The sequence below is a fragment of the Heptranchias perlo genome, chromosome 39, assembly GCF_035084215.1.
Source record: "Heptranchias perlo isolate sHepPer1 chromosome 39, sHepPer1.hap1, whole genome shotgun sequence".
Classification (NCBI taxonomy): Eukaryota; Metazoa; Chordata; class Chondrichthyes; order Hexanchiformes; family Hexanchidae; genus Heptranchias; species Heptranchias perlo.
Window position 1 is genome coordinate 1,229,407 of NC_090363.1, and position 70,739 is coordinate 1,300,145.

General features: G+C 50.2%; 2 protein-coding genes across 2 annotated transcripts; one reads left to right on the plus strand and one right to left on the minus strand.

The window, feature by feature from the left end:
* The first annotated feature begins 5,470 nt into the window (after positions 1-5,470).
* Positions 5,471-37,621, plus strand: LOC137304961 (carboxy-terminal kinesin 2-like). Its single transcript, XM_067973738.1, is given in 19 exon segments — positions 5,471-5,541; positions 11,498-11,638; positions 17,161-17,304; positions 19,848-19,938; positions 21,125-21,187; positions 21,732-21,800; positions 22,386-22,537; positions 22,540-22,604; positions 25,588-25,765; positions 27,553-27,720; positions 28,238-28,366; positions 28,764-28,880; positions 30,005-30,178; positions 31,324-31,491; positions 31,821-31,959; positions 34,128-34,267; positions 35,539-35,612; positions 35,705-35,780; positions 36,534-37,621. Coding segments are annotated over 18 exon segments (2,121 nt in total). The 5' UTR covers positions 5,471-5,541; positions 11,498-11,509; the 3' UTR covers positions 36,579-37,621.
* Positions 37,622-39,916: 2,295 nt separating this feature from the next.
* Positions 39,917-44,619, minus strand: LOC137304869 (uncharacterized protein C11orf98-like). The gene is made up of 4 exons (XM_067973665.1): positions 44,513-44,619; positions 43,180-43,304; positions 41,512-41,609; positions 39,917-40,269 (listed from the first exon to the last, which is right to left on the minus strand). Exons 1-4 carry the CDS (start codon positions 44,585-44,587, stop codon positions 40,136-40,138), a joined length of 432 nt encoding a protein of 143 aa, XP_067829766.1. The 5' UTR covers positions 44,588-44,619; the 3' UTR covers positions 39,917-40,135.
* Positions 44,620-70,739: the final 26,120 nt, after the last annotated feature.

A 70,739-nucleotide genomic window follows, 5' to 3' on the forward strand; every position in this document is an offset into this window, starting at 1 on the left:
CCAGCCGAACAACCCTCCGAGATCTTCTGGCCTCTTGCACGTTCCCCAATTTTAATCGCTCCACCATTGGCGGCCGTGCCTTCAGCTGCCTGGGCCCCAAACTCTGGAATTCCCTCCCTAAACCTCTCTGCCTCTCTCTCCTCCTTTAAAACACTCCTTAAAACCTCCCTCTTTGACCAAGCACCTGTTCTAAAATCTCCTAGTGTGGCTCGGTGTGAAATTTGGTTTGATAATCGCTCTTGTGAAGCGCCTTGGGACGTTTTACTACATTAAAGGCGCTATATAAATGCAGGTTGTTGTTGTTAAACCCCAACGTGGTTGTGTGTGGGGGCATTTGGTACTTCCTGAGCCCCAACCTGTCAGGACAGGCGCGATCAGCAGGGTGATGTCCCCCTCTACGCGCTGCACCTTTACTATGTTAAGCAGGCGTACTTGTAACAAGGTGGAGTTGGGGGCTTAATGCTGGTTTCCTCATGGCAATCGAACATAAAGCCATCTGCTGAGGCATCTATCGCCCAACGGGTGTCCCTCCCGTAGTGCTGCCCGGATCTGTGCTATTCCACTAGGAAGGCATCACAGCCTCACCCAATACCCACATGGACACACAGTCGGGGGGTTAGTAATCGATCCTGGGGGTGAAAACCATGGCCCACTCTCCAAGCAGGAGTGGTAATCGGGGTTGCCAACCCTCCAGGATTGACTTGGAGTCTCCAGGAATTGAAGATTAATCTCCTGGACACCGCTGTCAGCAAAACCCGGGGAGAAAACCCACAGGGGGGCCATTAAAATAAAAGTTGTATGTTTTTGTCATTTTCTTTGGACACTTTTGTAAATATTTTGGAGATGGGGGGGGGTGGGGGGAGGCTACTTGACTGAGCGGGGCAGTGGGAAACGGGAGGTCATGTGATGAAACCTTCAGGAATACGTCCAACCAGAGTTGGCGACACCAAGTGGGAAGCTGGAACATGTTTCCTCCTCCATCCTGTCGGGGTCAGAGGGTAACTGTAGCTCCCCAGCTCACTTAATATAGACTGTAAATCAGACCTGGGGTTTGAGGGAGATCGGTGTCAGGGGAAAGGCAGTGCCACAATACCTACACACACACTCCCGAAATCAGAGCAGCAGCTAAGAGTGTCTTAAGGCCCAGTTACATGCTGGCCTTAGTGCCTGCCCCACGGAGGAGCCTGGAGTCAATGAGGATTCAATCAGATTAAATCTTGACAGGAGTTATACTGCTCTGAGGGATTAAGTGCTCCGCCCATTGGTAACTCTGTAGACCAGGCTTAGAAAGAAAGTACTTACATTTATATAGTGCCTTTCACATCCTCAGGACATCCCAAAGCGCTTTACAACCAATGAAGGAGTTTTGAAGTGTAGTCACTGTTGTAATGTGGGAAACGCGGCAGTCAATTTGCGCACAGCAAGATCCCACAAACAGCAATGAGATAATGACCAGATGGTCTGTTTTAGTTGGTTGAGAGTTAAATATTGGCCCAGGACACTGGGGAGAACTCCCCTGCCCTCCTTCCAAATAGTGCAATGGGATCTTTTACATCCCCCCCTGAGAGGGCAGACAAGCTTTAATAATGTTGGCCCTCTATAGGACACCCTGAGGATGTGAAAGATGCTATATAAATGCAAATTGGTTCTTTCTTAGGGTTTAAGGTTTAGGTTGAGGTTAGGGTGTTGGGGTCAGTGGTTTGAGTTTAGGGGTTGAGGTTAGGGTGTTGGGGTTAGTGTTTGGGGTTTATGAGTTGAGGTTAGGGTGTTGGGGTCAGTGTTTGAGTTTAGGGGTTGAGGTTAGGGTGTTGGGATCAGTGGTTTGAGTTTAGGAGTTGAGGTTAGGGTGTTGGGGTTAGTGTTTGGGGTTTATGAGTTGAGGTTAGGGTGTTGGGGTCAGTGGTTTGAGTTTAGGAGTTGAGGTTAGGGTGTTGGGGTCAGTGTTTGGGGTTTAGGGGTTGAGGTTAGGGTGTTGGGGTTCGTGTTTGGGGTTTATGAGTTGAGGTTAGGGTGTTGGGGTCAGTGTTTGGGGTTTAAGAGACCGCTCCATGCTCAGGTGCCTTGACCCCGAATGCCTGCAGGGAGTGAGGGAGAGATTTTGAGGTCCAGATCCTCACTCTCGATCCGGACCCTCACTCTCGGTCCGGACCCTCACTCTCGGTCCGGATCACCCGTCACACTCGGTCCGGATCGGGTCTGGATCTCCCCTCACTCTCAGTCTGGATCGGGACCGGATCCCCCTCACTCTCGGTCCGGATCGGGTCCGGATCTCCCCTCACTCTCGGTCTGGATCTCCACTCACTCTCGGTCCGGATCGGGTCCTGATCTCCCCTCACTCTCGGTCCAGATCTCCCCACAGCCTCAGTCCGGATCCGGTCTGGGTTTTCACTCACTCTCGGTCCGGATCCGGTCTGGGTTTTCCCTCACTCTCGGTCCGGATCCAGTCCGGGTTTGCCCTCACTCTCAGTCCGGGTTTTCCCTCACTCTCAGTCCGGGTTTTCCCTCACTCTCGGTCCGGATCCGGTCTGGGTTTTCCCTCACTCTCGGTCTGGATTTTCCCTCACTCTCTGTCCTGATCCGGTCCGGGTTTCCCTCACTCTCGGTCCGGATCCGGTCCGGGTTTACACTCACTCTCGGTCCGGGTTTCCCTCAGTCTCGGTCCGGATCCGGTCCGGGTTTTCCCTCACTCTCGGTCCGGATCTGGTCCGGGTTTACACTCACTCTCGGTCCGGGTTTCCCTCACTCTCGGTCCGGGTTTCCCTCACTCTCGGTCCGGGTTTCCCTCACTCTCGGTCCGGATCCGGTCCGGGTTTTCCCTCACTCTCGGTCCGGATCTGGTCCGGGTTTACACTCACTCTCGGTCCGGGTTTCCCTCACTCTCGGTCCGGATCCGGTCCGGGTTTCCCTCACTCTCGATCTGGGTTTCCCTCACTCTCGGTCCGGATCCGGTCCGGGTTTCCCTCAGTCTCGGTCCGGATCCGGTCCGGGTTTTCCCTCACTCTCGGTCCGGATCTGGTCCGGGTTTACACTCACTCTCGGTCCGGGTTTCCCTCACTCTCGGTCCGGGTTTCCCTCACTCTCGGTCCGGATCCGGTCCGGGTTTCCCTCACTCTCGGTCCGGATCCGGTCCGGGTTTCCCTCACTCTCGGTCCGGATCCGGTCCGGGTTTCCCCTCACTCTCGGTCCGGGTTTTCACTCACTCTCGGTCCTGATCCGGTCCGGGTTTTTACTCACTCTTGGACCTGATCCGGTCCGGGTTTCCCCTCACTCTCGGTCCGGATCCGGTCCGGGTTTTCACTCACTCTCGGTCCTGATCCGGTCCGGGTTTTCACTCACTCTCGGTCCGGATCCGGTCCGGGTTTTCCCTCACGCTCCGTCCGGATCCGGTCCGGGTTTTCCCTCACTCTCGGTCCGGGTTTCCCTCACTCTCGGTCCGGATCCGGTCCGGGTTTTCACTCACTCTCGGTCCGGATCCGGTCCGGGTTTTCACTCACTATAGGTCCGGATCTAGTCCGGGTTTTCACTCACTCTCGGTCCGGATCCGGTCCGGGTTTCCCTCACTCTCGGTCCGGATCCGGTCCGGGTTTCCCTCACTCTCGGTCCGGATCCGGTCCGGGTTTCCCCTCACTCTCGCTCCTGATCCGGTCCGGGTTTCCCCTCACTCTCGGTCCTGATCCGGTCCGGGTTTCCCTCACTCTCGGTCCTGATCCGGTCCGGGTTTCCCTCACTCTCGGTCCGGATCCGGTCCGGGTTTCCCTCACTCTCGGTCTGGGTTTCCCTCACTCTCGGTCCGGATCCGGTCCGGGTTTCCCTCACTCTCAGTCCTGATCCGGTCCGGGTTTCCCTCACTCTCGGTCCGGGTTTCCCTCACTCTCGGTCCTGATCCGGTCCGGGTTTCCCCTCACTCTCGGTCCTGATCCGGTCCGGGTTTCCCTCACTCTCGGTCCGGTACGGTCCGGGTTTCCCTCACTCTCGGTCCGGGTTTCCCACACTCTCGGTCCGGGTTTTCCCTCACTCTCGGTCCGGATCCGGTCCGGGTTTCCCTCACTCTCGGTCCGGATCCGGTCCGGGTTTCCCTCACTCTCGGTCCGGGTTTCCCTCACTCTCGGTGCTGATCCGGTCCGGGTTTCCCTCACTCTCGGTGCTGATCCGGTCCGGGTTTCCCTCACTCTCGGTCCGGATCCAGTCCGGGTTTTCCCTCACTCTCGGTCCGGATCCGGTCCGGGTTTACACTCACTCTCGGTCCGGGTTTCCCTCACTCTCGGTCCGGGTTTCCCTCACTCTCGGTCCGGATCCGGTCCGGATTTCCCTCACTCTCGGTCCGGATCCGGGTTTCCCTCACTCTCGGTCTGGGTTTCCCTCACTCTCGGTCCGGATCCGGTCCGGGTTTCCCTCACTCTCGGTCCGGATCCGGTCCGGGTTTCCCTCACTCTCGGTCCGGATCCGGTCCGGGTTTTCACTCACTCTCGGTCCGGATTTCCCTCACTCTCGGTCCGGATCCGGTCCGGGTTTCCCTCACTCTCGGTCCGGATCCGGTCCGGGTTTCCCCTCACTCTCGGTCCGGATCCGGTCCGGGTTTCCCTCACTCTCGGTCCGGATCCGGTCCGGGTTTTCACTCACTCTCGGTCCGGATTTCCCTCACTCTCGGTCCGGATCCGGTCCGGGTTTCCCTCACTCTCGGTCCGGATCCGGTCCGGGTTTCCCCTCACTCTCGGTCCGGATCCGGTCCGGGTTTCCCCTCACTCTCGGTCCGGATCCGGTCCGGGTTTCCCTCACTCTCGGTCCGGGTTTCCCTCACTCTCGGTCCGGATCCGGTCCGGGTTTTCACTCACTCTCGGTCCTGATCCGGTCCGGATTTCCCTCACTCTCGGTCCTGATCCGGTCCGGATTTCCCTCACTCTCGGTCCTGATCCGGTCCGGGTTTCCCTCACTCTCGGTCCTGATCCGGTCCGGATTTCCCTCACTCTCGGTCCTGATCCGGTCCGGATTTCCCTCACTCTCGGTCCTGATCCGGTCCGGGTTTCCCTCACTCTCGGTCCTGATCCGGTCCGGATTTCCCTCACTCTCGGTCCTGATCCGGTCCGGATTTCCCTCACTCTCGGTCCTGATCCGGTCCGGATTTCCCTCACTCTCGGTCCTGATCCAGTCCGGATTTCCCTCACTCTCGGTCCTGATCCGGTCCGGATTTCCCTCACTCTCGGTCCTGATCCGGTCCGGGTTTCCCTCACTCTCGGTCCTGATCCGGTCCGGATTTCCCTCACTCTCGGTCCTGATCCGGTCCGGATTTCCCTCACTCTCGGTCCTGATCCGGTCCGGGTTTTCACTCACGGTTTCTGTCCCGCGGCGCTAAATCTCCCCAGTTTGAAAAGTGGCGGTTGGCCCTGGCGCTGACCAATCGGATTGCCACCTGGGGCGCCACGTGAGGGGCCGGCAGCCAATGGGAGCCGAGCGGGCCATTTTTGAATCTGTCCTGGTGGCGGGTGAACCATTTCCCGCGGGTTCCGTCCGAGTGAAAGAGAAGCAAGTGTCCGAGAGTGAGGGGTGAGTGTCCGAGTGAGAGAAAGAGGCAAGTGTCCGAGAGTGAGGGGTGAGTGTCCGAGTGAGAGAAAGAGGCAAGTGTCCGAGAGTGAGGGGTGAGTGTCCGAGAGAGAGAGAGAGAGAGAGTGAGGGGTGAGTGTCCGAGAGTGAGGGGTGAGTGTCCGAGAGTGAGGGGTGAGTGTCCGAGAGTGAGGGGTGAGTGTCCGAGAGAGAGAGGCAAGTGTCCGAGAGTGAGGGGTGAGTGTCCGAGTGAGAGAAAGAGGCAAGTGTCCGAGAGTGAGGGGTGAGTGTCCGAGAGAGAGAGAGAGAGGCAAGTGTCCGAGAGTGAGGGGTGAGTGTCCGAGAGAGAGAGAGAGAGAGAGGCAAGTGTCCGAGAGTGAGGGGTGAGTGTCCGAGAGAGAGAGAGAGAGAGAGGCAAGTGTCCGAGAGTGAGGGGTGAGTGTCCGAGAGAGAGAGAGAGAGAGAGGCAAGTGTCCGAGAGTGAGGGGTGAGTGTCCGAGAGAGAGAGAGAGAGAGAGGCAAGTGTCCGAGAGAGAGAGAGAGAGAGAGGCAAGTGTCCGAGAGTGAGGGGTGAGTGTCCGAGAGAGAGAGGCAAGTGTCCGAGAGTGAGGGGTGAGTGTCCGAGAGAGAGAGAGAGAGAGAGGCAAGTGTCCGAGAGTGAGGGGTGAGTGTCCGAGAGAGAGAGGCAAGTGTCCGAGAGTGAGGGGTGAGTGTCCGAGTGTCCGAGAGAGAGAGAGAGGTGAGTGTCCGAGAGTGAGGGGTGAGTGTCCGAGAGAGAGAGAGAGAGAGAGTGAGGGGTGAGTGTCCGAGAGTGAGGGGTGAGTGTCCGAGAGTGAGGGGTGAGTGTCCGAGAGTGAGGGGTGAGTGTCCGAGAGTGAGGGGTGAGTGTCCGAGAGAGAGAGGCAAGTGTCCGAGAGTGAGGGGTGAGTGTCCGAGTGAGAGAAAGAGGCAAGTGTCCGAGAGTGAGGGGTGAGTGTCCGAGAGAGAGAGAGAGAGGCAAGTGTCCGAGAGTGAGGGGTGAGTGTCCGAGAGAGAGAGAGAGAGAGAGGCAAGTGTCCGAGAGTGAGGGGTGAGTGTCCGAGAGAGAGAGAGAGAGAGAGGCAAGTGTCCGAGAGAGAGAGAGAGAGAGAGGCAAGTGTCCGAGAGTGAGGGGTGAGTGTCCGAGAGAGAGAGAGAGAGAGAGGCAAGTGTCCGAGAGTGAGGGGTGAGTGTCCGAGAGAGAGAGGCAAGTGTCCGAGAGTGAGGGGTGAGTGTCCGAGTGTCCGAGAGAGAGAGAGAGGTGAGTGTCCGAGAGTGAGGGGTGAGTGTCCGAGAGAGGTCCGAGTGAGTAGGGGAGCGAGTGTCCGAAAGAAAGAGAGAGAGAGAGAGAAAGAGAAAAAGAAAGTAAGAGAGGGGGCGAGTGTCCGGGGGGAGGGAGAGAGGGGCGAGTGTCCGGGGGGAGGGAGAGAGGGGCGAGTGTCCGGGGGAGGGAGAGAGGGGCGAGTGTCCGGGGGGAGGGGAGAGAGGGGCGAGTGTCCGGGGGGGGGAGGGGGGAGGGAGAGAGGGGCGAGTGTCCGGGGGGGGGAGGAGGGAGGGAGAGAGGGGCGAGTGTCCGGGGGGGGGAGGAGGGAGGGAGAGAGGGGCGAGTGTCCGGGGGGGGAGGAGGGAGGGAGAGAGGGGCGAGTGTCCGGGGGGGGGAGGAGGGAGGGAGAGAGGGGCGAGTGTCCGGGGGGGGAGGAGGGAGGGAGAGAGGGGCGAGTGTCCGGGGGGGGGAGGAGGGAGGGAGAGAGGGGCGAGTGTCCGGGGGGGGGGAGGAGGGAGGGAGAGAGGGGCGAGTGTCCGGGGGGGGGGGGGAGGGAGGGAGAGAGGGGCGAGTGTCCGGGGGGGGGGAGGGGGGGAGGGAGGGAGAGAGGGGCGAGTGTCCGGGGGGGGGAGGGAGGGAGAGAGGGGCGAGTGTCCGGGGGGGGGGAGGGAGGGAGAGAGGGGCGAGTGTCCGGGGGGGGGAGGGAGGGAGAGAGGGGCGAGTGTCCGGGGGAGGGAGGGGCGAGTGTCCGGGGGGAGGGAGGGAGAGAGGGGCGAGTGTCCGGGGGGGGGGGGGGGGGGAGGGAGGGGCGAGTGTCCGGGGGGGGGGGGGGGAGGGAGGGAGAGAGGGGCGAGTGTCCGGGGGGGGGGAGGGAGGGAGAGAGGGGCGAGTGTCCGGGGGGGGGGAGGGAGGGAGAGAGGGGCGAGTGTCCGGGGGGGGGGAGGGAGGGAGAGAGGGGCGAGTGTCCGGGGGAGGGAGGGGCGAGTGTCCGGGGGGGGGGGAGGGAGGGAGAGAGGGGCGAGTGTCCGGGGGGGGGGGGGGGAGGGAGGGAGAGAGGGGCGAGTGTCCGGGGGGGGGGGGAGGGAGGGAGAGAGGGGCGAGTGTCCGGGGGGGGGGAGGGAGGGAGAGAGGGGCGAGTGTCCGGGGGGGGGGAGGGAGGGAGAGAGGGGCGAGTGTCCGGGGGGGGGGAGGGAGGGAGAGAGGGGCGAGTGTCCGGGGGAGGGAGGGGCGAGTGTCCGGGGGGAGGGAGGGAGAGAGGGGCGAGTGTCCGGGGGGGGGGGGGGGAGGGAGGGGCGAGTGTCGGGGGGGGGGGGAGGGAGGGAGAGAGGGGCGAGTGTCCGGGGGGGGGGAGGGAGGGAGAGAGGGGCGAGTGTCCGGGGGGGGGGAGGGAGGGAGAGAGGGGCGAGTGTCCGGGGGGGGGGGAGGGAGGGAGAGAGGGGCGAGTGTCCGGGGGAGGGAGGGGCGAGTGTCCGGGGGGGGGGGGGAGGGAGGGGCGAGTGTCCGGGGGGGGGGAGGGAGGGAGAGAGGGGCGAGTGTCCGGGGGGGGGGAGGGAGGGAGAGAGGGGCGAGTGTCCGGGGGAGGGAGGGGCGAGTGTCCGGGGGGGGGGGGGAGGGAGGGGCGAGTGTCCGGGGGGGGGGGGGGGAGGGAGGGGCGAGTGTCCGGGGGGGGGGGGGGAGGGAGGGGCGAGTGTCCGGGGGGGGGGGGGGGGGAGGGAGGGGCGAGTGTCCGGGGGGGGGGGGGGGGGGAAGGGGCGAGTGTCCGGGGGGGGGGGGGGAGGGAGGAGAGAGGGGCGAGTGTCCGGGGGGGGGGGGGGGGGGGAGGGAGGGAGAGAGGGGCGAGTGTCCGGGGGGGGGGGGGGGAGGGAGGGAGAGAGGGGCGAGTGTCCGGGGGGGGGGGGGGAGGGAGGGAGAGAGGGGCGAGTGTCCGGGGGGGGGGGGGGGGAGGGAGGGAGAGAGGGGCGAGTGTCCGGGGGGGGGGGGGGGGAGGGAGGGAGAGAGGGGCGAGTGTCCGGGGGGGGGGGGGGGAGGGAGGGAGAGAGGGGCGAGTGTCCGGGGGGGGGGGGGGAGGGAGGGAGAGAGGGGCGAGTGTCCGGGGGGGGGGGGAGGGAGGGAGAGAGGGGCGAGTGTCCGGGGGGGGGGGGGAGGGAGGGAGAGAGGGGCGAGTGTCCGGGGGGGGGGGGGAGGGAGGGAGAGAGGGGCGAGTGTCCGGGGGAGGGAGGGAGGGAGAGAGGGGCGAGTGTCCGGGGGGGGGAGGGAGGGAGAGAGGGGCAGGGAGGGAGAGAGGGGCGAGTGTCCGGGGGGGGGGGGGGAGGGAGGGAGGGAGAGGGGCGAGTGTCCGGGGGGGAGGGAGGGAGGGAGAGAGGGGCGAGTGTCCGGGGGGGGGGGGAGGGAGGGAGAGAGGGGCGAGTGTCCGGGGGGGGAGGGAGGGAGAGGGGCGAGTGTCCGGGGGGGGGGGAGGGAGGGAGAGAGGGGCGAGTGTCCGGGGGGGGGGGGGGTGAGGGAGGGAGAGAGGGGCGAGTGTCCGGGGGAGGGAGGGAGGGAGAGAGGGGCGAGTGTCCGGGGGGGGGGGAGGAGGGAGAGAGGGGCAGGGAGGGAGAGAGGGGCGAGTGTCCGGGGGGGGGGAGGGAGGGAGAGAGGGGCGAGTGTCCGGGGGGGGGGGGGGAGGGAGGGAGAGAGGGGCGAGTGTCCGGGGGAGGGAGGGAGGGAGAGAGGGGCGAGTGTCCGGGGGGGGGGGAGGGAGGGAGAGAGGGCAGGGAGGGAGAGAGGGGCGAGTGTCCGGGGGGGGGGGGGGGGGAGGGAGGGAGGGAGAGGGGCGAGTGTCCGGGGGGGGGGGAGGGAGGGAGAGAGGGGCGAGTGTCCGGGGGGGGGGGGGGGAGGGAGGGAGAGAGGGGCGGGGGGGGGGGGGGGAGGGAGGGAGAGAGGGGCGAGTGTCCGGGGGAGGGAGGGAGGGAGAGAGGGGCGAGTGTCCGGGGGGGGGGGGAGGGAGGGAGAGAGGGGCAGGGAGGGAGAGAGGGGCGAGTGTCCGGGGGGGGGGGGGAGGGAGGGAGGGAGAGGGGCGAGTGTCCGGGGGGGGAGGGAGAGAGGGGCGAGTGTCCGGGGGGGGGGGGAGGGGAGGGAGAGAGGGGCGAGTGTCCGGGGGGGAGGGAGGGAGGGAGGGAGAGGGGCGAGTGTCCGGGGGGAGGGAGGGAGGGAGAGAGGGGCGAGTGTCCGGGGGGGGGGGGTGAGGGAGGGAGAGAGGGGCGAGTGTCCGGGGGGGGGGGAGGGAGGGAGAGAGGGGCAGGGAGGGAGAGAGGGGCGAGTGTCCGGGGGGGGGGAGGGAGGGAGAGAGGGGCGAGTGTCCGGGGGGGGGGGGGGAGGGAGGGAGAGAGGGGCGAGTGTCCGGGGGAGGGAGGGAGGGAGAGAGGGGCGAGTGTCGGGGGGGGGGGAGGGAGGGAGAGAGGGGCAGGAGGGAGAGAGGGGCGAGTGTCCGGGGGGGGGGGGAGGGAGGGAGGAGAGGGGCGAGTGTCCGGGGGGGGGGGAGGGAGGGAGAGAGGGGCGAGTGTCCGGGGGGGGGGGGGGGGGGAGGGAGGGAGAGAGGGCGGGGGGGGGGGGGGGGAGGGAGGGAGAGAGGGGCGAGTGTCCGGGGGAGGGAGGGAGGGAGGGAGAGAGGGGCGAGTGTCCGGGGGGGGGGGAGGGAGGGAGAGAGGGGCAGGGAGGGAGAGAGGGGCGAGTGTCCGGGGGGGGGAGGGAGGGAGGGAGAGGGGCGAGTGTCCGGGGGGGGGAGGGAGGGAGAGAGGGGCGAGTGTCCGGGGGGGGGAGGGAGGGAGAGAGGGGCGAGTGTCCGGGGGGGGGGGGAGAGAGGGGCGAGTGTCCGGGGGGGGGGGAGGGAGAGGGAGAGAGGGGCGAGTGTCCGGGGGGGGGAGGGAGGGAGGGAGGGAGAGAGGGGCGAGTGTCCGGGGGGGGGGGGGGGAGGGAGGGAGAGGCGAGTGTCCGGGGGGGGGGGGGGGGGAGGGAGGGAGAGAGGGGCGAGTGTCCGGGGGGGGGGGGGGGGGGGAGGGAGGGAGAGAGGGGCGAGTGTCCGGGGGGGGGGGGGGAGGGAGGGGAGAGAGGGGCGAGTGTCCGGGGGGGGGGGGGGGAGGGAGGGAGGGAGAGAGGGGCGAGTGTCCGGGGGGGGGGGAGGGAGGGAGGGGCGAGTGTCCGAGGGAGGGAGGGAGAGAGGGGCGAGTGTCCGGGGGGGGGGGGGGGGGAGGGAGGGAGAGAGGGGCGAGTGTCCGGGGGGGGGGGGGGGGGGGAGGGAGGGAGAGAGGGGCGAGTGTCCGGGGGGGGGGGGGAGGGAGGGAGAGAGGGGCGAGTGTCCGGGGGGGGAGGGAGAGAGGGGCGAGTGTCCGGGGAGGGAGGGAGGGAGGGGCGAGTGTCCGGGGGAGGGAGGGAGGGAGGGAGAGAGGGGCGAGTGTCCGGGGAGGGAGGGAGGGAGGGGCGAGTGTCCGGGGGAGGGAGGGAGAGAGGGGCGAGTGTCCGGGGGAGGGAGGGAGAGAGGGGCGAGTGTCCGGGGGATAAACCGGGTCTTTGGGCCCTTTCTGTCTGTATCGGGGGAGGAGGATCCTCGGGCCCCCGCTCGCAGATGTCCCGACCCCTCCCTCATCATTTCAATGTACCGGGTGGGTGTCGGTGACTTTAACTGTTTCTCCCTCTTGACAGCTTTCCTCTTTAATGGATCGGAGGCAGACTGTAAACGCGACCATGGTTGGTGAGGACCAAAACTTACCGGTGTTACAGCAGCCCTGGTGTCTTGCCCAGCCTGCAGTGAAGAAACGGAAAGCACCAGATGAAAATACAGAGGTGAGCGGCACAGCAAGAGTCAAGAATCTGATCCCTCTGAACCGTCTCTAATCCTAGATATGATGTGGAGATGCCGGTGATGGACTGGGGTTGACAAATGTAAGGAATCGTACACCAGGTTATAGTCCAACAGTTTTATTTGAAAATCACAAGCTTTAGGAGATTATCTCCTTCGTCTGGTGAGTGAGGGACTGGTTCTAAAATCGCATATCTTATATTAGGCTGGGACACCATCACACCAATCAAAGGTGTCGTTGGTGTTCAGACAGGTTAGCCACGGAAAACATTACTTCCCAGTATACTGAATACACAATGGATCAGATTACAAAGACAGAGAGAGAAAGAGACCCGAAAGGCAGAGACAGAATGACCCGTTGTATTAAAAACAGATAATTTTTTTTCCCTGCTGGTGGGGTAACGTGTAGCGTGACATGAACCCAAGATCCCGGTTGACGCCGTCCTCATGGGTGCGGAACTTGGCTATCAATTTCTGCTCGACAATTTTGCGTTGTCGTGTGTCTCGAAGGCCGCCTTGGAGAACGCTTACCCGAAGGTCGGTGGCTGAATGTCCTTGTCTGCTGAAGTGTTCCCCGACTGGGAGAGAACCCTCCTGTCTGGCGATTGTTGCACGGTGTCCGTTCATCCGTTGTCGCAGTGTCTGCATGGTCTCGCCAATGTACCATGCTCCGGGGCATCCTTTCCTGCAACGTGTGAGGTAGACAATGTTGGCCGAGTCACAGGAGTATGAACCATGTACCTGGTGGATGGTGTCCTCTTGTGTGATGGTGGTATCTGTGTCGATGATCTGGCATATCTTGCAGAGGTTGCCATGGCAGGGTTGTGTGGTGTCGTGGACGCTGTTCTCCTGAAAGCTGGGTAATTTGCTGCGAACGATGGTCTGTTTGAGGTTGGGTGGCTGTTTGAAGGCGAGTAGTGGAGGCGTGGGGATGGCCTTAGCGAGGTGTTCGTCGTCATCGATGACATGTTGAAGGCTGCGGAGAACATGGCGTAGTTTCTCCGCTCCGGGGAAGTACTGGACGACGAAGGGTACTCTGTTGGTTGTGTCCCGTGTTTGTCTTCTGAGGAGGTCTATGCGATTTTTCGCTGTGGCCCGTCAGAACTGTCGATCGACGAGTCGAGCGTCATATCCCATTCTTACGAGGGCGTCTTCAGCGTCTGTAGGTATCCATCGCGTTCCTCCTCGTCTGAGCAGATCCTGTGTATTTGCAGGGCTTGTCCATAGGGGATGGCCCCTTTGACGTGGTTAGGGTGGAAGCTGGAAAAGTGGAGCATCGTGAGGTTGTCCGTGGGCTTGCGGTAGAGTGAGGTGCCCGTCTTTGATGGCGATTCGTGTGTCCAAGAAAGAAAACGATTCTGAGGAGTAGTCCATGGTGAGTTTGATGGTGAGATGGAACTTGTTGATGTTATCGTGTAGTCTCTTCAGTGATTCTTCGCCGTGGGTCCATAGGAAGAAAATGTCGTCGATGTATCTGGTGTATAGTGTTGGTTGGAGGTCCTGTGCAGTGAAGAAGTCCTGCTCGAACTTGTGCATGAAAATGTTGGCGTATTGGGGTGCGAATTTGTTCCCCATGGCTGTTCAGTGTGTTTGGATAAAGAACTGGTTATCGAAGGTGAAGACATTGTGATCCAGGATGAAGCGGATGAGTTGTATGATGGCGTCTGGAGATTGGCTGTTGTTGGTGTTGAGTATTGATGCTGTTTGAGTGATGCCGTCGTCGTGAGGGATACTGGTGTCGAGTGCCGAGACGTCCATCGTGGTGAGAAGTGTTCCTGGTTCAACTGGTCCGTGGGTGCTGAGTTTTTGTAAGAAGTCTGTAGTGTCGCGACAGAAGCTGGGGGTTCCCTGTACGATGGGTTTCAGGATGTCCTCGACGTATCCAAAGAGGTTCTCACACAGGGTTCCGTTGCCTGATACGATAGGATGTCCGGGTGTGTTGGCTTTGTGTATCTTTGGGAGGCAGTAGAAGTCTCCCACGCGGGGAGTACGTGGGATGAGAGCGTGTAGGGTGCTTTGAAGGTCTTGATCAGTTTGTTGAGCTGGTGGGTGTGTTCTTTGGTCGGATCTGCGGGTAACTGTCTGTAGTGTTCCTGGTTGTCCAGTTGTCGGTATGCTTGTTTGCAATAGTCCATTCTGTTCTGTATGACTGGCTCCTCCTTTGTCCGCTGGTTTGATGACAATGTTGCGGTTGGTCTTGAGAGCGTCGATGGCGTTGCGTTGTGCTCTGGTGACATTCTGGACTGTCTTGAGTGCGGCTGATTAATCTGGCTTTGATGCATCTCCTGACAGCTTGAGCATACGTGTCAAGCTTAGGGCAGCGACCCTCCGGAGGAGTCCAGTTTGACTCTCCTTCAGTTGCTGTACCACAGATCCCTCTGTCTGCTGTTCCGGATCGTTGATTGTCTCATTGGGTTTGCTGCTGAAATCTTGGGATTTGTGGAAGAATTCCCGGAGCCTCATTCTCCTGATGAATTCCTCTGTGTCCGCCGCGAGACCAATGGGGTCCATTTTGGTGGTGGGGCAGAAATTGAGCCCTCGGCTGAGAACTTCGATTTCGTCTGGTTGAAGGGTGTGGTCGGACAAATTGACGATAGACTTCCCTGTGGTTGCAACCGTGGTACCGGGGGAGGCTTGGTTGATGGTGGTGATGCCGAGTTTCTCAAGCTTCCCGCTCTTGGTTTTCATGTAGGCAGCGTAGTTCTGTTGCCTCGTCTGTTTGGTGGTGTCTCGTAGCTGGTCTGCTGTGTCCTGAGTACAGGTTGAGAGTATGGACTCTATCTTGGTTTTGAGGTTGCAGCGTCTGCTGTAGAGTTGATGTACGAGATGGTTGCGGAGTGTGCGAGAGGTACGACAGCAGAGTCTCTTAGCGTAATCTGAGTTGTGTGTCGACTTGAGTAGGTTCGTCGTCCAATACTTCCCTGGAGTGGAGAAACTACGCCATGTTCTCTGCAGCCTTTAACATGTCATCGATGACTACGAACACCTCGCTAAGGCCATCCCTACGCCTCCACTACTCGCCTTCAAACAGACCATCGTTCGCAGCAAATTACCCAGCTTTCAGGAGAACAGCGTCCACGACACCACACAACTCTGCCACGGCAACCTCTGCAAGACATGCCAGATCATCGACACAGATACCACCATCACACGAGAGGACACCACCCACCAGGTACATGGTTCATACTCCTGTGACTCTGCCAACGTTGTCTACCTCATACGTTGCAGGAAAGGATGCCCCGGAGCATGGTATATTGGCGAGACCATGCAGACACTGCGACAACGGATGAATGGACACCGCACAACAATCGCCAGACAGGATGGTTCCCTCCCAGTCGGGGAACACTTCAGCAGTCAAGGACATTCAGCCACCGACCTTCGGGTAAGCGTTCTCCAAGGCGGCCTTCGAGACACGACAATGCAAAATCGTCGAGCAGAAATTGATAGCCAAGTTCCGCACCCATGAGGACGGCCTCAACCGGGATCTTGGGTTCATGTCACGCTACACGTAACCCCACCAGCGGAAAAAGAGTTATGTTTTTAATACAACTGATCCTTCTCTCTCTTTCTCTTCCTTTCGGATGTCTGTCTCTGTCTCTCTGTCTGTCTGTGGGTTCTGACCGTTTGTATATTCAGTAGTCCTGTATGTAATGTCTCTGTCTGAACACTATTCGACTCCTTTGATTGCCTTGACAACGGGCAATTGGAAAGGTGATCTGTAATCACCAGGCATTGTTCTCTGACTATATATGCGGTACCTTCCATGGAACCCCACACTCACCTGACGAAGGGGAAAGCCTCAAAGCTTGTGATTTTCAAATAAAACTGTTGGACTATAACCTGGTGTTGTAAGATTCCTTTGATCGTGGTTTTGGTCACCCCACCTTTCTTTGGCTCAGTGTCCGTGCCTCTGTGAAGTGTCTTGGGACATTTTTCTACATTAAAGGTGCTATATAAATGCAAGCTGATGTTTAAATGCCATGTTTTACTTTGTGGAGTGTATTAATCCCAGCCAAGTGATCTGATCCACTGAGGCAGGAAAATGCTTTTGAAAAGCTGATGGGTACCCTGTATTTAGATCCTCAACTACTTTGCCCAATTGATCCCTAAGCTTTCATGATCCACACTGATGTATCAGACAAGGGCCATCAGTGCTGTGGTAGACAATGTAAATCTCCTTAAGAGAACATTGTTTACATGAGCTGCAAGTTACTGCCAGCAGAAACAACCTGTTCAAAAGATTTTAAATGTTTGAGCATCATGAGTGTTACAGAAACTAGGACTGTATTCTTATGGGCTAGCATTTACTGTTTGCATCACAGTCCCGTGTGGTTAATGGACTCCTAACGCACATTTCTTACAACGGAGCATCTCCCTGCACAGTGTTCAGCCAATATAGTCAAGGTTTCCATAATGAGAATGTTGATGTGCTCTTGTGACTGGAGTAAATGTAGTTTTGGTCCACATGAAGGAATGCCAGTGTTACACTCGGTATTGAAACTGAAAGGGAGGGAATGAGCATTTTTTAAAAAAAGTATGGTACTGGTTTCGGTCACAGTACTCCATCAAAACTGCTTCACTTGTAGAAGATTGTCTTAACTCAGTTTGATTGTGTAAACTTAGTGGTTCAGGCATGTGCACAAGGGAGGAGCCAAGCCATTCATTTCAAAAGCAATCATCTTGTGACCTGTTAAAGTGCTGCCAACTAAAAATATCTTTCAATTAGGTAGTTACTTAAATTAGTTTGGTCCCACCTCCCTGTTATCAAAATATTTGTCTGTCTGTTTCAAATCAAGTCTGTATCTGAGAGAGATATACACATTCATTCTGGAAGTGATAGAAGAAAAGAACCACTAAGAATATTACTTAGTTTAGTTTAGCCATTGTAAATGATTTCTCCCACACAAGACTTTAACTAAGCTCATTGTTTTGTCTGGCAGTTAAAGCCTTGTCGGTCTAGAAGGAGGATTGAGGGTATGTGATGCCCCCTAGGTGAAATAAACTAGAGGGGGTGTGGGGTGGGGGGTCTTTGTTCATTCCCTAAGCACATGACAAGTGAAAGCACTTAATAGGGGGTAGGGCTCACATGCTGAAACTAAAAATATCCAATGAGTCAGCAAAAACCAACAAACTCAGCAAAGCAATGTATAAAGAAATGAACCACAGCTTCTAGCTATTGGTCGATGATCTTTTGCAGTGAAATCACTGCATGTTAAAATCTGTTATCAGTGAAAGGGTGGGGGGGAGCACCACAGGAGTGTGTGATAAGGATAACATGGGCTCAACTGGATCATTCATGTCACTTGTGCAAATGCATTGTTCCTAAATGCTATTGTCCTTAGAGAGACTAGTTAACGTTTACAGTATATTTTCTGTATGAAAGGAACTCTGTTTTCGGAGTGGTCCTGGTACTCCTGAGATAATCGCTAGTTTCCAGACCCACCCTCATAGCTCTAGTGTAGCGCATGGGTGCAGGTGACACTGAAACTGTTCTCACTTTTGACAGTGCTCCCCTTTAATGGATCGGAAGGTGAATATAGACGAGACCATTGTTATCAAAGGGACGATCCCGGCATCTGGCCAGCGGTCACGCCTTCCACAGCCTTCAGTGAAGAAAATGAAGCTGGCAGCAACAGTGGACAACCCAGACGTGAGTGATGCAGTAAGAGGGATAATCTGTCCCTCCTAGTGACTATGTATAACCATAGACATAGTGATGAATATTGCTACAATTTTCAGGCAGAGGGAGGGTTGAGGCCTAAAATCAACAAGGTTGAAGAGCAGGAGAGGTGACAAAGTAAAAGACTATATTACAGGAAGAAGGTTGGGAGTGGAGGTTCTGGGAAACAGTGAATTGTCATCAGTCTTTCTGTAGTGACGATAGAACGTGTAGGATAGTGTGCATGGAGGTTAGGAGGAGCAGAGCTTGAGAATCAGTGCCATAAATATACTGTTCAATATTAGTGTGGAACAAACCAATCTCCAACTGAAATGGTGTAATCTACCTCATACCAGGAAGTGGAGATGCCGGTGATGGACTGGGGTTGACAATTGTAAACAATTTTACAACACCAAGTTATAGTCCAGCAATTTTATTTTAAATTCACAAGCTTTCGGAGGCTTCCTCCTTCCTCAGGTGAACGATGTGGAAATAAAATCCTCGAAATGAAATCGCATTTATAATTCGATTTCATTTCGAATTATAAATGCGATTTCATTTCGAGGATTTCATTTCCACATCGTTCACCTGAGGAAGGAGGAAGCCTCCGAAAGCTTGTGAATTTAAAATAAAATTGCTGGACTATAACTTGGTGTTGTAAAATTGTTTACAATTGTCATACCAGGAAGTAATAGGCTGTATCCTAAACGTGGAGCACTGACTGTTTAAACTGCACTCTTTGCTTTGTAACTTGTTATGATACCTCCATTTAGATCACTTGGTTATAGTTCCTTGATATTTGACACAATAATGTGGTTAATATCTGCAATCTTCCAGTTTTCCAATATACTTAGTGTTGGTGGAAGTTGCTACAATGTGGGACCAACTTTTTCCTTGTGTTCTACTAAGCTGCACACTTGCACAAAATGGCTTTCCCTTTTCCTCTTCAATGAGATTGGGGTATTGAAAGCAGAAATAAACCCTGCAATTAATTGGAGCAGTTTTTCTCTAGGTACTTTGTTGATCCTGAAAGCTGGTCTTTGCCACTACAGATTGTCCAGACTGTAGCTGCAAACTGGTACCTCAGCCCACTCGATAGGTCCGGAGACCGAATGCGCAGCAAACTAATCTGATCAGCCAAGGACACAGAATTTGCATTTATGTAGTGCCTTCCACCTCCGAGTCAGAAGGTTGTGGGTCCAAGCCCCACATTGCATACTTGAGCTGCTGTTTAGACCCTTCAGTGCAATGCTGAGGATGACCATCTTTCAGATGAGGCTGTAAACCAAGACCCCCCCCCCCCCTCAGGTGGGTGTAAAAGATCCCATGGCACTATTCATAGAGCAGTCAGGGAATTCTCCCAGTGTCCTGGCCAATATTTACTCTTCAACCCACATCACTGAAACAGATAATCTGGTCATTAACTCGTTGCTGTTTGTGGGACCTTGCTGTACGCAAATTGGCTGCTACGTTTCCTACATTACAACAGTAATTGCACTTAAAATGTACTTCATTGGCCGTAAAACGCTTTGGGACACAGATAGTGAAAGGTGCTGTATAAATGTAGGTTTGTTCCTTCCTTTTACAACAAATGTTGACCAGGAGAACTCCCTTACTCTTTGAATTGTGCCATTGGGTCTTTGCCCACTTAGATTGAGGCCCCTCCTGCCCACTCAATGTCTCATCAGAGGACGTAGTATCTCCGACAGTGCAGCACTCCTAAGTACTGCACTGAAGTGTCGCCAAGGCTTTGTGCTCAAGTCTCTAGAGTGGGAATGAACCCATGATCTTCTGGCTCCAAGCTAAGGTTAATGCTGGTGTTCCAATCTCTAATAATTGGTTTGTTCCTCTTCACCTACTGCTGCAATCCCCTGCAGCACAGCTTGCACTTGCTGCATGATCCAGAGGAAGAGCTGTATGAGAACTGAATGAGGAGGAGCTGGCTTGTGTAAAAAGACCTGTTGTTGATGCTAATTTACTGGTGGAAAAGTAAATGCCTCTCCACAGTGGGTGGTCATTTTCAAGCACATTACTTGGAGAATGGGACCTAACTGAGTAAATACATTTAAAGATAAATTACTTCGTACCTATCAGGCTTTTAAAATAAGACTGGTGCCTGGAATGTTCTTGCACATTGAGGTTGCAGTGAGTACTGCAGCTGGATGATTTTGGGACAGGTATAACTTTATTTTTCTATGATGTGGAGATGCAGGTGATGGACTGGGTTGACAATTGTAAACAATTTTACAACACCAAGTTATAGTCCAACAATTTTATTTGAAATTCACAAGCTTTCGGAGGCTTCCTCCTTCCTCAGGTGAATGTTGTGAAAACACTCACCTGAGGAAGGAGGAAGCCTCCGAAAGCTTGTGAATTTCAAATAAAATTGTTGGACTATAACTTGGTGTTGTAAAATTGTTTACAATTTATTTTTCTAGGCTTTGTGTTGCTGTTGTTGAATGACCATAAACCAATTCAGGTTTTCTGTGTGTGTACAACTCTGATAACAAGATGTAATTGTTGCCCTTGTTTAGCTGGTTATGGTTGCGAAGAAGTTTCGGAGCAGCAATGTAACTGGCAACTCTGCATCCAACAACAAAATGGTGTCAACCATTCCTCGATGGGGTTGAATCAGTGTAGAGGTATGTGACCTGTGCCTTGCTTCAGATCTCTGAATCCATGCAGGCTTTTCATTCTCTTCTTTACAATCCAATTTAGTTGCATGCTGTCAGCCTATTAAATCCTTACCGGGAAGAGATTCAGTGAAGCCCACTGGGTGCAACTTAGTGCACAGTTGTACACATCGATGAGGTTGGCAAAGTGCATGGCACATGTGCCAAGGATTTGCCAGGGGTTCCCCAAAAACTTAGGCATTAATGTTTCAGGGAAGTGTGTTAATCCTGGGCTACATATCTCACGGCTCAGTTACTGAGTGCAGATCCTGGGGAGCAACCTTAGTCTGTACTTTCATTAGCTAATGGTTAGAATTCCCAAGTTGGCCTCACTTTCTCACCCTCTACAAATGTCAACGTTTACAATGTCTCACCCAAAAGTCCCACCCTCATCACCCAGTCCTCCCAGAGCTTCAGCAAGTTAACTGCAACATTCCCAGTCCTGCTTTAAAATCGTTCTGTAGCCTGTCTCCAGCTGGCCTGCACCCCCCCCCCCCCAATCGTGGTCTCCTCCTCCACTCCACCTTTGGTTGCTACACTCCTGTCACCTGACATTCCTGCCTAGTTCCTCAATCTTGATGTCTCCCTCTTTCAGAAACTTTTCTATTCAACTGCCACTCTGACCCTCAGTTTCCTCTCTTTCCCCCTCCTGCTCTACATTCCCTCTCTTCTGAGTGTAAAACACTTGATGTCTTCCTGCAAGTGAAGAGCACTGCAGAATGCTGTTATAATGTGCTTTTGGGAGAGACTCTAGGAGCAGGAAGAGGGGCTAAAGGGCAGTGATTTGGGAAAGGATTTTTGATGGATGGGGTGATGCAGTGGCTAAAACCCTTGCCTCTGGGATCTGTTTGAATCTGGCTTGGACTGATAGAATCTGTTCTGTCTAATGATTTTAGATAATCTGAGCAGTTGAGTGGTATAGCATATGGTGCTTGTGTGAGCTTTGTGCTACATGAGTCAGGAGTGTTTGTTGAAAGTTAACATGACCACAGACCATACCTGACCTGGTCATAAGCTTACAACATGTGTGCATGTGAGGCAGCTCTGCTGGGCTTTCTAGTTTTACAATTAATGGATCAATCTATGTAGGGCTCTGTTTTTAAAACTGCACCATGTTCTTTTCTACAGTTAGACTTGCTAAACCGTTAAAGGGGTAGGGACAAGGAGTCGACCTGTGAGCTCTGCTGCCACTGTAGCTGGAGGTACGTGTGTTTATTGCCTCTTTCTCTCTTTTTCCCCCCCCCCCCCACCCCACCCCGGGACAGAAGGAACAATCTGTTTGAACTAGAGGACATGAAATCAAATCTCCAATGCAACGAAACCCATGTGAACTAACAAAGGGTTTTTAAAACAATTGCATGGTTAATGCCCTGTGGTGTTGTAACCTGCTGCTGTAGAGCATTAGGATGACGCTTCACTCCTGCTGCGTCACTGTTCTGGAGGGGCGAAGGAGACTGTGTGCCCTTGTCAAATGGACTCAATATGGGTTAGTCACTCGAGCATTTTGTTAATACTGTTATTATACCTTCTGATGTACAATGCATGGGAGGGAGTAAAAGGAGCAAAATCCAAGTGGAGAGAAGCTTGAAGTAACTCAGACCCTGCGACTAATAATTGACCATTTTCATCTATTCAAATTGTAGGCTGGTAATGAGCCTTTCTGACTTGTTTACTGTCTCTTGAGATCTGATGCATGCTTTACCTGGCATAGAACCGTTCACTCCTCTAATGCTCTTCATTTCTTAGCTATAACGAAGAAGCCAACTGTTTTGAAGGCAGCAACAGCAGTGGCTGTATGCTCCATCCAAACCTCAGGTAAAGTACTGTGGGTTTAATACAGTGCCAACAGGGGTTTAACCTGAAAATGCAGACCACCTTGGGTGGGGGCACTGGTCCTAATGTAATTCCAAAGCATATTTAGAGACCATTAATGTTGGTGTAAGATTTTAATGCTATAGTTATCCTTGGTGCTGTCCTAAGGAAGGGTTAAGGGGGCGATCTTCACTATAGCCTGCATATAATGGGCATGAATTCTAAATTCCTGTATGTGTCTGCAGATCTAGTAGTTTTACATACATCTATTGAAGGATTCAGTTCAATAGAGCATTTGATGTGGGTAAAGGGCACTGTTTGCCAGTGCTGTGGGTTAAGATGACGATGGGTGTCTTTAGGATAGTTTTTACCCAAATTCAGTGTGCTCCAATTCCAAATATGCTTCATGGCCATGAACCTGAGCACCACATTAGTGTAGGTAATTTGAGTCTAAGTCATTTGACTTTTATATACCAGCAAATTGTTATGTTTTGTAAATTTGTTTTGTAGCTGTAACTACAGTTTGCAATTTTCATTGCTGATATAGCTGCATTTTAAAAAGCAACAAACTGATTTTTGTGCCTCCAGCAGCTGTATCCAAGAAGCGCCCTGCTTGGGATTTGAAGGGGCACCTTGGTGACATGAAGGTGCAGCTGGGTGACATGAAGACACAGATGTTGGAGTACTCGGGCAGACTACAGGTCTCAGAGCTGCAGAGCAGGCAACTCCAGGAGAGTATGGGTCAGAGAGGGCGCAAGAATTGGCTGCTGCCAACTCACAGATTGAAGAATTGCAAAGCAAACTGCAGTTAGTATAGTATTGCATTGTTAGATTGCTGCATAAGTAATAAATGGCAGGAATTAAACTAGGGGTTGCTGTATTAGATCTGCAATATATGGCAGAAATAGCACCTCAAAGAACAAAATTCCCTGCTAAGCTCACCAGCTGGTTTCACTGCATCTTGCAAAAAAAATGTTGTCCATGTTAGTTACACTACACACTGATACTCTTCCTTACCCTCCACTCCCCCCTCGCCCCCATGTTTGATACTCTTCCTTACCCTCCACTCTCCCCCTCGCCCCCCTCCCCCATGTTTAATACTCTTCCTTACCCTCCACTCCCCCCTCCCCCATGTTTGATACTCTTCCTTACCCTCCACTCCCCCCTCGCCCCCATGTTTAATACTCTTCCTTACCCTCCACTCTCCCCCTCGCCCCCCTCCCCCATGTTTAATACTCTTCCTTACCCTCCACTCCCCCCTCGCCCCCATGTTTAATACTCTTCCTTACCCTCCACTCCCCCCTCGCCCCCATGTTTAATACTCTTCCTTACCCTCCACTCTCCCCCTCGCCCCCCCTCCCCCATGTTTGATACTCTTCCTTACCCTCCACTCCCCCCTCGCCCCCATGTTTAATACTCTTCCTTACCCTCCACTCTCCCCCTCGCCCCCCCTCCCCCATGTTTGATACTCTTCCTTACCTTCCACTCGCCCCCCTCCCCCATGTTTGATACTCTTCCTTACCCTCCACTCCCCCCTCGCCCCCATGTTTAATACTCTTCCTTACCCTCCACTCTCCCCCTCGCCCCCCCCTCCCCCATGTTTGATACTCTTCCTTACCCTCCACTCGCCCCCCTCCCCCATGTTTGATACTCTTCCTTACCCTCCACTCCCCCCTCCCCCATGTTTGATACTCTTCCTTACCCTCCACTCTCCCCCTTGCCCCCCCATGTTTGATGCTCTTCCTTACCCTCCACTCTCCCCCTTGCCCCCCCATGTTTGATACTCTTCCTTACCCTCCACTCTCCCCCTCGCCCCCCCCATGTTTGATACTCTTCCTTACCCTCCACTCTCCCCCTCGCCCCCCCATGTTTGATACTCTTCCTTACTCTCCCCCTCGCCCCCCCATGTTTGATACTCTTCCTTACCCTCCACTCGCCCCCCCATATTTGATACTCTTCCTTACCCTCCACTCTCCCCCTCGCCCCCCCCATGTTTGATACTCTTCCTTACCCTCCACTCTCCCCCTCGCCCCCCCCATGTTTGATACTCTTCCTTACCCTCCACTCTCCCCCTCGCCCCCATGTTTGATACTCTTCCTTACCCTCCACTCTCCCCCTCGCCCCCCCATGTTTGATACTCTTCCTTACCCTCCACTCTCCCCCTCGCCCCCCCATGTTTGATACTCTTCCTTACCCTCCACTCTCCCCCTCGCCCCCCCATGTTTGATACTCTTCCTTATCCTCCCCTCTCCCCACCCCCCCCCCCCCATGTTTGATACTCTTCCTTACCCTCCCCTCGCCCCCCCCCCCCCCATGTTTGATACTCTTCCTTACCCTCCCCTCGCCCCCCCCCCCCGTGTTTGATACTCTTCCTTACCCTCCACTCGCGCCCCCCCCCCCCCCCATGTTTGATACTCTTCCTTACCCTCCCCTCGCCCCCCCCCCATGTTTCTGGGGCGTATGCACAACTTCTGGCTGAACTGCGATCCTGATTACCTTCCATGGGCCCACTCTTGGCAATGTTTCCCCATCAAGTGATGGGACACAGGTCTGCACTAGTGAGTTCCTCATTCCAGTCACTGCCATTGTGGGCATATGAAGTGGAGTCCAGGCATGCTGGACAGGAAAAAGGGGAATGAGAATTGAAGAATGATAGTTATATTTCATTAGGCCTTTCACCAGCTGTATGAAAGCTGGAAAATAGCCTCCAAGCATTTCCTTGCAGCCTTTTGCTGGAGAGCTGAGTCCCATCTCAGTCTGCAGCTGGGACCAGTATAAATAGAGGCACCTGGGGGTTCTAAGTGAAGGCAAGGTGGGGCTGCACATGAAGCAGCAAGACTGCCAAGGACATCAGGTGATTGAGGAGGAGGGCTGCAATTGTCCCAGGCCATGTGAGTACCACTGGGTGTCATTACACGTGAGTCTCTGCAAAGTCATTGGTTTCCTCTGAACTATTGCACAACAGATTGCTGAAAAACAAGGAGATTCTGATAAAGATTAAATTGCCAACCCAGCCTGTATTTCAGGGGGGGGGGGGGGGGGGGGGGGGAGACTGTCCTCTTATAGTAGGACTGGCAGATGGGTCGAGGTCAGAGTAATCACAGTACAAATATATAAAAATGGCAGGTATTGGGAACAAACAGCAGGTCAGTCAGTCTATAAGAGAAAGGCAGGTTATAGTTCAGGTGTGTGCCTATAATGTCAGAAACTGCCTTCTCACTCTGCTGATCATGGCTGATTTGTGTGCTTCAAATACAGAGAACCTCCTGTTTCTTGCTCTTGTGCCTCTTTCTAATTTGCTCATTTGAAATGATTAAATTCAGTACTTCAGCCTGTAATTAGTGTTGTGATTTAGGTTCAGTTGTCTGTGAAAAGGCAGTCAGTCAGCATCTGTAACGTGATGGCCTTGCCCTTCACTATCTGTAACCTCCTCTAGCCCTGCAACCCTCAGATCTCTGCGCTCCTCCAATTCTTGCCTTTTGCATATCCTCTGTTTTAATCGCTTCACCATTGGTGGCCGTGCCTTCAGCTGCCTAGGCCCTAAGCTCTGGAATTCCCTCCCTAAACCCTTCCTTTTTAAGATGCTCCTTAAAACCTACCTCTTTGACTAAGTCTGTCCTAATATCTCCTTTTGTGGCTCCAGTGTCAAATTTTGTTTGATAATCGCTCCTGTGAAGTGTCTCGGGACGTTTTACTACATTAAAGGCGCTATATAAATGCAAGTTGTTTGTTGTGTGTGTCCACTCGTCGCAGCTCAGGAACCCTGACTCTGGTCATCACTTCTGTTTAGGGCAATGGAGTTGTTGCTGAAGAGCAGAGAAGTGGAGCTAGAGGTGTACAGAAGTGAGAACGCTGCAATGCAGGGAGTGTTGCAGGGACGTGAAACTGAAATCGAGCGCTTAACTGCTCAAGTTCAAGAACTGAGGACCAGCAATCTGACTCTCTCCACTGTAGTTATGGATACTCAGGTAGTGTCACATTTCTACATGTTTTCACTTTTTTTTTCCACCAAGGATCTAGATGTGAGTCATTATAAAATGTGCTTTAACTTAAAGGGGTTAAATTCACAGGCGTAAGGGTGTATATCTGGCTAGGGAGGAGATGGATCAACTCTGGGTGGGGACAGGCAGGCAGTGATCCAAACTGGAAGGGTGCACTGATGCTGTGAGAAGTTTCAGCTCAGCTGTGATGTCCCATTGTGTTCATTATCACAGGCTCCCATTTGGGCATTGGCCACTTGTATAAGGTACCAGCGAGCCGCTGCACTGCCACACCTGAAACTACCCCCAGAAGGACTTGCCTTTTCACGAGAGGAAATCTGGAAAATAACGTAGGATTGGAGGGAGATGGTACAATTTTGACTGATAATCTTAGCACTTGAGCTGTAGGTTGTGTTCCAGCACTGCAAAGGGATGGGATGTGTGAGGTGAGGGATTTAGAATCATAGAAAATTTATGGCACAGAAGGAGGCCATTCAGCCCATCGTGTCTGCACCAGCTGAGAAATGAGCCACCCAGCCTAATCCCACTTTCCTGCATTTGGTCTGCAGCCCTGCAGGTCACGGCTCTTCAGGTGCACATCCAGGTACTTTTTAAATGAGTTGAGGGTTTCTGCCTCCACCACCTTCTCGGGCAGTGAGTTCCAGACCCCCACCACCCTCTGGGTGAAATTTTTTCTCTCGGCTCCCCTCTAATCCTTCTACCAATCACTTTAAATCTATGCCCCCTGGTTATTGACCCATCCACTAAGGGAAATAGGTCCTTCTTTTCCACTCTATCTAGGCCCCTCATAATTTTATACACCTCAATCAAATCATCCTTCAGCCTCCTGTTCCAAAGAAAACAACCCCAGCCTATCCAATCTGTCATCATTGCTAAAATTCTCCAGCCCTGGCAACATCCTCGTAAATCTCCTCTGTACCCTCTCTAGTGTAATTACATCCTTCCTGTAATATGGTGACCAGAACTGTACACAATACTCGAGCTGTGGCCTAACTAGTGTTTTATACAGTTCCAGCATAACCTCCCTGCTTTTATATTCTGTGTCTCGGCTAATAAAGGAAAGCATTCCATATGCCTTCTTAACCACCTTATCTATCTGTCCTGTTACCTTCAGGGATCTGTGAACATGCATTCCAAGGTCTCTCTGTATCCTCCCATTTATTGTGTATTTCCTTGCCTGGTTTGCCCTCCCCAAAGGCGTACCTCACACTTCTCCAGATTGAACTCCATTTCCCACTTTTCTGCCCACCTGACCAGTCCATTGATATTTTCCTGTAGTCTACAGCTTTCCTCCTCACTATCAACCACACGGCCTATCTTTGTCATTTGCAAATGCCCCCTACATTTAAGTCCAAATCGTAAACGTATACCACAAAAAGCAAAGGACCTAGTACCGAGCCCTGCAGCACCCCGCTGGAAACAGCCTTCCAGTCGCAAAAATGCAAAATTTCTGCAGTTTGTTTTCAGGGCTCTGTTAGTGGGCTTTGGAGGCTGAATTAGAATTGGCAGCTTTGTGCAGTGGACTTGGTTAGTGTCATCTTTAATCCTAATCTTTCTTCATGTAGGAGAGGCATATAATTGCAGTTTAATAGATGATAGACTGACCGACTAAACTGATTCTACACCCTGTTACCAGGGCCAGATGTTTTGGGTGCTTGTGGACCATGTTTACTATTGTGCCCTTTTCAGGTGGTGTCTAAAATAATTACTGCCACTTTTTTTTTTAAATGGCTGCCTTTCCACTCTTTGTCTAGGCGAAGCTGACCTTGAGAGAGCAGGAGCTCGCACAAAATGTCAAGTGCGTAGAGGAGCAACAAAGGATGATGGCATCACTTCGTGATGCGGTGGCAGATCGGGAGGAAAGGCTGCACCGTACAGAACAGGAAAGGCGGAAGCTGCACAATACTGTGCAAGAACTCAAGGTACATGAGGCCCAAAGCAGCCAGTAGTGCTACCATCAGGGACTTGTGCTGGCACATTTCTGTTCTCCAAATACAGGTGATTTTGGACATTGGGGGTGGGGGCATTACAAATGGGAAGTATGTGGGGGATTGAAGGAGGACAGATGGAGTGGTACAGGGATTGGAATAGATGCCTGCAGTGGGGGTGTAGCACTTCTGTAAGTACAATGGGCCCAATGCTTACCTTGGAACAGTCAGCTTCAGGTACCTTGCCTAAATGGCTATTCATGAAGGCAGACTAATTATGGGCCATCAGTCGGGCCACACTCAAACCGGCCCAAACTATAAATGGATTAACTCAGCTCAGACTATGAATTGAAGCTGAGGCCTTGCTGGGCTGTATGGCTCAGTTGGTCACTCACTCAGCCACAAAGAGCTTTCTCCTTTGTTCATAGCTGTCTTCACAAGCAGTAGGTGATTGGAGGAATTTTTTTTTGCCCCATGTGTGACCAGTAATTTTCTGTCATGGCCCTTACAGGGTAACATCCGTGTGTTCTGCCGTACGCGACCAGTTCTAGATTCTGAGAAGGAAGATTGCGGTGAAGTTGAGCATATTCAGTTCTCAGCCAGTGATGAGAAGGTGATCACCTTGACTAAATTGGAAGAGGTAAGCTTGTGTGGAGATACATTCTGTGTATCTGATCCTTCAAAGTGGTAACCAGCAATATTTGTCGCTGACTCTTCGATTCTGGCACAGGACAAGGGCCTTCATTTTCTGCTGAAGGGTTGCCCCAATGATTTCACTGGGACTATGGAATGGTGTTGCAGCAGTGCCCACTTACTCTGCTTGCTTTCTGTTTCCATTTAGTTACTGGGTGGAATGTGGTGCCGCCTTATGACAGTGGGAATTATTTCTGAAGTGGAATTCTGCATTAGGGAAAGTTCTAATGTTTACCCAAACGCTGCCCCTCCCTGGGCTCTAGACCAGCTCAGTAGGAAGTCTTGAATATCTAGTTGTTTAGAAGTTATTAATATTGTCCCCTTCTCTCCGGCCCTGGCTCTAGTCTCACGTTGGGCGCGATCGGAAAGTAGAGGTGAAATACGACTTCAGCTTTGACCATGTTTTCCAGCCAATGGCAAAGCAGGAAGATATATTTGACGAAATCGCCCAGCTAGTCCAGGTAATATGTAGTACGGCCCGAACGGTGTTGTATAGGAAGCTGCCTCAGTTCTGAGGGTGCAGGGGGTTTCTGCTAAGATTGCTGCTAATGAGCAGATGTTAAATTACTCACTACCTCAGTCTTTCTGGGTGAATACTCCTTCAGAGGTCACTGTTTAAACTGGAACAAGGTTTGCTGCCTAACTCATGTGAAACTTTAACTCTTGTTTACATCAAATAACTATGAATACATTATTAAATTACTATAGGAACAGGAGGAGGCCATTCAGCCCCATGAGCCTGTCCTGCCACTCAGTTAGATCATGGCTGATCTGTACCCTAACCCTAACTCCATTTACCCGGCGTTGCTCCATATCCCTCGATACCCTTATGATGAAAAATCTGTCAATCTCAATCTTGAAAATTTCATTTGACACTCAGCCTTTTTGGGGAGGGAGGGGAGGAGGAAAGAGTTCTAGATTTCCACCACCCTTTGTGTGGAAAAGTGCTTCCTGATTTCACTCCTAAATGGCCTAGCTCTTAATTTAAGATTATGCCCCCTTGATGTGGATTCCCCCACCAGAGGAAATAGATTTTCAATATCTTCCATATTGAATCTTTTTATTGTTAAACATGCTGTCCCAATACTCTGACTGGTAAAAGAACTAATTTATGTACTAAACTGAACAGAATGGAAAGGCCCAGGGTTTGATGTCTGGCCTGTGCTGAGTTATGCAGTAAGGACAGTGCCATTGACCTTAGTATGGCCAGGCTTTGGGACTAGAGACACGGAGGAGCTAGGAATCCTGCCCCTTGCCCTCCACAGTCCCCTGCTGCAATGTGTGGGTGTGACAATGCCTGGTCAGGTTTGGATCCGACTGATGCCTCACAGCATTAAATAGCTTTTTGCCACTCACTAGGTAATGGATGATGCCCATCATGCCTCCTGGATCTGTATCCAATGAGTTGGTGCTTTGGAGAAGGACAGGGTAGGAAATGGAGTTACTTGGGGAAGGAGTGTAACTATTTTGGGATCTTGAAGGATGCTGAGATTGTGATCAGAGTCCTGTGACCATGCAGGCAGTAGGAATGGAGATGCTATTTGATGTAGAGTAACTCTGCCTGTCTTCCTTCCCCTCTTTCCAGTCTGCCTTGGATGGATACAACGTGTGCATTTTTGCTTATGGGCAAACGGGCAGTGGGAAGACTTTTACAATGGAAGGTCCCGACAATTTGACCTGTGAGACCAAGGGGATGATTCCACGAGCTGTCGATCAGGTCTTCTTAACTGCCCAGAAATTGAAGGCCATGGGATGGACGGTGAGTTACTGCAGCAAATCCTATACATTACCCTGCATTCAGAGCACGTAGCAGCAGCTAACCTCCCCAGCACCTTGTACACCTACCAGGACATGCAGGAGGTATTTTGTCTCAGTAATTTCACCATGCCCAGAGGTTGCTTTCAGTTTCCTGTGGGAGGAAAGAGAAACAAAGTGAATTAACTACCAGTCATTTTTGCATGTTTCCTGGCAGCCAGCTCAATGCTGATGGAGACCAGGGGTGGGTCTGAGAATGTGAGTGAGATTGGTGTCATATGAGTCGTGTTTTTCATCTAATATGAAGTATAATGCAGTGCAATAGCTTGTTTGGAGCAGGGAGTGTGTAGGTCTGGTCTATGTTCTCCCTCCAGTACACTCCTTGCTCTCCTGTAGGTGCTGACTCGTGCTTAGATTTTTTTCAAAGACATCAACCCCCTCTGGTAGCTCACCTAAGGGGCTGTTTGTACTGTGGGTTTATACACTGAGGATTCAGACGGCAGCTGAATATCTTGTCTTCCTGTTATGCTCCTGGGCACTCCAGTCCAGAGGTAGAGCCCATCTGTATGATTGGTCAACTCAGGCGAGATGAAATTCAAACCCCAAACAATGCTCTGCAGCTGATTTCCTTGTAATGAAGTTGTAGTACTTTTAATTTGTTATCGCACTGTGCCTTGGATATGGGGAGAGATACTCTTGATATGTTTGGTGCATCAGCCCTTAATCCAACATGAATTGCTGTAAAATCTAGTGTATAAATTGCACCCCAGGTTTGCAAATCAGACGTGCAACGTATACACTGAATCTTGTGAAGTGAGGGAGGTAAAAGGATTCTGTACCAATTACAGAATTTGCAATGTCTGACAGAGTTTGGTTACAACCCAAATATTTCAATAATGGAAAGTGCTTTAAAGGCACAAATTTAGCTTAGGGTTTTGTGCTGATTCCACTTCACGAAGCATGACCTGGTACCAGCAGGCCCTGATCGAACAGTGCAAAAGTTGATTTTTTTTTAGAATGTGTGGCTATTCATGCTCCTGCTTTCTGTCCAACCAGGTACTCAAACGTTAATTGCTTTCAGTTAATTCCTTCGGCTGGCTTGCAATAATCCATGTGAAGTGTTGAGCACTTTTTTTGCATCTATTTCAGTATAAATTCACCGCCAGCTTTCTGGAGATCTACAATGAGACACTTCGTGACTTGCTCATGACAAAAACGGAGAAAAATGTCGAGTATGAGATCAAACGGCTCAGCAAAAAAAGTGAACAGCTGTACGTTACAAACCTCCGATACATCGCTGTCACCACAGAGGATGAGGTGGGTACTTGTGTTTACAACTTGAACTTTTCAGGAGTGAAAGAATGCCTGCTGATGGACAGTTTATGCAGTGTGCCATTAATTCAGTTCAGCACCAGCGAGGCAAGCAGGGACTGCAATCTGTATTCGGGTTGTTTTTGTGGGAACAGGGCTGGATAATCGGTGACATTTCTTCATAAGTTGTAAACAAATGTAACTTCTTTACGATGAAACTGAGCAAGGCTTGCTGTGTTCTGTTGTGCTCCCTGCCTACATCTGACAGGTTTGCACCACTGGGCACTTAACTTATATTCTTAAGCTGTTTCAAGCTATTTCTCCTCCCCACGCAGGTTCATAATTTGATTACCATCGCAAAAGCGAATCGTTCTGTGGCGCGAACAGCAGCAAATGACCGTTCCTCACGAAGCCACAGTGTCTTCCAGCTGAAGATTGAAGGGAGTAATTCTACCCGCGATCTCCAGTACACATGTGAGTATCTGTCCCAACATTTCCCGTTAGCTAGTGATGGGCAGAGTTTGGGCTTCAGTGTTCCGAATTAGAAGCCTGGTTGTGGGGCTTGTATGTAGACCTGAAGCTCTGGTCATTCTGGCTGCTGTCCCTCTTTATACTGCATTTATATGCCACTGCACCAAACAATATACAAATCAGGTCCTACCTGTACAGCCCAATGAACACACAACCACTTCTGAGGCTTGTCCAGGCTGCTAACCCAGTTCCTATGTGTTGCTGTAGGGCAGCACTGATTCATAGGTGCCCAACTAAAGGCCCCATTAAGATGTGTGCACAGCCCCTGGGGGTAGTGGTGTTACTTTTGATAAAACTAACTGGGACTCTGCACTGACTAGTTACTGATGCTCATTGAGTATCAGCTTTAAATGCTCTTAATGTGTAATCTAAATGACCTGACACACTCCCTGCTGTACATTGCAACAAAAGAATGAGAGAGTGCACTTGGAAATAGTGCACTTTGCATTTCAGGGAGCACGTCTGCTCCCAGATTTTTTTTTATTTGTTCATGGGATGTGGGCGTCGTTGGCAAGGCCAGCATTTATTGCCCATCCCTAATTGCCCTTGAGAAGGTGGTGGTGAGCCGCCTTCTTGAACAGCTGCAGTCCGTGTGGTGAAGGTTCTCCCACAGTGCTGTTGGGAAGGGAGTTCCAGGATTTTGACCCAACGACGATGAAGGAATGGCGATATATTTCCAAGTCTGGATGGTGTGTGACTTGGAGGGGAACGTGCAGGTGGTGGTGTTCCCATGTACCTGCTGCTCTTGTCCTTCTAGGTGGTAGAGGTCGCGGGTTTGGGAGGTGCTGTCGAAGAAGCCTTGGCGAGTTGCTGCAGTGCATCCTGTGGATGGTACACACTGCAGCCACTGTGCGCCGGTGGTGAAGGGAGTGAATGTTTAGGGTGGTGGATGGGGTGCTAATCAAGTGGGCTGCTTTGTCCTGGATGGTGTCAAGCTTCTTGTGGTGTTGGAGCTGCACTCATCCAGGCAAGTGGAGAGTATTCCATCACACTCCTGACTTGTGCCTTGCAGATGGTGGAAAGGCTTTGGGGAGTCAGGAGGTGAGTTACTTGCCGCAGAATACCCAGCCTCTGACCTGCTCTTGTAGCCACAGTATTTATGTGGTTGGTCCAGTTAAGTTTCTGGTCAATGGTGACCCCCAGGATGTTGATGCTGCATCTGCTACACTGCACCAGAAGTTCTGTGGTTTGTCTCAAAAACACTGCCTCAACCTCAACAATCCTAACTGCACCAGTGTGACATTTCCCCACTTCCCATATCTGCCATTCTGCTGGATCTCCGATGAGCATTTGGGACAGGTTGTGTGCACTTGTTCCTGCCAGGAACTGAACTGGATGGCAATTGCCAAAGTCACTGAACATAGGAAGGAGATTTTTATCCCATCAGTCTGTAAGATTTGAACCAGAGGTGAAAAGCCAATAGCTTGTCCCTCTCTACTTCCAATCCTGTGTCTAAAGAGATATTTAGCTACAGCTTCTTTAGATTGGACTGCTTCTTGCTACACAATCAGCAGACACTCAGTCAGTGGTGCCACCTTGTCACCTCCCTACTTTAAGTGTCTCCTAAAGATCCTGCTCCTTCCATTGCCCCCTCTTCTCTTTTCTCCCTCTTGTTTATCCACTGCCCTGGAAACAGTTCTCTTCCACACTACTTGTCTTTGTTTGAGAAACTGCATTGTATGTCAGAAATGTAGTAATGGTGTTTGCTGTCCAAAATAATTACTACAGCCCTTTCTCCATGAGGCATTTGGTTATTAAACTGTTAACTACCCAGATTGTGGCTGTTGTCAAACATGAACAGTGTCCATAACGTAGTTTCTTGACTGTACCTGACTCCTGTGGGTTCAGTTATAATGGCAGATACATCACTTCCATTCAATGGGACAATGAGAGCCTATTACTGTGCCTGTCAACCTTCAGTCCTCTCCTTTCTAAATTTGAGACCAGACTCTCTACTCTTTTTCCCTTTTCCCCCCCCCCCCAAAGTGGGTTTTAATGAGCTGAGAGCACTGGAGGAGGCCAAACATTCTGTGCTTCTAATCCTGTAGGATGACCTTGTTTTTTGCTAATGCTCATGTTGTTTTGTTCCTCCCCTCTCCCAATGGGTTTAGCGACCCTGAATCTGGTGGACCTGGCAGGCAGTGAGCGCCTGGATAAGTCTCACTCGAAGGGAGATCGTCTACGGGAGGCACAGGCTATCAACACCAGTCTTTCCTGCCTTGGGCATGTCATCAACTCACTGGCAAACAAGGTAAGATGCAGCATTGGAGGTCAAAGCCTGGCAGTGGGAATGGGGCTGGTTTAGCTCAATGCCCCTTTTACACCCTACCAGATTTTTAAAAAAAACATTTGGGGTGGGGGAGGGGAGGGAGCATGGTTGGGAGAAAGAACTTTCATTTATACACTGCCTGTCACAAAACACTTTACAGCCAATGAAGTACTTTTGAAGTGCAGGTGCTGTTGTAATATAGGAAACATGGCAGCCAATTTGTGCACAGCAAGATCCCACAAACAGCAATGATTACCAGATTATCTGTTCTAGTGATGTTGATTGAGAGAAACATTGGCCAGGACACCAGGGAGAACTCCCCTGCTCTGTAAAAGATCCCTTGGCATTATTTCAATCTGAGGGCAGACAGAGCTTCGGTTTAATTGCCCATCTGAAAGATGGCACCTCCGACAGTGCAGCACTCCCTCCACTGGAAGTGTCAGCCTGGATTTTGTGCTCAAGTCTCTGGAATGGGACTTGAACCCATGACCTTCTGACTCGGGCAAGAGTGCTACCCACTGTGAGCCATGGCTGACACACACTGAAGTCAGTGGAGTTAGGTTAAAATCCAGGCTGCTGTTTCTGTCCTTTTTTTGCTCCTTCTCTCCACATGCCTCCTCAGTCCCACCTGAGATCTGGAGTGTTACATTTGCACCCCACCCACCAACAGCTCTATTAATTCAGTGTAGGTTTTCTTAGATTTATCCATTTTGCCCATGTATGGATACCCTGCTCAGTCACAGCTGTGCAGTGTGTTGGCCCTTGAGCTTTTTATTTAAACAAGGCTATTTTGTACCATCTCAGGTGGTTTTAAATACTGTGCTATTGCTGTGTTCTTACCTGGGGCAGTGGGTGGCATGTCAGGGCTAACTGCTGATACTGATGGGCAAGGACATGCATCTTCTCAGGTCTGGGATGTTTAAAATGACAGCTCTGGCTCGTTAGTGGCAGTGCTGCTGAGGGGGGGGAGGAAAACCACCCTTTTTATTGTACAAGTTTTATCTGAACTACCTGTGTGCAGTAGGGACTGAATGAATAAATGCAAGATTAAATCCTATAATCAGTAAGGAGAAAAAGGTTTGTCCACACAACATGCTTGCCTTTCCCTCCCTGAACAGTTAAATCTTTATTGGTAAGATGTGAGGGATGTGCTATTATATAATGTCCATTGTAGTAATAGCTGTGTGTAGAAACTCTGTGCAGAGCTGGTGGGTAGAGTTATTTTCCTCATAATCTCATCACTTATTTTCTAGGAGTCCCACATCCCGTACCGCAACAGCAAGCTGACCTACCTGCTTCAGAATAGTTTAGGAGGCAATTCAAAGATGTAAGCTGCTTTCTCCTCCAGTCAGTCAAATGACATTCCATTGATGTATTTTGTGATTTTTTTTTTTGAAATCTGAACCCTTTCTCTTGCAGGCTGATGTTTGTGAACGTGTCTCCTCTAGAGGAGAACTTCAGTGAGTCGCTCAATTCCTTGCGCTTTGCCAGTAAGGTACGTTAAGAATTCAAATGGTTAATACCCCCGTTGCAGAAACTCAGCTTCTAAATGTGATTTATGATGGAGTACAATGAGATTAATGCAGGACTTCAGTACAGGGCAAGGCTTCGAGTCCCAGCACACCAGCTCCTTGGTGTAGTGAAGTGGGCAGATACTGAAACATGGCTGTGATCAAGATTCCTTATGTTAGTTCCATAACAAAACAGTAAATCAGCTTCTCTGTTTTGCTCCATCCTTTGTGCATGATCCAGGGTTTGCTATCTAAGTAGTCTGTCCTTTATCCCTGAGCTCAATGTGTTTTGCAGCTCGAGAGCCAATGTAGTCGAGAAAAGCTGGACTAAAGCTGTGGTGAATGTTTGAGTTGCTTTTCACCCAGTATTCATGCACACTGCTGTACCAAACTGGCATGGACCAGAAAAGGAATGCACAGCATTTATCAAACTTCATGTGATGAGCACAACAGTACAAGCTGCCTTGTGTAACAAATGACTAACTGACAGTACAAGTCATGTACACAATCCTTTCTCCGTTTATTGAGCAGCTGATCCATATAGATCTCGGTCCCATCTGCCATAATTAGCCTCTAGAGGGTGGAACCAGATCTAACATTCCTTCTGATCACTGTTCAGTGACCTGCACTAGGAATGCAGAGACTTTCCTCAGTAGGTTATGCTCTTGTCAGTTATGTGTGGGATCACTCTTTGACCTTAACTCTGTTCACCTTGCTAAATTGTTTTTTTTTTTCAGGTGAATGAGTGTGTGATTGGGACAGCACAGGTGAACCGGAAATAGGATCAGTAACTACAGTCCAATCCAGTCATACAGTCCATGAGCCAAAAACTGTAAATACTCTCATTCAAAATACTTCTCAAATCTCTACCTTTTTAAATGGGTGGCATTAAAAGCCTGTTGTAAAATGCAGAACAGGGTTGAGCTTTCTGTCACCAGTCATCTGCTTCAAATGTAGTACGTTTGTACAAACATGCTTCTGTATATTGTGAAGTTTAGTGTGGAATATCTGTTTATGGTGGATGGGGAGTGTAGGGGAGTAGGGTAGAATCCCCACTCGTGGTCTGATCACTGAAGTGTCCTGGGGGAGGTTACCTGGTCCTGATTAGCTGCCATCCCTCCAAACATTGGACCTGTTCACCTGAACAAGCAGCTATTGGTGAGGATCTCCAGCTGCCTGTCACTTGAACTCACCTGCCACCCAATAGGTGGACTTAACACACCATTAGCCCAATCCAGTAGACCCATATTTTGGGGGTCACTGTGGGGATTGTGCTTCTCATTTATAGGGGGTGAATTTGTAAAAAAAAAATATAATGGTCATTTTGAACATGTATTGGAGCTGCCTGCAGTCTTCACTGAAGGTAGCTAGTCATTGATACTAGAGATGCAGCGACATGCTGAGTATCCTGGTTTGAAACGTGCAGCTGAGTATTAAGCCTCAGTGCATCGAGATCCTGCTTTTTATTCAGTAATTATTGATTTTAATGTCTTGCCCTTGTATTTGTAACCAGTAAATGTTCCTTTTGCAAAGGATGCAGTTATTCCTATTTGTGTTCTTCAGCTGACACACTGTACTGGTGATTGAAGTCCATCCATAGTATGCTGTAGTGTACTGTGGTGCACTCCCTTGTACCATGGATGACCCTCACTTAATACACCATGAAATGTCATTGTGAATATTCCAGACATTGAAAAAAAATCCAATTATGGTGCAACAGGAAACCCAACTATTTTTAACTATAAGACGGTGTAAAACCAGTATATTGTATGATATTGTAACAAGTTAATTTTCAGAAGATGCTAATAAAGCTGTATTGACCCACCAGCAGTGTTACTTGGATGTTCTAGTCACCTACTGTTAAGTTAGGGAAGGAGACTGAACGCAGCCAGGCTCTTGGGCTTGAAGCAGCAAGCAAGATACAGTGGAGCAGAAAATGGGCGGAGGTCGGATGAACAAGGATGTTGGGCAGGGCCACGCACCTTGTAAATGTCTTCACATCACCACAGTCACTGACTCTCCTCCATGCTGGAAGAAAAAAATATGCTGCACCTCCCCAGTGAGGATCGGGGTGTGCATGAGATGATTCACGACAGTATGGGACAAACTTAATACACTAGCTGCTCTTTTCTTATCTCGTCTTCATAAGATCACGTGTAGGCTGTTGAACTTGTGAACTGTGTGTGCCAGTCCCTGCTCTCGGGTGGGGTGGGTTCTCCACCCCCCCCCCCCCCCGCCAAAAAAACTACCCTGGGCTATGCACCATCCCTGTTCAAGGTAGCCTGCTCTTACTGGCCAGCTGGTGCCTGAGTGATTTGGTATGATCCTCTGGTTCCCTCTTGGTATCAGTCCTTGAGTGGTTTGGTGTGATTTTTTTTCAAATTTGTTTATGGGACGTGGGTGTCACAGGTGAGGCCGGCATTTATTGCCCTTGAGAAGGTGGTGGTGAGCCGCCGCCTTGAACCGTTGCAGTCTGTGTGGTGAAGGTTCTCCCACAGTGCTGTTAGGGAGGGAGTTCCAGGATTTTGACCCAGCGAAGATGAAGGAACGGCGATATATTTCCAAGTCGGGATGGTGTGTGACTTGGAGGGGAACGTGCAGGTGGTGGTGTTCCCATGCGCCTGCTGCTCTTGTCCTTCTAGGTGGTAGAGGTCGCGGGTTTGGGAGGTGCTGTCGAAGAAGCCTTGGCGAGTTGCTGCAGTGCATCCTGTGGATGGTACACACTGCAGCCACAGTGCGCCGGTGGTGAAGGGAGTGAATGTTTAGGGTGGTGGATGGGGTGTCAATCAAGTGGACTGCTTTGTCCTGGATGGTGTCGAGCTTCTTGTGTTGGAGCTGCACTCATCCAGGCAAGTGGAGAGAATTCCATCACACTCCTGACTTGTGCCTTGTAGATGGTGGAAAGGCTTTGGGGAGTCAGGAGGTGAGTCACTTGCCGCAGAATACCCAGCCTCTGACCTGCTCTTGTACCCACAGTATTTATGTGGTTGGTCCAGTTCAGTTTCTGGTCAATGGTGACCCCCAGGATGTTGATGCATCTGCACCAAAAGTTCTGTGGTTTGTCTCAAGGGAAGGTCATTGATGAAGTAGCTGAAGATGGTTGGGCCTAGGACACTGCCCTCCAATAACCACTACCATCTTCCTTTGTGCTAGGTATGACTCCAGCCACTGGAGAGTTCTTCCCCTTGATTCCCTCTTGGTATCAGTCCGAGTGGTTTGGTGTGATCCTCTGGTTCCCTTGATCGATCTCAGCAGCACTAGTCTGGGCTGGTATCATCTCCTGTGTAGGTCACGTCATCCAATTTGTTGCCTTAGTGTTTCTATCCCCATGCAAGGTTTTCAAAAGTAACTGCGTCCTAACCAGGGAACTACCCTGCACACTTTCCTGGGATCCGGTTTGACCTCTGCTTGGCTTGCCCAAGAGGTTTCCCATAATTTACCCACTTACTGGGATCAATGCAACAAGATAGAGGGGAAGAACTGATAGTTTTTGAATGATTAACTATCAAAAAGCCAAATGTAAGGAATCTTACAACACCAGGTTATAGTCCAACAAATTTATTTTAAAATCACAAGCTTTCGGAGATTATCCCCTTTGTCAGCTTGTGATTTTAAAATAAATTTGTTGGACTATAACCTGGTGTTGTAAGATTCCTTACATTTGTCCACCCCAGTCCATCACTGGCATCTCCACATCATCAAAAAGCCAAGCCAGACTCTAGGAATGATGTGTCCAAAAGTGGACTATGGAGCAGAGGAATAGTGGGGTTGAAAGAAAAACTAACTAAAGAGGCCCATGTTGTACAGATCTGCTGGAACACAGGATATCCACACCAGAAATCAGGGGGGAACTGAATGGAGGAACAAGGCACTGTTCCATTGCCCATTAGCACAGGCTGCAGTCACTTTCCCTAATAGTGGTCATCCAGAATAATAGAGCAGCAGAGGGCCAATCCATCCTGTGCTCTCATTAGATCCCATGGCCTTATCTAAGAACAGAGATTCCTCCTTCAACCTATAGATCCTTTTGATTTATTGTGTGGGAGTGAGCAGCATCCAAGCCACCTCAAATTAACAGGAATTCCTGTGGGTTCCAACAATAATGGAACAGTGCTACCACTTTGTATTAATTCTTTATTTCCAGTTACAGTAGCTGGGAGTTTGTGCACTTGCTCAGCCAAATGGTAATTTACCATTGACTAAGTAGGGAAGAGGAAATCTCTCTGGGAGCCGGGTTATGTACAGTGACAGCAATGAAGTCCCTAAGACCATCCCCAACCTCTGACTGACAGCCCTGGGCTGCAGCAGTTACCATTAAACCTTGACATCTGTGTGCATTTCAGCCAGAGTGTTTCACTGTTTCTTCCTCTTTCATGTCCACATCCACCACCTTCCCTCCTTTCCTTTTCTTGCCTCTGCCGCTCTCCACCTCCATGTTGTCAGTCAGCCTGATCGTCGCTGGAGCAGATTCAACTACAGATGTGAAGAGGAAAGACATTGTGTTGCTATGTTCTAAACACTCGTCGACAAATGCCCCCAAATATAGGAATGGACGTGGAGCTGCAGATCGAGTTGGGCAAGGAGACAATGGTGACTTGTGAGCTTTAAATGGTGGAGAGTGCAGCTAGGAGCACCAGAGTGTAGGGTAAGGCAGCTGACAACCAGGGTGCTGGAGAGGAAGGAAGGCAGGGGTGGGGGAGAGATATTAGAGGCTAGGATGGGGGTGAGTCCACAAAGGGAACGTTGCAGATTTTCACATTTAATATAGAGACAGGGAATTCTGAGGCAGCATTCTGCATAAGCTGGTGTTGGAGGGCAGGAGAGCACTGGGGAAATAGTCTAGGAAGGTGACAAATGAGCAGATCGGGATTGATCAGTGTTGGGGGGGGGGGGTGGCTGAGGGAGACTTGGAAGCAGGCAGTCGTGCAGAGATGGCAGGGGGTCTGGCTGATTGAACATTGGGTTGAACAGGTTGGTTTGATTTAGCCTGACTGAATAGGTTCAGGGGAATGGAATCAGTGGCACAGGAGCAGAATTTATTATGGGGCCTAAAAATTATGGTTTCTAACTTTGAGGAATTTTGAAGAGCCAGCACAGGGGGGAACTGAATGGAGGAACAAGGCACTGTTCCATTGCCCATTAGCACAGGCTGCAGTCAATTTCCCTAATAGTGGTCATCCAGAATCATCGAGTTGGGCAAGGAGACAATAGTGACTTGTGAGCTTTAAATGGTGGAGAGTGCAGTGGGAGGTGGGGGAGCACCAGAGTGTAGGGTGGGCTGAGCGGCAACCTCCTGAGCTGCATCAGTCTATGATTCCATCTACCTTGGACTACGCCTGGAATGGCTGACTACAAGCAAAATACTTCAGACGCTGGGGAAAAAAAACTCAGGTCAGGCAGCATCTGTGGAGAGAGGAACAGAGTTAACGTTTCAAGTCGATGACCTTTCACCTACCAGTCCTGACAAAGGGTCATTGACCTGAAACATTAACCCTTTCTCTCTCCACAGATGCTGCCTGACCTGAGCTTTTCCAGCATTTTCTGTTTTTATTACAAGCAAAATGTAAGTTGTGTAAACATTTGTCACACTCAGTACAGGATTGTGTGAAGTAGGGTCGGGGGGAGGGGGAACGGCGGAGGGTCCGGGGGGGAAGGGGGAAGTCCGGGGGGGAAGGGGGAAGTCCGGGGGAACCACAAGAAATGCTGTAACCGTACCGTCCATTACAGATCTCTCCCTCTGACTGTGCTGGATCTGTTTCTGTAACTTCCTCCTCTTTTTCCCTGAGAGTGTGATATTCGCCCTCTTACTCGAGCTATAAACAACAAGAAAGTGAATAATCACAATGCTGCAACTCAGCAACATCTACTTGCATTAGACCGCACTGTTAAAGTACAAAACCATCCCATCACAGCAGCATAATCAGAAAAATAATAATCTCCAAAGGAGGAGGTATTAGGATAGGCAATTAAAAGCTTGGTCAAAGAGGTGGGTTTTAAGGAGATCTTAAAGGAGAGCACGGTTTGGGGAGGGAATTCCAGAGCTTCGGGCCGAGGCAGCTGAAAGCACGGCCGCCAATGATGGAGTGATTAAAATCGGGGCTGTGCAAGAGGCCAGAATTGGAGGAGGCAGAGATCTGGGAGGGTTGGAGGAGGTTACAGAGATAGGGAGGGGCGAGGTCACGGAGGGATTTGAACACAAGGATGAGAATTTTAAAATCAAGATGTTCCCGGACCGGGATCCAATGTAGGTCAGCGAGCACAGGGGCGATGGGAGAATTCGCTTTCACCGAGTCTAAGGGGGGGTGGGGGTGGCATCACAGGTTGGTGTGACCTGCGACAGCCTCATGCACTGGGAACACACCCGCAATCTGGGCACTTGCACATGATGATGTTGGTGCTGTGCAGACATTAGTTTCATCTGTCCCGGGGACAAAGCCTCTCACAGACCTGCACAATTATCCCGATCTGTCCCTCACAGACCCCTAAAATTATCCCGATCTGTCCCTCACAGACCCCTAAAATTATCCCGATCCGTCCCTCACAGACCCCTAAAATTATCCCGATCCCTCACAGACCCCGAAAATTATCCCGATCTGTCCCTCTCAGACCCCGAAAATTATCCCGATCTGTCCCTCTCAGACCCCGAAAATTATCCCGATCTGTCCCTCTCAGACCCCGAAAATTATCCCGATCTGTCCCTCTCAGACCCCGAAAATTATCCCGATCTGTCCCTCTCAGACCCCGAAAATTATCCCGATCTGTCCCTCTCAGACCCCGAAAATTATCCCGATCTGTCCCTCTCAGACCCCGAAAATTATCCCGATCTGTCCTTCACAGACCCCGAAAATTATCCCGATCCCTCTCAGACCCCTAAAATTATCCCGATCCTTCCCTCACAGACTCCGAAAATTATCCCGATCCGTCCCTCTCAGACCCTGAAAATTATCCCGATCTGTCCCTCGGGCCCCTAAAATTATCCCGATCTGTCCCTCACAGACCCCGAAAATTATCCCGATCCGTCCCTCTCAGACCTGTAAAATTATCCCGATCTGTCCCTCAGACCCCTAAAATTATCCCGATCTGTCCCTCGGACCCCTAAAATTATCCCGATCTGTCCCTCGGGCCCCTAAAATTATCCCGATCTGTCCCTCAGACCCCTAAAATTATCCCGATCTGTCCCTCTCAGACCCCTAAAATTATCCCGATCTGTCCCTCTCAGACCCCTAAAATTATCCCGATCCGTCCCTCACAGACCGGGGGGGGGGGGGGGGCGGGCGGGCGAGAGACCGGGGGGGGGGCGCGGGCGGGCGAGAGACCGGGGGTGGGTTCCACCTGCCGCTGCGCTCTTGTTCCAGGGGGAGGTTTGTTGTTCTGGTTTCTCACCATCTCTTCCTCAGGTGATGCCTGGTGATGAGCCCCTCGTCAATCACTGCACCCACCACTTGGTGCTTTCTCCTCCTCTCTTTCCCCAGAACTCGCCGTCTTTTGAAAAGGTTTCTCTGTAACTCCTGCAGACAAAAACAGGGCGAATAAAAGTAACTAAACATCGAACGCGGAACACTCGACCGCTCAGGCTCCTTTCACCAGAAGAGAAAAGTTCACATCGGTCGGGATGGGGCTGTGGGTCAGCTCTGGACCCTGGGGGGGGGGGGGGGGTGTGGAGAATGCGGGTCAGCTCTGGACCTCGGGGGGGGGGGGGGGTGGTGGAGAATGCGGGTCAGCTCTGGACCTCGGGGGGGGGGGGGGGTGGTGGAGAATGTGGGTCAGCTCTGGACCTCGGTGGGGGGGGGGGGGGGGAGAATGTGGGTCAGCTCCGGACCTCGGGGGGGGGGGGGGGGGGTGGAGAATGTGGGTCAGCTCTGGACCCTGGGGGGGGGGGGTGGAGAATGTGGGTCAGCTCTGGACCCTGGGGGGGGGGGGGTGGGGTGGAGAATGTGGGTCAGCTCTGGACCCTGGGGGGGGGGGGGGGTGGAGAATGTGGGTCAGCTCCGGACCCTGGGGGGGGGGGTGGAGAATGTGGGTCAGCTCTGGACCCTGGGGGGGGGGTGGAGAATGTGGGTCAGCTCTGGACCTCGGGGGGGGGGGGTGGGTGGAGAATGTGGGTCAGCTCTGGACCCTGGGGGGGGGTGGAGAATGTGGGTCAGCTCTGGACCCTGGGGGGGGGGTGTGGAGAATGTGGGTCAGCTCTGGACCTCGGGGGGGGGGGGTGTGGAGAATGTGGGTCAGCTCTGGACCTCGGGGGGGGGTGGGTGGAGAATGTGGGTCAGCTCTGGACCCTGGGGGGGGGGGGGGTGGAGAATGTGGGTCAGCTCTGGACCCTGGGGGGGGGGGGGTGGAGAATGTGGGTCAGCTCTGGACCCTGGGGGGGGGGTGGAGAATGTGGGTCAGCTCTGGACCTCGGGGGGGGGGGGGGGGGGGGGGTGGGGAATGTGGGTCAGCTCTGGACCCTGGGGGGGAGGGCGGGGGTGGAGAATGTGGGTCAGCTCCGGACCCTCGGGAGGGGGGGGGTGTGGAGAATGGAGAATGTGGGTCAGCTCCGGACCCTCGTTCCCTTTGAGCTTTGATCACTTTAAGGGCCGGCCCCTTAAATCGCGTCTCTCTAATCCGGTCCCCCCCCCCTCTCCTCCTCCTCCCCCTCCCCCCTCCCCCCTCCCCCCCCCTCCCCCTCCCCCCTCCCCCCCCCCTCCCCCTCCCCCTCCCCCTCCCCCTCACTCACGGTTTTGGGGCGGTTGATTTTCCCTCCCGGCGCCATGTTCTCTCCACGAGTTCCACAAACCGGAAGTAGAGACATTCGCGTCCCGTCAATCACCTCCTAAACACCCAATGGGACAGAGCGGGGGCGGGACCACCGAGCAAAGGGCGATTGCAGGATAACGGTCACGTGCTCTGACCCCGCCCCCAGGGGTGGAGCTCACGGCCACGTGATCTGACCCCGCCCCCGGGGGGGTGGAGCTGACGGTCACGTCCTCTGACCCCGCCCCCGGGGGGTGGAGCTGACGGGCACGTGCTCTGACCCCGCCCCTGGGGGAGTGGAGCTGACGGTCACGTGCTCTGACCCCGCCCCGGGGGTGGAGCTGACGGTCACGTGCTCTGACCCCGCCCCCGGGGGGTGGAGCTGACGGGCACGTGCTCTGACCCCGCCCCTGGGGGAGTGGAGCTGACGGTCACGTGCTCTGACCCCGCCCCCGGGGGTGGAGCTGACGGTCACGTGCTCTGACCCCGCCCCCGGGGGTGGGGCTGACGGACACGTGCGAGGTGGCCGCGTGCGGCGGGCGGGAGTTGACGGTTGGCCGGCGCCATTTTGTTGGCTTCAGATGGCCATTGGGGCTGTGCGGGGCCGGACTGGACTGGACCGACCATGGCGCCCCGTTATATCACTTACCGGGCGCTTTACTCGGTGTGGCTCATGACCTTCAAAGGTAAGGGCGGCCCAAAAGTCAAAAGTCAACCCCCTCCTCACACCACACAAACCTCTCCAGCCCTCAACATTGTTTCAAGTCTCCTCCATCTTTGGGAACCTCCTCACACTCTCAATAGAAAATTCACCCCATTTCCATTCAGATTGTGCCCTGTTTTTTGTGTTTGGAAGCAGATGCTGGATTTATAATTGCATTTTCCATTTCATTTACCCACCCTCCTCTCCCATAAGAAATGTAAGAAATAGGAGCAGGAGTGGGCCATTCAGCCCCTCGAGCCTGCTCCACCATTCAATCAGATCATGGCTGATCTTCAACCTCATCTTCACTTTCCCGCCCGATCCCCATATCCCTTGATTCCTCTAGAGTCCAAAAATCTATCGATCTCAGCCTTGAATATACTCAACGACTCAGCATCCACAGCCCTCTGGGGTAGAGAATTCCAAATATTCACCACTCTCTGAGTGAAGAAATTCCTCCTCATGTCCGACCCCTTATCCTGAGACTATGCCCCCTGGTTCTAGACTCTCCAGCCAGGGGAAACAGCCTCTCAGCATCTACCCTGTCAGCCCCCTCAGAATCTTATGTTTCAATGAGATCACCTCTCATTCTTCTAAACTCCAGAAAGTACAGGCCCATTCTACTCAATCTCTCCTCATAGGAAAACCCTCTCATCCCAGGAATTAATCTAGTGAACCTTTATTGCACCGCCTCTAAGGCAAGTATATCCTTCCTTAGATAAGGAGACCAAAACTGTGCACAGTACTCCAGGTGAGGTCTCACCTTCTCTCCCGTACTCTCTAAACGTATCCAATTGATCCAAGCCCCCTCTATCTTTGAAGCCCTCCTCACAATCTCAATGGGGAATCCCCCATTTTTTTGTTCATTATTATGCTCTGTTCTTGAGGTTCGAAGCAGATGCTAGTTTTAATTATGATGTTTGTTGTCACTTTTTAATGAATGATCATTTTACTTTACAAAAGACTCTTCCCCGCCCCCCCCCCCCCCCCCCACAACATGATGGGAAAGCAATTTTGCTACTTATTTTTCTTGGTAGTCGCCTCAATGTTTCAGTGGGAAGATGCACCACCTGCTGTTGGTACTGAGCCACGCAGCACAGCAAGATCCTAGGCTTAATTCTGTGCTAAGTTAGCTGATTTCACCGGGTCAATTGCTTGAATTGGCGCAGCCTCCCTCCGCCCTCCAACCTCCCAGCTGGATGTAGAGATCGGACAATCGGAAAGGGTTCTTGCTCCTGGTCACTGTGTAGTGATTACATAGAAACATAGAAAATAGGAGCAAGACTAGGCCATTCGGCCCTTCGGGCCTGCTCCACCATTCAAAATGATCATGGCTGATCGTCTAACTCAGTACTCTTCCCACTTTTTCCCCATATCCCTTGATCCCTTTAGCATTAAGAAATATATCTATCTCCTTCTTAAATACATCCAATAACTTGCCTCCACTGCCTTCTGTGGTAGAGAATTCCATAGGTTCACCAACCTCTGAGTGAAGAAATTTCTCCTCATCTCGGTTCTAAATGGCATACAGGACTGTGATGGAATACTCTCCACTTGCCTGGATGAGTGCAGCTCCAACAACACTCAAGAAGCTCGACACCATCCAGGACAAAGCAGCCGGCTTGAATGGCACCCCATCCACTACCCTAAACATTCACTCCCTTCACCACCAGCACACTGTGGCTGCAGTGTGTACTATCCACAGCATGCACTGCAGCAACTCACCAAGGCTTCTTCGACAGCACCTCCCAAACCCGCGACCTCTACCACCTAGAAGGACAAGAGCAGCAGGCACATGGGAACAACACCACCTGCACGTTCCCCTGCAAGTCACACACCATCCCGACTTGGAAATAAATCGCCCTACCTTCATCGTCGCTGAGTCAAAATCCTGGAACTCCCTTCCTAATAGCACTGTGGGAGAACCTTCACCCCACGGACTGCAGCGGTTCAAGAAGGCGGCTCACCACCACCTTCTCAAGGGTAATCAGGGATGAGCAATAAATGCCGGCCTCGCCAGCGACGCCGACATCCCATGAACGAATAAAAAACAAGTACTTAAATCCTCTTGCAATGAAGGCCAACATACCATTCGCCTTTCTAACTGCTGCACCTGAATGCTCGCTTTCAGCGACTGGTGTACAAGGACACCCAGGTCTCATTGCACCTCCCCTTTTCCTAATCTATCACCATTCAGATAATAATCTGCCTTTCTGTTTTTACAACCAAAGTGGATAACCTCACATTTATCCACGTTATACTGCATCTGCCATGTTCTTGCCCACTCACCCAACTTGTCTAAATCACATTGGAGCCTCTTTGTATCCTCCTCACAGCTCACATTCTACCCCAGCTTTGTGTCGTCTGCAAACTTGGAAATGTTACATTTAGTTCCCTCATCTAAATCATCGATTATTATTGTGAATAGCTGGGGCCCAAGCACTGATCCCTGCGGTACCCCACTAATCACTGCCTGCCGCCCGGAAAAAGACCCGTTTATTCCTACTCTCTGTTTCCTGTCTGTCAACCAATTCTCAATCCATACCAGTATATTCCCCCCAATCCCATGTGCTTTAATTTTGCACACTAACCTCTTGTGTGGGACCTTATCAAAAGCCTTCTGAAAATCCAAATACACCACATTCACTGGATCTCCCCTATCTATTCTACGAGTTACATCCTCAAAAAACTCCAGTAGATTTGTTAAGCATGATTTCCCTTTCATAAACCCATGCTGACTTTGTCCAATCCCGTTAATGCCCTCCAAGTGTTCTGTTATCACATCTTTTATAATAGACTCTAGCATTTTCCCCACTGCTGATGTTAGACCAACTGGTCTGTAATTCCTGTTTTTTCTCTCCCTCCTTTTTTAAATAGTGGGGTTACATTTGCCACCCTCCAATCTGTAGGAACTGTTCCAGAGTCTAATAGAATTTTGGAAGATGATCACCAATGCATCCACTATTTCTAGGGCCACTTCCTTTAATACTCTGGGATGTAGATTATCAGGCCCTGGGGATTTGTCAGCCTTTAGCCCCATTAATTTCCCTAGCACTATTTTTACTAATAGCACTTTTTTACTTCTACTGGTTTCCTCCAGTTCCTCCCTCTCACTAGACCCTTGGTTCCCTAACATTTCTGGCAGGTTATTTGTGTCCTCCTTTGTGAAGACAGAACCAAAGTATTTGTTTAATTGTTCTGCCATTTCTTTGTTCCCCATTATAATTTCCCCATTTCTGACTGTAAGGGACCTACACTAATCTTTATCTCTTGATATATTTATAGAAGCTTATACAGTCACTTTTTATGTTCCCTGCTAGTTTACTCTCATACTCTATTTTTCCCCTCTTAATCAATCTCTTTGTCCTCCTTTGCTGAATTCTGAACTGCTCCCAATCCTCAGGCTTACCGCTTTTTCTGACAATTTTAAATGTCTCCTCTTTGGATTTAACACTAACCCTAATTTCTTTTGTAAGCCACGGTTGAGCCACCTTTCCTGTTTTATTTTTGCGCCAGACAGGAATGAATAATTGTTGTAATTCCTGCACACGTTCTTTAAATATTAGCCATTGCCTATCCACCGTCATCCCTTTTAGTAAAGTTCCCCAATCTATCAATGCCAACTCGCATCTCATACTTTCATAATTTCCTTTATTTAGATTCAGGACCGTAGTTTCAGATTCAACTACTTCACTCTCCATCTTAATGAGGAATTCTATCATGTTATGGTCGCTCTTCCCTAAGGGACCCCGCACAAAAATATTGTTAATTAATCCTTTCTCATTGCACAATACCCAGTCTAGGATCGCCTGTTCTCTCGTTGGTTCCTCAACGTATTGATCTAGAAAACCATCACGTACACACTCCAGGAATTCCTCCCCCACAGTATTATTGCTAATTTGGTTTGACCAATCTATATGTAGATTAAAGTCACCCATGATTATAGTTGTACCCTTCTTGCATGCGTCTCTAATTTCCTGTTTAATGCCCTCCTCTACATCTCCACTACTGTTTGGGGGCCTATAGACAACCCCCACCAACGTTTTCTGCCCCTTGGTGTTTCTTAGCTCCACCCATACAGATTCCACATTGTGATTTTCCGAGCCAATATCCTTCCTCACTATTGCATTGATTTCCTCCTTTACTAACAATGGTACCCCACCTCCTTTCCCTTTTTGCCTGTCCTTTCGTAATTTGCTTTATTTAGATTCAGGACCCTAGTTTCGGATTCAACTACTTCACTCTCCATCTTAATGAGGAATTCTATCATGTTATGGTCGCTCTTCCCTAAGGGACCCTGCACATCAAGATTGTTAATTATTCCTTTCTCATTGCACAATACCCATTACCTGTAGAAAATGGATATTTGTGGACCTCAAGCAGGTGTAGGATCAGCCTTGGCTGTTATCCTCCCCAGCGTTGAATGGCGTCCATTCAATACCCAAAAATGGCAACCTGTGTGAGATACCAGAGGGTTGCTAGCTTCCTGCTTTTTGCATTCAATTTCATTATTGCCCATTTGCAGTATCATCCATTCCCACGTATATGGTTGCTGAAACGCAATGTTGAACTCTATATACACAGCCCCAACACCTAAGATCAATGCCCTGCATTCACCTCCAGCTCATTGACATGTCGGTTTTAGGAACCAGTCCTCATTGTGGCCATTTTTGGAATGAGATTAGCAATTTAGTGTTAGTTCAAGTCAAAATATGGGCAATTTGATGATGTGAACTCACGTCCACAAGGGGATTGAGTGAGACTGGCCATTTGGAGGGTTTGATAGCTAGTGGAACATTGAGATTACCGTTCTATTCGTTTGGGCTGAACTTGAACCCAGATGGTAGGATAGTATCAGTGCAATCCTAGCAATTTTAGTGCTAAAACTGTCAAAATGTTTATAAGGACGATTATTACAATCCAAGAATTACTATATTGTTGCAGTACAAGGCCTTGGTTATGCCTCAGCTAGAACACAGTGTCCAGTTTTGGCCTCCTCACATGGTGGGTGATTTATACAGAGGGCCTGGAAAAAGCTTCAGAGGATGGCCACTAGATGGATATCTAGGTTAAAGGCCCTCCGTGATCATGATAGGCTGAGAGAGCTGGGGCTTTTTACTCTAGAAAAGTATAGATTTCAAGGAGATTTGATTGAGGTTTTTAAAATTATGAAAGGATTAGATTCAGTCCATATAGGTAGGAGCTAGTTAGGTTCGGGAGGACCAGGGGACATGAATATAAGTTACATAAGCATAGAACTAGGTTAGATGTCAGGAAGTACTTTTCATAGAGTCTGCAACCTCTGGAACAACTTGCACATGCATTGTGCGGATTTGCTGCAAGCATTCAAAAGGGAATATTACAAGTTTCTGAGTGTGGCCAACATAACTACATATAGAAGGTAGATGGGGTATTGGGGGATATGTCTCCTAGTCTCCCTGGTCTCCTGGAATTTCTTTGATCAGGGTACGAGAGAAATTTTCCAATTTTTTCCTGAATTGGCCTAGCATTTTTTCTTTGAGTTTTATCCTCTCCCAGAAGATTGTGTGGCTGGTGGGCGGGCCGAAGGGGGTTATGTTGTGTGGAATTTACACCATGACAGTGTAGGACAGGCTCGATGGTCAGCTGGTAATTTTCTGTCCATCGCAACTAAATGTACAACAATTGGATGTAGTCTTGGGTAGAAGAAAGACTGGGAGAATTCTGACAAAGAGTAAAGTGTGAAAATAGGAGAATGCCTCTGAAAACAACATAGAATTACATTTAGTAGCTGGGAGACTTGAATTTACAAATGAATTTGTGCACCCTCTCAGCTGAGGATTGATACAAGGTGTGGGAAAGTAACTCATCACATAAAAATAATGTGGGTGAAGCAAGTTACTACAAAGTAAATAGATTTTAGAAGAAAAATAACATTTATTTTTGCTATTTTAGTTGCAATGTCTGATCTTACAATAACAAGCAATAACACCTACGCTCATGAAACAATCGAACTTAAATGCATTTCTTCAGAAAAATTTACAAGCTATGAATGGATGAAAGGCAATACTAGTGCCCGGACTATTTATAAAGTGTCCGAAGACAATACCAGCCTATTTATTCCTGATGCAATATTTGAGGATTGTGGACTTTATATCTGCATTGCAAGAAAAAATGGCCACGAGGAGCGAGCAGAATACCAATTAGTCATTGACGGTGAGTTTCAATACCTTCTTATTAAGTGCCTGATAAGGACTGGTTGTAATTCCAGTTGTTTGTTCTCCCGATCACATGTCTAGTAGCTCGAGGCCAAGGGCTACCTGGCATTCAAAGTTTGATCTTCTCAGCTATCGCATCACTTCAGGCCAAACAGGGCACTGGATGCTGTAGTACGTTAGGCACACACCTTTTACCTCTGGGTCTTGAGTTCAAATCCAGCCCAAACAACTACAAGAGCTTACAATTCAAAGCAAGGAAGTCCTGATGAACCTTTATAAAACACTGGACCACAACTGGAGTATTGTGTCCAGTTCTGGGCACCGCACTTTAGGAAAGATGTGAAGACCTTAGAGAGGGTGCAAAAAAGATTTACGAGAATGATTCCAGGGATGAGGGACTTCAGTTACATGGATAGACTGGAGAAGCTGGGGTTGTTTTCCTTGGAACAGAGAAGGTTGAGAGGAGATTTGATAGAGGTATTTAAAATCATGAAGGGTCTAGACCGAGTAGATAGAGAGAAACTGTTCTCATTGGCGGAAGGGTCCCCTCCAAGTCACACACCATCCCGACTTGGAAATATATCGCCGTTCCTTCATCGTCACTGGGTCAAAATCCTGGAACTCCCTTCCTAACAGCACTGTGGGAGAACCGTCACCACACGGACTGCAGCGGTTCAAGAAGGCGGCTCACCACCACCTTCTCAAGGGCAATTAGGGATGGGCAATAAATGCCGGCCTCGCCAGTGACGCCCACATCCCATGAACGAATATAAAAAAAAACCAGAGGACATAGATTTAAGGTGATTGGCAAAATAACCAAAGGTGACATGAGGAAAAACTTCTTTACACAGCGAGTGGTTAGGATCTGGAATGCACTGCCCGAGGGGGTGGTGGAGCTAGATTCAAGCATGGCCTTCAAAAGGGAACTGGATAAGTACTTGAAAGGAAAAAAAATTCAGGGTTACAGGGATAGGGCAGGGGAGTGGGACTAGCTGGATTGCTCTTGCATAGTGCCGGCGCGGACTCGATGGGTCGAATGGCCTCCTTCCGTGCTGTAACCTTTCTATGATTCTATGTCGTTCACCTACATAGCAACAATGTCTGCACTTCAAAAGGAATTCATCGGATTTGGAGTGCTTTGGGATATCCTGAGGATGTGATAAGATGCTGTATAAATGCAATTTAATTCAAATTTGTTTGGTCCTCACATACAGAAAGGTAGCTCAAAGTATTTTATATTTAGGAGGAAAAGCACCAAGCTGGAGGGCAAAGGCAAATGATTGGGGGCCGAAGGCATAGCCAAGAAGAAGGATTTTGAGGAGAGAGAGAGGTGGAAAATCAGAGGGATCTAGGTGGAGAGTTCCAAAGGGCAGAGGTGTAGCCTGAAAGAGTGGGCACCAGTGGGGAGGGGGTAGGGGGCAGGTCCAAAGGAGCAACTTAGTGTCAGACGATGCATGCAAGGAACTATAGCTGGAGGAGATCATTGAGGTAGGGGCAATGTCGTAGAGGAATTAGAAAGAAAGAACTTGCATCTATTGAGCACCTTTCACGATCCTCAGGATGTCCCAAAGCATTTTACAGCCAATGAAGCACTTTTGAAGCGTGTTCCCTGTTGTAATGTAAGCACTGAAGTGTTCATTTAGATTATGTATTCAAGTCTTTGGAGATGGGGGCTTCATTCAGCCCATGATCTATCTGATTCAGAGGCAATAGTTTTGCCCCTGAGCCAAGGCTGACAAGTGAGGACAAGGATCTTGAAATCAATTTGCTGGGGCATGAGGAACCAGTGGAGCCATGTCGGCAGTGTGAAACTTTGTGAATATGTGGGCTACAGTGTTCTGAATGAGTTGTAACTTGTGAACGGTGGAGGCTAGGTAAGAGTCAGTCCCAAGAGGTTATAGGCATGGACAATGTTGCAGAGATGAGAGAAGTCTTTTTAATGGAACAGCTGTGGGGGAGGAAGCTGAGCTTGGGGTTGAGCAGTGTGACAGTTGGGACTTGCTGACACTGCCAGAGGTGGCAGTGTCAGGAACATTGATAGAGTGCAGGGCAGTGGTGCTGACAGAAGCTGAAGAGCTGGCTTTGATTTTCCTTACGTTAAGCTAGAGGGACTTTTGGCTCAATGTCACAGGCAGTTGAAGAGTGCAGAAACAGCCTTTTGGACGAATAAAAAAGGCAGAAAGGTAAAAATGGGTGTTGTTGGCGTGAATGTGGAGTTGATCCCATTCTTTTGGTTGATATTACCAAGCAGTAGGCTATAAATAGTGAAGAGGAAAGTGTTACGATTTGGGCTTATTCTCAATATTTTTTCTGTTTCTCACTGCAAAAGGCAATGATAATCCTCAAGTTTATAGCAGAAGAGTAAATAGCTATTTATTTTTAACTTTAGTTTTGTGATAATCAAGGAGAGAGATGTTGGTGTTGTAGAATGGAACACTTTCAGACAACCAATGTCAGCATCAAACTCTCCCAGGCCAGGTAGAGTGGGAATAAATGTTCTGAGCTTTGCACCACTGACACGGCAAACTGCTCATTCAAAAATTCTGGATGCATTTCCTGTGATTTTTCCCATCATTTTCACTGTAGCAAAGCTGGATGTTAGGGATGCTGTGCATTGCTGGTGTACAACATTGCTGTGTGTGTGGAGTGGGATTTAAAATTTAAATCTCCCCCTAGGGTGGTTGATAACACTCTCACTGGCCCCAGTTTTAAAAAAAAGAGAAATTACATTTATTTTTAGCTGCCCCAGGGGCCATCAGCCACGTTATGCTGCGGGAGGTGCTTGAGGCCTGTCACACCAATTCCTCACCCTTCCTGATGCAGGCTCCCCAACACAGGCCAGAATTCTGCTGGAAGCCTGTTGAAATTATTTTAATGAGCCTGACCCTTGGAAATTGACAGGCACCAGGGACCTAGGGTATGCTGCAAGCAGAATTTCCTGTCCTACTGATTTTGCACTTCCGCTCGACCCAGTAGGAAAATTGGCCTCCTTGTTTGCAGTTGCGTAAAGTTATTCTGAACCGTCTCCCACTACACAGATATTTCTGCTCACTGAGTTCTAAGGCCTTAGACAGGGTGCAGTAAAGATTTACTGGAATGATTCCAGGGATGAGGACTTTAGTTACTTGGATTGACTGGAGAAGTTGGGGTTGTTCTCCTTGGAACAGAGATGGTTGCGAGGAGATTTGTTAGAGGTATTTAAAATCATGAAGGGTCTACACAGAGTAGATAGAGAGAGACTATTCGCATTGGCAGAAGGGTAAAGAACCAGAGAACATCGATTTAAGGTGAGTGACAAAAGAACCAAAGGTGACATGAGGAAAAACTCTTTTACACAGCGAGTGGTTAGGATCTGGAATGCACTGCCTGAGGGGGCGGTGGAGGCAGATTCAATCATGGCCTTCAAAAGGGAATGGGATAAGTACTTGAAAGGAAAAAATTTGCAGGGCTACAGGGATATATAGGTTTCTATGATTCTATGACCTGCTGAGAAATAATGAATAATAGATTAACAATACAAAAGCCAGTATTAATTTCTGTATATCATGAATTTATTCTGTGTGATACAGCTAAACACGTCGTTAGGATTCTGAAAGACAAAGCAAGACAGGAGGTGTCAGTTTAAAGCAATTTAAGAAGAAAGGCAGATTTCATCAAAAGATCTATGCAAAGAATTATGGCCTAGTTTGGAGACAGCATATCTGGTTTAGGCTATTAATATCCTGGGGAAAAGTGTGACTGTTTGCAGTCATGCAAAGTTCTCTTATCTTCTATTGATAAGAGATGAAGCATTCAATAACAACAATAACAACATGCATTTATGTAGCACCTTTAACATTGTAAAACGTCCCACGGCGCACGAGCGATTATTAAATTAAATTTGACACCAAGCCACATAAGGAGATATTAGGGCAGGTGACTAAAAGTTTGGCCAAAGAGGTAGGTTTTAAGGAGCATCTTAAAGGAGGAGAGAAAGGTGGAGAGACATAGAGAGGAAATTCCAGAGCTTAGGACCCAGGTAACATAGAAACATAGAAAATAGGAGCAGGAGTAGGGCATTCGGCCCTTCGAGCCTGCTCCGCTATTCAATATGATCATGGCTGATTCTTTATCTCAATACAATATTCCCGCTCTCTCCCCATAGCCCTTGATGCCTTCTGTGTCTAGAAATCTATCTATCTCCTTCTTAAATATATTCAGTGACTTGGCCTCCACAGCCTTCTGTAGTAGAGAATTCCACAGGTTCACCACCCTCTGAGTGGAGAAATTTCTCCTCATCTCAGACCTAAATGTCCTACCCTGTATCCTGAGACTGTGACCCCCTCGTTCTAGACCCCCCCAGCCAGGGGAAACATCGGGGATGCGCAAGAGGTCAGAATTGGAGGAGCGCAGAGATCTCAGAGGGATGTAAGGCTGGAGGAGGTCACAGAGATAGGAAGGAGGTGATGACAATGACAGTGTCCTGCAACATTGCCACCTATTGGTGCAGTAGCATATGACACATAACGATCACATGACAGTCTCAGAATTGATAGGTTCAGAGCAAGTCACCTGATGCTGCTTAGGAACTGATCCCTGAGATGTATAAATATGGACCAATTTCAGCAGTTCTTTGGTAGTCAGTGCTAAGATCCAACCTGGACTGGAGTCACCTCAGAGCCGGATGGGTATCCTTCCTTGTGAGCATATAGACTATGCCTCAGCTATTTACAATCTATATGAATGACTTGGATGAAGGGACCGAGTGTAATGTATCCAAGTTTGCTGATGATACAAAGCTAGGTGGGAAAGTAAGCTGTGAAGAGGACACAAAGGGGTCAATTTTAGGATGGCCGAGCGGGTGCGTTCGTGGCGGAGGGGTTCCTAAAATTGGGGAATCCCGGAGCGATCCAGAGCCCGGCTCCAACCCGCCCACTTCCGGGTTCCCCAATGACGCGATTCGGTGCGCGCACAGCCCCCGCATGTGGGACTCCCACCGGCAATTAAAGCCGGCGGGATGACAGTTTAGATAGTTAGGGAGGTACTTGAGGTCGTTGACAGACCTCATTGGGAAGAGGTTTTATCAAGGATGTGATTTTGGACTCTCCTCAGTGTGTTTCCCATGCTGTGGGAAACACTCCCTAGTGTTGCAGATGTGTTTCAGTCAGCAGCCATCGGGAGATGCAGAGGATTCCATGACAGTTGGGGGGAATATCTCATTCATTGCAGCAGGGCACTCTGTCACCTCAGACAAAGTTTTGCCTGCCACACCATTGTCTGCATACTCAAAATTATTACATCGTACCCTAAACTCTGCTGTACAAACACATTGTACTTTGTGGACCCCCTCACACTCACACCGTCAGGATGGGGGGGGCGGGGTTCCATAGCTGCATTCATCACTCCGTTGGAGGACGAGCAACATCACCAGCCTCGCCAGGCACGCCGTCCACCTCCGCCACGTGAAACTACACAACACAGTGATGCGCAACGGGCACCTGCACAAAGTAGTCGTGCAACTACACATACACCCACTGTAGGGTGACCCAATGGGTGGCATCAAGGGTGTTCATGGAGAACCTCATGAAAGGGCCTTATTGCACAAGCCGGTCAAAAATGACCAAGATGTGGCAGTAGTGGTGACAATATAATATGTAATGTGAGTTGATCAGAAATCAAATGTAAGCAAAAACCATGACAAACCCTCAAACATCCTTGTGCATCCCCTTCATGCTCATGATACGTTTGCCTTACGCTTCCTACTACACATATGTGATGCATGCCCTGTGGCTGCAGCACAGGTAGTGGCAGGTTGGGTTAGGCTGACTGTGAAAGAGATGCATCAGAGGGTGAGTATGAGGATTGGGTTGAGTGGTAGTGGTTGGATGAGTACAGGGGAGGTGAGGAAGTGCAGATAAGATGAGGATAAGGGTTCAGTGGGTGTGAGGAGTGATGTAATAGAGTAGTGTTGGCAGTGCAGAAGGAGATGTGGGGTGGGGGCGGTGATGTGGCAGACGGAGTGTAGGGGAATGAGTAAAAGTACTCACTTCGGCTGACCTGGTTAGGTCATTGAAGCACCTTCTGCACTGTATGCAGGTGTGTGATTTGTTGGTGGTGCTGGTGACCTTCTCTGCAGCCTCGAGCCAGGCCTTCGTGGTGGTAGAGGCAGGCCACTTCCTCCCATCCGCTGGGTGGAAGATCTCCCTCCTCCTCCTCCTCACCCCATCCAGTAAGACCTGGAGTGAGGCATCATTAAACCTGGGAGTAGCTCCATGCTGTAATTTTGCCTATTTTCTGCAGCATCAGTCAGTGGAGGACTGCCCCTTTAAATAGGGCTCTTCCAGCTGACAGCCTATGATGCGGGTGCGCAGTCCGCCCGCTGTGCAGCTTTCCAGCGGGAAACCCGGAAGCCAAGGTAAGTGGCTTCAATTTACTTACGATCGCGTGCCAAACCCACCGATTTTACCCCTGCTGCCAACCTGCTTCCCTCCTAATATCAGGCCCAAAGAGTCTGCAAAGGGATATAGACAAGTGAGGGAGCAAGAAGATGGCAGATAGAGTATAATGTAGGCAAATATGAGGTTATTCACTTTGGTAGGAAGAATAGAAAAACAGAATATTTTTTAAATGACAAACTATTAAATGTTGGTGTTCAGAGAGATTTGGGTGTCCTCGTACCAGATACACAAAAAGTTAGCGTGCAGGTACAGCAATCAATTAGGAAGGCATATGGCATGTTGGCCTTTATTGCAAGGGGGTTGGAGTACAAGAGTAAGGAAGTCTTACTACAATTGTACAGGGCTTTGGTGAGACCACACCTGGAGTACTGTGTACAGTTTTGGTCTCCTTATCTAAGAAAGGGTATACTTGCCTTGGAGGCAATGCAATGAAGGTTCACTAGATTGATTCCTGGGATGAGAGGGTTGTTCTATGAGGAACGATTGAGTAAAATGGGCCTATACTCTCTAGAGGTTAGAAGAATGAGAGGTGTCTCATTGAAACATAAGATTCTGAGGGGGCTTGACAGGGTAGATGCTGAGAGGCTGTTTCCCCTGGCTGGAAAGTCTAGAACTCGGGGGCATAGTCTCAGGATAGGGGATCAGCCATTTAAGACTGAGATGAGGAGGAATTTCTTCACTCAGAAGGTTGTGAATCTTTGGAATTCTCTACCCAAGAGGGCTGTAGATGCCGAAGCATTGAGTATATTCAAGGCTGAGATCGATAGATTCTTGAACTCTAGGGGAATCAAGGGATATGGGGATCGGGCAGGAAAGTGAAATTGAGGTTGAAGATCAGCCATGACCTGATTGAATGGCGGAGCAGGCTCGAGGGGCCGTATGGCCTACTCCTGCTCCTGCTCCTATTTCTTATGTTCTTATGTAGATGTATAGGCTCTCGTACTTTCTGTCAATATCAATAAAACTAACAAGGTAATTTGTCTCTGGTGTGCAAACCTATATAATTTGGATTGTTCCACCAGATTCATCCAACAAAACTTTACGTTGAATTTCTTTTAATGCATTAAATGATTGATGGTTATGGATAAATACTGACCATGCACTCGCCAGTGGACACTTGATAGCATCAAAGGTTAAATCTTAATATTACTACTTTGTAATTGGTCATTTAATATTGCATTTTCCAGGCAGCTCACACAATGCTATGTGCTGGTATTGAAACAGGTGGATAAGCGACCGTGGGCTGTTTTCACAATGCTACTGAAAGCTAGTTACAGTGCAACATTGGCAGAGGTTTGGGAACAAGTCAAATGCCCATGCTCTTGGCTGGTAATTATTAATGGCATGTGAGAGCAGGGGGCGAAGGAGAGGGAAAATAAAGTAGAATATAATAAAAGGTAACTAGGATTGATTCATTTCCTCCAAAAGCTCAGTGAAATATAATAACATTTCAGGAAAAGGAGCTATATTAACAAATCGCTAGCAATTCTCTTCCTATCCTGAAGTACAGTTATGATATACAGAATTACTAGCATGGGGATTACTATTTGTGATTGTTTTAATATGTTCATATATCATTTCTTTCCTATTTTAACAGAGACATTACGTGGGTGTATTAAAACAGTGCACAAAGGAATGTCATATCATAGTATCATAGCAGGCACAGCATAGGAGGAGACCACTTGGCCCATCATGCCTGTGCTGGCTCTTTGAAAGAGCTATCCAATTAGTCCCATTCCCCTGCTCATTCCCCATTGCCCTGTAAATTTTTTCCCTTCGAGTATTTATCCAATTCCTTTTTGAAAGTTACTATTGAATCTGCTTCCACATCAGGCACTGCACTCTAGATCATTACAACTCGCTGTGTAAAAAAATGTTTCCTCATGTTGCCAATCACCACCTTAAATCTGTGACCTCTGGTTACCAACCCTTCTGCCACTGGAAACAGTTTCTTCTTACTTACTCTGTCAAAACTGTTAATGATTTTGATCTAAAAACAGAAAATGCTGGAGAAGCTCAGCAAGTCAGGCAGCATCCGTGGAGACAGAAACAGAGTTAATGTTTCAGGTCGAAGATCTTTTGTCAGAATTGGAAGATGTTAAAAGAGTTAAAGTTTTTAAGCAAGTACAAAGCCAGAGAAAGTGGGGGAGGGAGGAGAGGGGAGGAAAGAACAAAAGGGAAGGTCTGTGATAGAGTAGAGGGCACGAGTGATTAAATGACAAAAGGGATGATGGTGCAAGGCAAGGAAGGTGGTAATGGGACAGGTTAAGAAACAAAAGATTGATCAGGAACATGGGAATATAGGAACAGGAGTAGGCCATTCAGCCCCTCGAGCCTGCTCCGCCATTTGATAAGGAGTAGCTGTAAATGGCAGCAGCAGAACCATTACCAGCACTAGCTGACCGAAAAAATGGGAGCAGTGGTTATGATCTGAAGTTATTGAAATCAGTGTTGAGTCCAGAAGGTTGTAAAGTGTCTAAACAAAAGATGAGGTGCTGTTCCTCGAGCTTACATTGAGCTTCATTGGAACATGATGTGGACACTGCGACAACGGATGAATGGACACCGCGCAACAATCGCCAGACAGGAGGGTTCCCTCCCAGTCGGGGAACACTTCAGCAGTCAAGGACATTCAGCCACCGATCTTCGGGTAAGCGTTCTCCAAGGCAGCCTTTGAGACACACGACAACGCAAAATCGTTGAGCAGAAATTGATAGCCAAGTTCCGCACCCATGAGGACGGCCTCAACCAGGATCTTGGGTTCATGTCACACTACACGTAACCCCACCAGCGAATAAAGGTTATCTGTTTTTAATACAACGGGTCATTCTCTGTCTTTCTCTTCCTTTCAGATGTTTCTCCCTCTCTCTCTCTGTCTTGTGTTCTGGCCGTTTGTGTATTCGGTGGTCCTGTAGGTAACACCTCTCTGTCTGAACACTTTGATTGCCTTGACAACGGGCAGTTGGAAAGATTATCTGTAATCATCAGGTATTGTTCTCTGACTATAAATGCGAAACGTTCAAGGAGTCCCACACTCATTCACCTGACGAAGGAGATAATCTCCGAAAGCTTGTGATTTTCAAATAAAATTGTTGGACTATAACCTGGTGTTGTAAGATTCTTTACATTCATTGGAACAGTGTAAGAGGCCGAGAACAGAGAAGTCAGAGTAGGAGTGGGAAGAGAAATTAAAATGGCAATCAACCGGCAGGTCAGGGTCACGCTTGTGGACAGAGCGGTTGCTGCTTATATTAATACAGCATTGATGTGTACTTTATTTTTCAATTGTTTTAGGTATCCATCCCTTTGAATACAAGATAATAACAACAGCAATCGGAGGCCTTGGATGTATGCTGACCTCAGTTAGTGCCTTCATGCTTTCAACAATGTTTCGGAACAAAGGTAGTAAATTAAGAGTGCTTGTGCATGCACATATGTGGGTTACTTACCTCTGATGAATTTACAGAGGCAAGCACAGGTCCTGATCTCAGTGGCAGCTTAAGTTCAGTTTGATTTGTAGAATTATCGATATTCACTGGCAAAGCTACTCAGAAAGTAAAAAGCAAAAGTGCAGGTTGGGCATAGAGGTTATTGTGGAGCTTGGGTTCACTGTGGTGGATTCTGCATTCTGCCCTGCATTGATCTTTCTCCAAGGCAGTATGTGTAGATCAGGAACTTTCCAAATGGAGAATTCTGGACATGAACCTGTGTCCCAGCAATCCACAGCACATAGACCTCCACCCATTTCTTTTAACAGTAAATCAAATATATTTTTGCTGTGTAAAAGTGGCTATATAATCACTGTTCAGATCTCTTCTTCACATTTGATTTCATATCTCATATATATCAGTGAGTAATTCATACACTGGCATGATTGATTTTTAGAGCCCTCTTTACAGAATTTCTGTTGCAGTTGTGGAGGGTGTTATCTTCTTAGTAATGTATATTTATCAAGCTTTTTAATAGAGGTAAATATACAGAGATCATAAGAAGTGTTTGATAACCCATCTTTTGTTTGGAAAAGACAAGACGTGTCGGGAGAGACATTCAACTGTCGGCCGCCCATTTCTCACCTGAAAAATGGGAGACCTGCAGTCGAAAGTCTGGTGGGGACATTATATGCCCATCTGCTGCCTGAATCAACTTTCTGGCGCCCAGCACTCCCGCCCAAAACAGGTGGGAGGCTGTTTAGTTATGCAGCCTGGTGTAAGACCCTACTTGCAACGTTCAATGAGAAATGGATGGAGTCTGCATGGTGCATGTCAGTCCCATTTCCCCAGGCCTGGGTGAGGAACTGAAGGTTGCTTAGCACCTGTGAAGCCATTACCCAGCAAGTCAGTGTTTTGAGGAGGGTGAGAAAAAATGGCAGAGAAAATTGGCAAAACCTCCCAGTAACTTGACTGTGATTTTCATTTTTGTATTGTACAGTACTTGTGAAATACTCATACAGTACTGGTGAAAACTGGTACTACCTTCTGGGATTGTCAGTGGCTGCATGGTGCTAAAGTTTCTTGGACAGAAGAGTCTCTGTTGGAAAGCTTCACTGACAGCAGACTGCTAAAATTTCCTGGAGGAAGGATGCTCAGTTCTGTAACATAGAATCATAGAAATTTATGGCACAGAACGAGGCCAGTTGAAAAAGAGCTGTCCAGTCTAATCCCACTTTCCAGCACTTGGTCCGTAACCCTGTAGGTTACGGCACTTCAAGTGCATATCCAAGTACTTTTTAAATGCGATGAAGATTTCTGCCTCTACCATCCTTTCAGGCAGTAACGCCTCATTTGTGCTGTCTCAGCTATAATTGAAGTGGTTTTTGTAGGATGAACCTGGGACAAGGTTTGAAAAGGAGCAAAGAAAAAGTTTTTGTTCTTTTTTAAAAAAAAATACAAGCACCAAATGTACAAGGTCCATTAATTTGCTGCCACATAGTCATATGTGAAGTTCATCAATAGTTTATAGTTCAATTTCTGGTGTATTATTTTTTTCACTTGGACATAATTTACCCTCTATTCTTCTCTAGATATCAAAGCAAACAAATTCCTGGTTGTTCTTTGTCTGTTCTTCCTGATGTCATCACTAATTATGCTTCTAGCCGCTACCACTTTGTGGATCATTATGGATGGTAAATGCCCTGAATATTTTTTCAGTTACAGTGCTTTACTTTGAGTCATGTAGTAAAACGTTGCTCATTCTACTGTTGAGTAGAGATGAACACAGCAGGTGTAGGAGGATTAAGCTCTCTCTTTTGTAGAGGGATGGAATGTGATATCGTAAACCACCTTTTCAAATTTCTTCTATTAAGTGCAATGTGTTTGGGCTGTGGAGCACTCCAGGCTGCATTTGCCTGCCTGCATGCTAGATATTGAATGAATGTGCCAGGGAATAGAGAATATTTCTGTAGCCTGTGTGACATTTTCATTTTGTGACAACAGTCTATGGAGGCAGGTGATGGCCATTTCAAAAACTCAGAACAGACATAGCAGGTCAGTCTGTACGTGGAAGAGAAAGACCGACTAACATTTTAGGAAAAGTTCTAATGAAGGTCCCATTGGAAACCCTCAGATACTGATTGACCTTCTGTGCACTTGCAATATTTTCTGTTTCTATTTCAGATTTCTAGTTTTTGTTTTTATTTTGAGTTTGAGACAGATTGGTAACATTCAAGGAAATCTGTATCTACTAAAGGGATCAGCTAAAGCAGTGGGGGAGGCCTTGCAAATACTGAGAGTCTACTAGGGACTCCCTACAAATACTAACACACTCTAAGGAATGTCCTACAAATACTAATAAATCCCAGGGACATAAGAACATAAGAAATAGGAGCAGGAGTAGGCCAATCGGCCCCTCGAGCCTGCTCCGCCATTCAATAAGGTCATGGCTGATCTGATCCTAATCTCAAATCTAAATTCATGTCCAATTTCCTGCCCGCTCCCCGTAACCCCTAATTCCCTTTACTTCTCGGAAACTGTCGATTTCTGTTTTAAATTTATTTAATGATGTAGCTTCCACAGCTTCCTGGGGCAGCAAATTCCACAGACCTACTACCCTCTGAGTGAAGAAGTTTCTCCTCATCTCAGTTTTGAAAGAGCAGCCCCTTATTCTAAGATTATGCCCCCTAGTTCTAGTTTCACCCATCCTTGGGAACATCCTTACTGCATCCACCCGATCAAGCCCCTTCACAATCTTATATGTTTCAATAAGATCGCCTCTCGTTCTTCTGAACTCCAATGAGTAGAGTCCCAATCTACTCAACCTCTCCTCATATGTCTGCCCCCTCATCCCCGGGATTAACCGAGTGAACCTTCTTTGTACTGCCTCGAGAGCAAGTATGTCTTTTCTTAAGTATGGACACCAAAACTGTATGCAGTATTCCAGGTGTGGTCTCACCAATATCTTATATAACTGCAGCAATACCTCCCTGTTTTTATATTCTATCCCCCGAGCAATAAAAGCCAACATTCCGTTGGCCTTCTTGATCACCTGCTGCACCTGCATACTAACTTTTTGATCTTCTTGCACTAGGACCCCCAGATCCCTTTGTACTGCAGTACTTTCCAGTTTCTCGCCATTAAGATAATAACTTGCTCTCTGATTTTTCCTGCCAAAGTGCATAACCTCACATTTTCCAATATTGTATTGCATCTGCCAAATCTCCGCCCACTCACCCAGCCTGTCTATATCCCCTTGTAGGATTTTTATGTCCTCCTCACTCTCCACTTTCCCTCCCTACAAATACTAATACACTCCAAGGAATGTCCTACAAATACTAATAAATCCCAGGGATTCCCTACAAATACTGAGACACTACCAGGGAAACTACAAATATTGACCAGAGACTCACTGCAAATACTAATACACTCCAGGAAGCTCCCTGTTTCAATAGAGCGTCAGTATTTGTAGGGTTTCTTGAGTAGTGTGTTCATATTTGTAGGATTTCTCCAATAGTTAGTCAGTATTTGTACTGACCCATTAATCGTTTTGGTGGTGTTGTTTGAGAAAGGAATGTTGGCCAGGACATCTGGATAACTCCTTGCTTTTCTTTTGAATAATGGCATGAGGTCCTTTTTGCCCACCTCTTCCGGGCCCCACAAGGAAACCTTGGGCCTCCCCTGTACTGGGGTTCCCCCTTCTCTAACCTGACTGGGATTCCTCTCCTAGAACCGGGGAATATTCCCGCAGGTCCCCGACACCGACCTCCTGCTGCCCGATTTTAATGGCTGGGTAGCCACTTTCCGCCCCTTTGGTTGGGAAGTCAGAATGCGGGATTTTACTCAAAGCCAACCGTTAAAATCGACCTAGCCTGTTGCCACGCCCGGACGTGCACGTGGCTTGCTTTGCTGTATTCCTGCCTGAGGGTTAAAATCAAGCCCACTATGTCAATCAACAACTAAAAAGAGAAAAGACAAGTTAACTTTTGGGGTGGAGACAGTTACTGCAGCTAAGCTACTATTAAAGCACTCCTTAACCTAAATCTCATTTTATATGATGACTTTGTTAATCCTCATCTTCTGCAGGTTGGTCCATTGAATCAGTGGGTCTTTTAGTCATTTCAATTTTGTTCATGCTTTCACCAATAATAACGTATTTCGGAAAAATGATTGGTCCATGTCAACGGTTTTGGTCAAATAACTGTAAGTAAGAAGCTTAGTTTTTGTGTACTATAGGTGTGTGCTGTGCCCATAATATATCTTTTATCCCATTACTACTTTTATTAACAACTATGAACCATATAAAACCTGAACAAATGTAAAATGCTGATGTAAGTCTTGTTGCATTTGACACTGCCATCTCTCTTTGGCCTGAGACAGTCTTCACACCAGTTTTGCTTAAGTACCAAATTGAAGTAGCTTGAAACATATTTTATGCTGGGTAATTTTGCTCTCAATCACTGTCTTTTTTACAGTAAGAATGAAAGTAATTATACTGCTGCATGTACAGTTATATAGTGGTGAAATGCTAGCAACTGTGAATGCACGAGGGTATAAATTTCACAAGATAATGAAATTGCAATGAAAATGGATGCCAATACCAGATTGTGGTTACATCCTCATCTCTCTCTTGCCTCATTTATTCTGCTTCTTGTGATCCAAATTTCTTTTATATTATGGAGCAGATTCAGGCGCATAGGGGGTAATTTTAACCCCTCCAGGTTGGGTGGGACGGTGGCAGTGGGTGGGTTAAATAGTTAAAAATGGCAAACCTCACCCCAACCCGCCGTGAGCGCACCTACTTCTGGTTTTACCACGGAGGTAGGTGCGCTCATGGCGGGTTGGGGTGAGGTTTGCCATTTTTAACTATTTAACCCACCCACTGCCACCGTTAGGGGTCGGCCCGGTAACCTGCTCTGGAGAGGCACGTCGGTAATTATAATATTCCAATGAGACTCTGTGCCTCAGATTTTGTCCTCCATAACTGCGATCGACCGATTCCCCCCCCCCCCACCCCCGGCGATCCCTCCGCCCCCCCCCCCCGCCCGGCGATCTCTGCCCCCCTCCCCCGGTGATCTCTGCCCCCCTCCCCCGGTGATCTCTGCCCCCCCCCCCGGCGATCTCTGCCCCCCCGCAATCTGATCTCTGCCCCATTGCGATCAGATCCCTCCCTCCCCCCGTTGCGACCCGATCCCTCCCTCCCCCTCGCGATCCCATCCCTCCCTCCTCGCAATCCAATCCCTCCCTCCCTCCCTCGCGATCCGACCCCTCCCCTCCCCCTCCTCGCGATCCGACCCCTCCCTCCCCCTCCTCGCGATCCGACCCCTCCCTCCCCCTCCTCGCCATCCGACCCCTCCCTCCCCCTCCTCGCCATCCGACCCCTCCCTCCCCCTCCTCGCCATCCGACCCCTCCCTCCCCCTCCTCGCCATCCGACCCCTCCCTCCCCCTCCTCGCCATCCTCCCCCTCCCTCCCCCTCCTCGCCATCCTCCCCCTCCCTCCCCCTCCTCGCCATCCTCCCCCTCCCTCCCCCTCCCTCCCCCTCCTCGCCATCCTCCCCCTCCCTCCCCCTCCTCGCCATCCTCCCCCTCCCTCCCCCTCCTCGCCATCCGACCCCTCCCTCCCCCTCCTCGCCATCCGACCCCTCCCTCCCCCTCCTCGCGATCCGACCCCTCCCTCCCCCTCCTCGCCATCCGACCCCTCCCTCGCCATCCGACCCCTCCCTCCCCCCTCCTCGCCATCCTCCCCCTCCCTCCCCCTCCTCGCCATCCTCCCCCTCCCTCCCCCTCCTCGCCATCCTCCCCCTCCCTCCCCCTCCTCGCCATCCTCCCCCTCCCTCCCCCTCCTCGCCATCCTCCCCCTCCCTCCCCCTCCTCGCCATCCGACCCCTCCCTCCCCCTCCTCGCCATCCGACCCCTCCCTCCCCCTCCTCGCCATCCGACCCCTCCCTCCTCCTCCTCGCCATCCGACCCCTCCCTCCCCCTCCTCGCCATCCGACCCCTCCCTCCCCCTCCTCGCCATCCAACCCCTCCCCCCCCGGCGATCCCTGCCCCCCCCCCCCCCCCCGGCGATCCCTGCCCCCCCCCCCCCCCCCGGCGATCTCTGCCCCCCCGCCCCCCGGTGATCTCTGCCCCCCCCGCCCCCCGGTGATCTCTGCCCCCTTTCCCCCCCCCCCCCCCGCAATCTGATCTCTGCCCCATTGCGATCCGATCCCTCCCTCCCTCGGTTGCGACCCGATCCCTCCCTCCCCCCGTCGCGATCCGATCCCTCCCTCCCTCCTCGCGATCCGATCCCTCCCTCCCTCCTCGCGATCCGATCCCTCCATCCCTCCCTCGCGATCCGACCCCTCCCTCGCGATCCGACCCCTCCCTCGCGATCCGACCCCTCCCTCGCGATCCGACCCCTCCCTCGCGATCCGACCCCTCCCTCGCGATCCGACCCCTCCCTCGCGATCCGACCCCTCCCTCGCGATCCGACCCCTCCCTCGCGATCCGACCCCTCCCTCGCGATCCGACCCCTCCCTCCCCCTCCTCGCGATCCGACCCCTCCCTCCCCCTCCTCGCAATCCGACCCCTCCCTCCCCCTCCTCGCCATCCGACCCCTCCCTCCCCCTCCTCGCCATCCGACCCCTCCCTCCCCCTCCTCGCCATCCGACCCCTCCCTCCCACTCCTCGCCATCCGACCCCTCCCTCCCCCTCCTCGCCATCCGACCCCTCCCTCCCCCTCCTCGCCATCCGACCCCTCGTGTTCCGATCTCTTCCCCCTTCCCCACCCCCCGTGATCCGATCTCTCCCCCCTTCCCCACCCCCCCGTGCGATCTCTTTCCCCCGCGACCCGAACTCTCGCTTACCTCCCACGATCCTATCTCCCCCTCCCCCCCACCTCCCTTTTCTCCGGTCCCCAGCTGCGGCCTTCTACAGCAGGCGTTCACGCCCGGCAGCATCCAGCCTCTCCATCTGGCCAGCTGCCGGATGGGAAATGGAGTAAAAAAATTCTAATGAAGTCCTGCCGGTAAATTCGGCAGGATCTCCGCCTTCCCGCTATTTCCAACCACTGAAATATCCTCCACTCCTTCCCTGCATCCCCGTAAATATCAGTGCCATAGGAACAAGAGTTGGCCATTTAGCCCCTCGAGCCTGCTCCGCCATTCAATTGGATCTGTACCTCAACTCCATTTACCTACCTAATAAGAATCAATCGATCTCAGTCTTGAAAGCTATGATTGTCCCAGCATCCACAGCCTTTTGGGGGAGAGAATTTCAGTTTTTACTACCCTTTGTGCGAAAAAGTGCTTCTTGATTTCGCTCCTAAATGGCCAAGCTCTAATTTTAAGATTATGCCCCCTCGTTCTTAATTCCCCCACCAGAGGAAATAGTTTCTCTGTATCTACCCTATCGAGAATCTTTTTAACATTTTAAGTATCTCAATCAGACCACCCCTCAATCTTTTGTACTCAAGGGAATGCAAGCCAAGTTTATGCAGGCTGTTCTCATAATTTAACCCCTTAAGCTTCGGTACCATTCTGGTGAATCTGTGCTGCACACCCCCCCCCCCCGCTGCACTGCCAATATATCTTGCCTGAGGTTCGGTGCCCAGAACTGAACGCAGTACTCCAGATAGGGTCTGACCTACGCTCTCTACAACTGGGGTGCAAGCCTGCTTCAACTGTTCCAGGCTATGGTACGCTGGAGCTCCAGTATAGTGGCACATTTTTCATTCCATGCAATTATTGTTTTGAACATGTACGTTTTCACTGGTGACACTTTAAAGCTTCTGGTTGCTTACCAGTGTCAGCTCACTCAAGGAATAATAATCTAAGAGAGTGCACATGAGAGACATTTTTAACATCAACAACTGACAAGTGTTATCTTGCATGACTAATGGGTTGCTTGCTGAATGAGATAACTTGTTTGAATTCAATAATTTGACATGCATATAGAAGGTGAATGTTGTTACCACTTAATAATGCCTTATTAATATTCTTGTGTTGGGCAGGGTTGCCTATTCTGGTCGCCATGTTTGTACATATAATAATCATAACTACAGTAATTTTGATTATGAAGAAGTATGAGTACAACGGTGAGTATACTCATAAACCTTTACTGACCAGAGCAAAAACATTTTGAATTGTTTTTAACCCAGCCATGTGGGTTATGTGCTGCACCAGGGAGAGATTCCACATGGTGCTCTTGTTCAGGTTTGAGATCAGAGCTCGTGTCCCATAATAAGGAAGAGTACTTCTTGCTAACTGATCTCACAGAGATATCAGCCAGGTCTAGTGATCGACTTAAATTACATTAGTTTCATTTGATCTTTGTGTCTTGTGCTGCTTCCAGTCCTTTTGGTTGGAGAAATAGCAGTACACAGATCAGATTTATACAGGCTAAAATTGCACAGTAGTTATTTATTGCCCAAGTCATGTACACAGGGGCAAAGGTACTGGGCCAAATACGGCAACATTGCGAAACAGCAATGAAAAGTCCTGTTAAAGAGCCCTTTATGTTCTCAGCTTTAGCTTCTTCAGTAGAAAAAAGTATCACTTAGCTTGCAAGATGCCATTAGTCTAATTAACTTGCTGTCTATCCTCGTGGTGTATACAATGTCAGCTTATGATATAGAGTTTTTTTTGAAAACTGGACAGATTTCTGAAATGAACTGACAAAATTCAGATGCAGTGCTGCTTTAAGTTCTTTGACAGTTTCTAAATTCAAAGGGAACAATCAGCATAACTGAATTGAATATCAAAATAACAATACTGTTTTAACATGTGAAATAATGAAAAACCTAATATTTTAAAATCAAATGTTAGACATATGGCATGGTATGAACACTTTTGCAAGCAGGGAGACTGGCTTGTTACACTGTTATGACCCAATAATTACACCATACAAATGATCCTTCTATCCGGGTGACTAAAGCTTCCAAGAAAAAGTTAATGTTCTGCTTTTGTAGAATCCCACTGCCCCTTTGCACATTACACAGTTACTACAATCCAAAGTACTTCATTGGCTGTAAAGCACTTTGGGACATCCTGGGGTTGTGAAAGGTGCTATATAAATACAAATTTGTTTATTATTTGTTTACCTTGCTTGGCCTGGTCAGGTCATTGAACTGCTTGTGGCACTGAATATCTGTATGGGAGGCAGTGGAGATGGCACTTACTGTCATAGCCTTCTCCCTCCACTATGTCTGCACAGTTTCCTTAGATGCCCTTCTCCCCCTTCCCCACTCACCCAGTAGCAAGCTCCCAATCAGATGCAAGAATACTGCCGGGAGCCCGTTAAATGAAGCGGACTCTGAAAATTTTCTGAGGTCAGGGATGTGTCAGTCAGGTGGGCACAAGTCCCATCCCATGGCACCCATGCTGGCATCGAGGCTGGTATCTCCAAATAGATAGCAGGTAGTGATTTTTTTGTAATAATGTACAAAGTACAGAATCATAGAAA

Bases quoted from the DNA above. Each gene is read 5' to 3' on its own strand.
- LOC137304869 (XM_067973665.1), bottom strand. From the start codon at position 44,587: ATGTCTCTACTTCCGGTTTGTGGAACTCGTGGAGAGAACATGGCGCCG. The intron at 41,610-43,179 runs GTGAGAAACCAG...TGTTGTTTATAG, and splicing joins CATCACCTGAGGAAGAGATG to CTCGAGTAAGAGGGCGAATA. The intron at 40,270-41,511 runs GTACGGTTACAG...TCACATCTGTAG, and splicing joins GGAGAGATCTGTAATGGACG to TTGAATCTGCTCCAGCGACG.